At 37.9% G+C, this 72,089-nt stretch overlaps 2 protein-coding genes and 1 long non-coding RNA gene across 7 annotated transcripts; 2 read left to right on the top strand and 1 right to left on the bottom strand.

Moving 5' to 3' along the window:
- The first annotated feature begins 23,718 nt into the window (after positions 1–23,718).
- LOC110688751 (pentatricopeptide repeat-containing protein At4g19890-like) lies at positions 23,719–27,531 on the top strand. Its single transcript, XM_021865510.1, has one exon. It carries the CDS (start codon positions 24,756–24,758, stop codon positions 26,880–26,882), a length of 2,127 nt encoding a protein of 708 aa, XP_021721202.1. The 5' UTR covers positions 23,719–24,755; the 3' UTR covers positions 26,883–27,531.
- Positions 27,532–27,879: 348 nt separating this feature from the next.
- On the bottom strand, positions 27,880–37,980 carry LOC110688752 (KH domain-containing protein HEN4-like). 5 transcript variants are annotated; one of them, XM_021865515.1, is made up of 8 exons: positions 36,865–37,980; positions 34,832–35,568; positions 33,696–34,151; positions 33,323–33,577; positions 32,022–32,357; positions 31,604–31,677; positions 31,396–31,507; positions 27,880–28,171 (listed from the first exon to the last, which is right to left on the bottom strand). In XM_021865515.1, the coding sequence occupies exons 2-8, from the start codon at positions 35,534–35,536 to the stop codon at positions 28,028–28,030; spliced, it is 2,082 nt and encodes a 693-aa protein (XP_021721207.1). In that variant the 5' UTR covers positions 35,537–35,568; positions 36,865–37,980; the 3' UTR covers positions 27,880–28,027. The 5 variants fall into 5 exon arrangements, with proteins under 5 accessions (XP_021721207.1, XP_021721205.1, XP_021721206.1 ...); XM_021865513.1 differs by having other exon boundaries at positions 36,677–37,980; XM_021865514.1 differs by having other exon boundaries at positions 36,673–37,980.
- A 7,463-nt stretch (positions 37,981–45,443) lies between these two features.
- Positions 45,444–46,711, top strand: LOC110688753. Its single transcript, XR_002504668.1, has 3 exons — positions 45,444–45,883; positions 45,972–46,041; positions 46,538–46,711. It is a non-coding gene; the product is annotated as an uncharacterized LOC110688753 (long non-coding RNA).
- Positions 46,712–72,089: the final 25,378 nt, after the last annotated feature.

Here is a 72,089-nt window from a genome sequence, read left to right on the forward strand (position 1 = left end):
GCTGGTTTATGACTGGGGAATATTTTTGACACTTGTCGCACTTTTTCACATATGCCAATGCGTCCTGCGTTAGAGTTGGCCAGTACGCATCTCTTCTAAGGACTTCTACCCCCAATGCCTTTCCACCAATGTGGTTGGCACATATCCTTGAGTGTGCTTCTTTCATAATCCTCTCCTGCTCCCACTCTAGGATACACCTTAGCAGCGGTTTCGAGAAGCCCTTCTTGTTAAGATCCCCATTCATTACCACGTACCAGTTGTCGTCCTTATTAACTGTCTTAGCTTGCACTTCATCGTCTGGCAACGAGCCGTGGACTTTGTATGCCAAAATGTCTGTGAACCAAGCTCGTTGCTGTCCAATGCAGTTCACCTGCTCCTTTTCGGCGATGCTGCTATCCTCCAGGACTTCCACCATCATCGTCCTTGTGAGGCTCTGCAGGGTAGAACTGGCCAACTTTGACAAGGCGTCACCTTTGGAGTTTTCCGCTCTGGGGACCAAGTCTATCTAGAAGTGAATCAGTTGGGTTTCCACTTCTTTTACTTTAGTTACCTATTTCAACATGGTGGGCTCCCTGATCTCGTACGCCCCCGTCAGCTGACTGGCGACAAGCTGGGGGTCAGTTTTCAGATGGACTTTCCTGGCTCCGGTTGTGATACTCATACGCAGGTCTTCCAGCGTTGCCTCGTATTATCCCTCGTTATTTGATGCTTTGAATTTGAACTTTATGGCGTACTCAAATACATTTCCCTGTGGGGATTTCATTATGATTCCTGCCCCACTCCCTGTCTGGGTTGAGGATCCATCTACTTCTACCTTCCAAATCCCAACGTCATCTTCCTTCTCCTCATAAGAGGCTTCCACTATGAAATATGCCAAGGCTTGTGCCTTGATGGCTGCCCTGGGCTTGACCTCCAACTTATACTCAGAAAGCTTGATGGCCCATTTCAAGAGTCTACCTGATGCGTCCATCTTCTGCAATGCTTTTTCTAGTGGGTGATTTGTGAGGATTTGTATTATGTGCGCGTCAAAATACGGTTTCAACTTCCTTGCTGCTGTTACCACTACAAAGGCTAGCTTCTCGACCAATGGGTATCTTTGTTCTGCCTAAGTCAGTATGTGGCTCACAAAGTATATTGGCCTTTGTTGCTTTTGCCTTTCTACCAAGAGGACGGCTGTGATTGTCTGAATTGACGCAGAAATGTACAGCTGCAACTTTTCCCTCAGCTCCGGGCTGATCATTGTTGGGAGCTTAGTTAGATGCTCCTTGATACCCTCAAAAGCTTCTCTTTCTACGGCTTCCAACTTAAATTCTCTATTCCCTTTAAATAGCTGGTAGAATGGCAAGGTTTTGTCTGCTGACTTGCTGATGAACCTAGTCAGTGCGGCCATTCTGCCTGTCAATCGCATGATGTATTTAATACACTTAGGCTCAGGTAGGCTTAGGACTGCCTCAACCTTCTCCGGATTTGCGTCTATTTCTCTTTCGCTGATTAGGAATCCTAAGAACTTTCCTGAACTCACCCCGAAGACACATTTCTTCGGATTGAGTTTCATGTTGTACTTGCTCGGGGTGGCAAATGTTTCTTCTAAATCCATGATATGCCCTACCTGCGTGATGCTATTTACAATTGAGTCGTCAACATATACTTTGACATTTCTACCCTTCTGGTGTAAGAACACTCTATCCATTTCCATCTAAAAAGTTACCCAGCATTCTTCAGCCCGAAGGGCATAGCTATGTAATTGTACACTCCCCCTTCGGTGATGAATGTGGTTTTCTGTCAGTCTGGTTTATGTAGGCTGATCTGATGGTACCCTGAGAAGGCGTCCATGAAACTTAGCAGGGCGTGCCCGCTGGTTGAGTCTACTAGCTGATCAATCCGTGGCAGCGGATAACAGTCTTTTGGGCAGGCCTTGTTGAGATCTGTGAAATCAACACACATTCTCCACTGGTCGTTTGCCTTCTTCACCATGACCACGTTGGCTAACCATTCTAGATAATCACAGGGCTCGATGAATCCTACCTCCAAGAGTTTCTCCACTTCCTCCTAGATTGCCTGATATTTCTCTGTGGAGAAGCTTCACTTTTTCTGCCTGACTGGCTTGATGTCCTCCTTCACATTCATCCTGTGGACCATGACCGTAGGTTCAATTCCAAGCATCTCATCTGCGGAAAATGCAAAAATATCCTTATTCTTTCTCAGTAAATCTATGAGGTGTCCCCTACTGCAAGATCGATGTCTTTCCCTATTTTTACCGTTCTCGAAGGATCACCTTCTGTGAGCTCAATTGTGACATGCTCCCCACTGGGAAGTGGTCTAGCCATCTCCTCTTTTGCAGGCTCAAAGTTTTCCATTTCTAACTTCTGTTTATCCTTCTCCCTATGATATTCTTCGCGCTTACTTTTTCTTGACTTCCTCTCAGCCTGCTTGATGGACCTTTGCTCTGAGGTTGGTTGTTGTCTGGATTTTGCAGGCTGCTTTAGTGCAGTTATGTAACATTGTTGAGCTGTCTTCTGGCTTCCCCTGAGCTTAGCTGATCGTCCATCATTAGTCGTGTAGGCCATGGCGAGGTGGTAGGTGGAAACCACCTCGCCAATCTTGTGAATGAGCGGCCTTCCCATGATCATGTTGTAAGGTGAAGGAGAGTCTATCACCAGGAACTCTGCTCGTACATCACGTCTTTTTTACCTCTCACTTACTCGAACTGAGAGCTCAATTATGCCTTCTGGGGTCAATCCGGATCCGTTTAACCCGATGACTTCATAACTCACCCTTTTCAGATCTTTCTTGTTTAACTTCAGCTCTTTGAACGCGCTGATGTATATGATGTTGGCTGACCTGCCCCCATCTATCAGTATTCGATCCACCTCCCAATTTTCTATTCTCATCGTCACCACCAGCGAGTCATCATGAGGATAAAGTATGCCTTCTTGATCGTACTCATCAAATGTAGCCCGCGCCTGCGGGGGAAGTGGTGGCCATCTACTCTTCTCATTGTAATTTATATAATGTATCATTTCCCGCAGGTCTGCTCATGCTTTGTTCACCGTTCCCCCGTGCACTGGTCCCCCACTGATTACATACACTCTGCCTTCTGTCTTACTATCTATGTCCCTGTCCTCAGCGGGACCCTTGTGACCTCCTCTGCGGTCACGACCTGCTCTATCTTTATCCCTTCTTCTGGGAGGATCAGCGTGCTGCTTGAACTGATTCAGGTACCCTCTCTTGACCAGATCCTTTATGTTATCTTTTAAATGCGTGCACTCATCAGTGGTATGGCCATGGTCTTTATGAAAGTCACACCACTTGATGGGATCACGATTCCTGTTAACCATTCTCACGGGTCTCTGCCACTTATCATCAGCTTTCTGCACACTGAAGACGTGAGACCTCGAGTGGGTTAGTGGGGTATATTGATCGAACCTTCCTGGCCTTGGTCCTCTCCTCGGATCTGACCTTTTTACCTCCACCGCTCTATCCGCCTCTCTGCGACCTTGTTCAGCTCTGCTTGGCTGGTCAGCCCTGGCTACATTTTCTGCCCGGGTGACTTCTGCCTTCTTAACTAGGTCCCCTTGCGCCTTCCTGCTCAGCATTGCTCTATCAGTTTCGTCTGCCTTGATAAACTCGTGCGCTTTACCTAGCGCCTCAGCCAGCGTTTTGAGGCTCGTACGCCCCATATACGCTCTAAACGGTGAGCCCGGCAGCAAGCAGCTCTATATGACCAGTAATGCTACCTCCTGGCTCATATTCGGGATGGTTGTTGCCTCCTTGTTGAATCTGGTGATGAACTCCCTTGGGGGCTCATCCTTCCCCTGAACCAGTGACATAAGCTCAGTTGTCATCTTGGTTTGATCTACCAAGGTTATGAAATGCTCCATGAGCATCCTCTTCAGCTGATTATACGAGTATACGGAACCTATAGGGATGGCTCCATACCATTCCGCAGCTAGTCCCTCCAGGGTTGGTAGGAATGCTTTGCACCAAACCGAATCCATCATGGTATAGAGCACCATGTGATTCTTAAAGGCTGAGATATGGCTCTTAGGTATTGTGGTTACATTGTACCTACAGCTCGGCATCTTTATCTTTTCCATTGGTTCTTCCATAATCTCCCGACAAAATGGGGAATCAACTAGAATAACCTAGATCCGCGCTCGCTTATCTCTGTCCGGGCTGGGCCCCCGCTCTGAGGCTGGTGACCTGCTGCGGGGAACTCGCCTCTCCGGGCTCGTCCCAGCCTGGGCTATCTCCTCCACACTCCATTCTCGGTTCAGGTTGCGAGCTTCCAACTCCAGTACCTTCTTCCTCAGCTGAACGAGCTCCTTCTACTCGGGGGTGAGGATTGGGGGTGCTGGTTTCTTTATTGCTGGCTCCGCAGCTGCCGCTGTTGATGGCGAGCTCGTTCCCTTACCAATATTGACAATGACTACCGTCATTGCCACCAGATGCTCCTTACTGCACTTAGAGAGGTTCTGCAGAATAACTGGTTATTTTACAGGCTGCGATTTTTGGGCTGTGGGTGTTGAAACAATGGGTTCACTATTTGCGCCTGCCAACGGCATTCCATATTTGAAAATGGAATTGGATCCTGTCGGATAATGCTTTCGACGCTGCTTTAGCTGCAGCCGACGTCGGTCCGATGGGGTTGGATTTTTGTGAGATGGTCGATTTGGGTTATTCGGCGGATCCTTTTGGATCGGCAGTTGCTGCTGGTTTTTTGTAGTATTTGGTTAGTGTCGCTGGCTTTGGGTATGGGTGTTTGTACAACATCCTCCCTGGCCATGGTGGTTTGTCAACTAGTCCTTAGCTTAGTTGGTGAACCTCGGGTTAGATGATCCTACCCCTCCTTCTAGCGCCAATTGTTCCAGGTGCGGATATAAGGGTTATGCTGGGTGAGCTGGGTCCCGTCGACAACCTACACACGGCAACACACGTAAACTGCCATCGGGGGTGGCTCGAGGAACCCCCCACCAAAGCTTAAGTCAGAGAGTGTTTAGAGAGAGAAAGTGTACTTAGAGAGATATAGAAAGTACAATAACTTTGGTGTCTAACCTCTTTTCTGTTGTACCTTACCCTCTATTTATAGGCGTACTATCATCTTAGTGAAGGATCTAGCCTGGTCAGCCCTGCGGGCTGACTCCATCAGGCTGGAGAGCCCTTCGCAGCTACTTTCTCGGCAGTGAGTATGCACCCTTGGGGCTAGGCGATAGTTCAGCGGGAGTATTACTACAAGTTGTAATTGAATTTTGTTATTGCATAACAGAATTAGATTCTCTTTTGCAATAGTTTTTCTAGCATCTTCTTATTGCTTCTTCCTCAAGCTAAAATGTGTGTATAAATACTCTAGTCTAATAACTTTTGTAGTTGATTTAAGGAATCACTCTTATTCAATCAATACAAACAAAAGTTCTTCCCTCTTTATTTTGTTCTTCATTTTTCTTTCGATTGAGTTCATAAATTCTGTGAATATCAATAATCTATATATAGATTTCCATGATACGTTGATTACCTCAAACTGCGAGCAAGTCTTAGTGTTCATGGCGGCCGAATCTATAGTGGAATGGGGATGCCTTCATAGTTGATTGTCAAGAAGACGGAAATATGCTAACGGTGGCGGGTTTCACAGAGGATCACCAATTGTAGTTTGTCATTTAAGGACAATAATAAACGATGAGAATTTAAAGAAGATATGAATATAAAAACAATAAAATGCACAAACCAAGGCAAATAAAAAAAAATATCCCACTTGATAAACATAAATTGTTGTAGACTTATAAATGGGGGGCTTCATCCAATGAAAATCAGTATAATACGGAAACAAAATATATAAACAAAAGTTGGATCAAGTGGTAAGTTGCTTGATATCGCTTAAATGCAAAAAAGCTCTTGTTGGCAGACTCACCCACTATAACCCAAGTATGCAACCCGAGTCAGATCTAGATGTAGTTGGAGCTAAGCTTCAATTCGGTAAACTGGATGGAACAAACTAAAAAAAAAATCTTTCAAAAATGAAGCACTTAGCTCTAGACTACCACTTTGTATGAGAACATGTTCAAAGTGGCATTAAAAGACTAGATAAGCTATCCAATAAGCAGTAGACAGGCTGGGAACTCTACAAGGAAAGGAACATCTCGTAGAAAGCTTTCTCCTAGAATATATATAATGAAGAGAATATGTAGCTTCTCTCATCGTACAATCCTCTTCCCAACAAACCCTCCTTCTCCTCGGTCCATAGAGAGAAAATGTAGGGTTGGTGCCAAAAGTTCATTGGGAAAGCTGGTGGCCACGTGTGAATTCTTTCAAGGCAAGGGGTGGCCTTCTTTGAAATTCAATTTTGAAAAGGGCGTTAAATTGACTTTGTTGTAAGAGAAGAAAAGGGCGTGAAAAGGCCGTGGAGACTTTGACCGAATGAATAGTTTCCATCATTCTTTGCCTATAATTAACTATCGAAGTAAAAACTCACATATTCTATGAGTTTGATCGAGGTCGGATTTAGGATTAGCAACGGGAGATAGCTGATTTTGCCCAATCCTTTGCTTGTTGCGCAGTGACAGAACCAATATCCACTAATCGTTGTTTCCAAATACGGTTGTAGGCTACAGAAGTACCAAAAATTCAAAGATAAGATAACATATTCTATTAACAAAATTTCCTTTCTGTAGCCATCCCACATTCATCCTTATAAATTGATTGTTCAACCCATTTATCAATTCTCTAACTCGTGGCAACTTACTTTTTGTTGATTAAACTCCTAGCGTTTTCAAACGAGTATTTCATCCAAAAAATTCATAAATGGGGGCAGATCAAGGTTATCGTGCTTTAAGAAGTATTTCCGAACCTTTCGTGTAGCGAATTTCGCCGAAAATTCAATTCTGACGCGTAAATTGACTTGGCTAACGAACAACCTTCGATTCGCTACGCCCCTCAGTTAGCTCATTAAAAATCCCCTTTCTAGCTACCAGAGGATTTTCATTTCTTTCTTAAGGCCTCTATCTAGATATCTAAGACCTTTTCTGGTTGTTATATGTAAGATTACATATGAATCATTAAGCGTGAGTTTTGAAGTCATAATCTCGCTATTTGCAAATACTTTGGGTTTCCAGCAAGCCATAGTTATATCCATCGGATAGAAAGATGAAATCTTTTTATCAATCTAGGAGTCGCTCTGGGATCGAGTTACTAAAGATACCGGAAAATTAGTCTTCTTTTTTATATTACCAATCAAAATATGGTCAAAAGAAAAAAAATCTCTGTTTGAAAAGGCTTCATCCTATACCTATGAATTCTATTGGACCCAGAAATGAGACTCAGGGGGGGCAAATGTTCTTTGGAATGACCGGGCGAAAGGATCCATGGCCCAACTACCGACTCCTCCCGAAATTGCGTTATCACGATGCGAGATTTTTAGGTGTTGAATTTCCCAAAAAGGATCCTCACATGGAGCGGGAAAGGAAAGATTAATTAAGCGCTCATCGGCCTACTTTGCCAATTTGTGGCAGAACCCGTTCCATCAAACTTGTCCATGTCAAGCGTTTGAAACTTCGGAGGTATCCCATCATTGGGGAACACAACCAAGGAGGATGCGCCAGCTCCGTTTGATTTCCCAAACGCGGAAGCGGAATTAGTTGCAGGCTATAATGTAGAATATGCAAGGGATGCAATCCTTAATAGTTCACTATTGGTGGAAGCTAATGTCCCGGGGTCCTAGGGACTCATTCTAACTGAAATAAGAGGTGGGTCTTTATCAACTTAAAAATTCTCGAATTTAGGGACCACACCGAGGGACAGGCCTTGAAGCGAAGGACGGGAAGGAGCAGAATCAATGTGTTCCAATTTCTAGCATTGCACTGACCATGGACTAAACGACCACTACCTTAATGGACTATTGGTCCAGCGAATCGCCTCCCCCCCCAACAAGGTACATATCGCAAATTCTTTGGCGACATAGAGGCTGGGCTGATTACCCACACGCGCTATTCCTTACGTTCATTTCATCGGTATACTCCTAGATACTTGTAATTTGTGATCCGTTTGCCGACCTGAGGGGTCTTTCGGTGGAAACCTTCACAACGTGCTCTACCTTTGGAGGATTTATGAATCCCTTTTGCTTGCACAAAAACTTTTCCAAGGCCCACTTTTCAGAAGGCTTGTCGGTCGCTGCCCCACTCATAGAATGGATCGCTTAAGAAGAGCACTTTTTTGGGGGAACTACCTAGACCGTTGTAAAGGCGATTGAATTTCAGGATGGGTTAATCATTTGCTTTATTAGTTCCAACGGTGGAAACTGTGGAATATGTTAGCTATTTTCGTTAATACTTTCTGGAAAGAGCAGTTGTGAGAAGGGGAAAAACCATAAAAAAAAAATGACGATTGTTCATGAAGGTTTCCACAAAAAGACCCCCCGGTTTTGGAAAATGGATAACAAATTTCTTTATTTCTTAAAATGAAATAACAGCTCGCATGCCTAAGCTCCTTTCATTGCTTGAGAGTTGTAGTAGGTAGGTGTAAGTCAGTCTAAATAAGATGATACCTATTAAATAAAGGTAGAAGCTCCTACTATTCAGACAATTGACTTACTTACTTTAATAAGTAAGGAAGGGAAATCGAATCACACAGAAAGTCAAGCCGACTCTTCCTGATCTGACATTGCATATTGCATGGCAGGCACAATTCTGACTAGTTCTGTGCACTACTTTTCTGCACTTGAAAACAAATTAGGGACCTAGATTTTGCATTTTTCCAAGAATCCTGTTGTGAAAGCAGTTGATTTCGTAGTTTTAGAATAATGAGCAGGTAGTTTGCTAGTTGATGCATTAACAAAGCCTTTTGCTAGCACAAAATTTCAAATATTACTCCTTTTAAGATTAGCCTCACTTATATATTGTCCATCTTGCGGGTGCATGTTATAAATAATTAACATCTCAAATATGAAGCCTTTAACTAATTAACATATTTGAGAAGAAATTCCCTTCTTGCTTAATCTTTTGAGTGGGAGAACTACTTAAATGCAAAAATAAAAGCGAAATTTTATAACATTAAGAAATGATCCCGTGATGGCTAAATTAGATGCAATAAATGCCCTACTTGCTTAATCAACCCCAACTTCCTCCACCTTAACAACCTCTTCAACTTGAAGCCCCTCCAAATGATCCCGTGATGGATAAATTAGATGCTCTATTGAAAATGCGTGAGGAGGATCAAAAGAAACATGAAGAGGCCTAAAAGCGCACCAATTCTCACTTGAAAATGCTTGAGACCCAAATTGCTCAACTTGCATCTAATTCATCCCCTTCTTCTTCTTCTTCTTCTTCTTCTTCTTCTTCTTCTTCTCACATTCCAAGTCAAGGATTCAACCCAAAACCTTTGTATGCCATGACAACTAGGAGTGGGAAGGTAGTAGGAGTGACCCTTTAGTTGAGGAAGAACCCCAAGAAGAGGTGGAGTTAGAGAATGAGGGTGAAAAAACCAATGAGCCATTGAGTGTTGAAAAGGAAAAAGATGTTGAGGTGCCAAAGGAAAAAGAAGCCACCCCCTTGCCCCTAAATCGCTAACCTAGAGAGGAGAAGTTACCCTTTCCACAACAATTTGTGAGAGCTAAACTTGATGCCCAATTTGGGAAGTTTTTGGAAGTCATTAAGAATTTGCATATTTTCGTCCCTTTTGTTTATGCTATGAAGCAAATGCCCCACTATTCCAAATTCTTGAAAGATCTTTTGAGTGGGAGAAGGGAGTGTGAGACGGTGATTTTGACCGCCAATTGTTAGCTCAAATTGGTTAGCAAGTAGGTGGATGCAAAAATGGACATTATTTGAAATTTTGTGCATTTCTTCTCAAATTGGTTAGCAAGTAGGTGGATGCAAAAATAAAAACCAAATTTGTAACAAAACATAAAGAAAACAAAGAAAAATGAGAAGAAATGCCCTCTTCCTCCTCTAGAGTTGTCTGGTCACGATCTCGGGAGCTAGATACCAACACAAAGATTAAGACATGCATAGTTAAGGATCCAAAATGCCGCTCACAAGAATGATGAAGGCTAGAGCAAATGACGTTCACATGGGATAAGAAATAAGCAAATACTAACTAGAGGGAATCCTATCCACTATAGAGAGCAACTTCATCTTACCACTTTCCCATGAACTAGGGGTTCAAATGTCCTCAAAAGTTCTAAACCTGGCTACCTTAGCTTACAATGTGTCTAACTCAACCCTGAGCATTCTCAAACCTTGCAAACCCTCAACGATTAGGAAGATAAGCATTAAAAGATGCAACATCATAAAAGGCATACACAACCAAATAAATGAGCACATTCCACATCAAAAATCATTTTAACTTGTCATAGTCATGTTTGTAACATAAAAAGGGAAAAACAAAACAAAAGAAAGAGGAAGAAATAAAAAAGGTTCACACTCGGGGCATATAATCCAATTAAATCTCAATCGTCATACAAGTGATCGTTCGATAACAACATCAACGATCCCAGGTTCCATAGAACCAAAAGCAAAAATCCTCGAACCATTCAACTTCTTCCTAAGCTAAACCTAGACTAAACAATCAAAGAAAGAGAAAATAAAAGAGCGGAAAGGTCTCACCAAATGGCGCTTGAAATGGAAGACAAGATAATTCATACAATCTCACCAAGGGAGCTTGTGTTGCTCCTTAACTTCCTTCGTCTCCGCTTTCAAGCTTCAAGAAAGGTGAGCCAAAACAAAATAAACTATGACAAAACAAGAAAAATTGTTAGAAACCAAAGAAAAAAACTAAAGTTATAAATAAAAAGTTATCTAAAAAGTTTGGATTAAGGGAATTTGGATTGTCGGGAGTTTTGGATTTTTCCTTGGGAGCATCTTCGCCTACACAAAGCTCAAGAATCATCAAAAATCATCATCAAAACATCACCATCATCACCATCACATCATCATCATCATCACATCACCATCATCATCATCACATCACAACATCATCATCACAACATCATCAACTATAACAAGGCCATAATCCTCAATAGTCCTCCTCATGTACAAGCCACTACCCTACCACACTACCCTCCTATGTACACTTCAACCAACCCAAAAGGAACATCCTCCCCCACACTAGTCTTTTGCATGTCCCGAGCAAAAGTTAAAAGTTAGAAGTTCCGGGGGGAGGAAGGGAACCCTCATCATGGGTTCCTTTCTCCTTGCCCTCTAGGTCGAGGGGGGTTCTTAATATCAAACCCGGGAGTGTCCATAAATGGGTGGAAGGGTTGGTTGAAATGCTCATAGGGCCACCCCTGGTCACCCCAACCACCATCAAAAGGGTTTGGGGTGGATGTGCGAGTCGGATCACACTCACCCGGGCGATAAGGATCGTAAGGTGGGGTGCCAATATGTTGGGAAGGGTCGATGGGACCTTCCCAATAGGGGTAGACATTGGGGGTAGGGTTGTTGGGGTCATAGGGGTCCCAATGAGGAACCGGACCCTCTTGAGGAGAGTGGTAGGGGTAGTTAACATAGGGCGCTTGGATGCCCGCTTGTACAAGATTATCGTAATTCATCCTCCCGTAGTACCCCCATTGTTCAATGGAAGCTTGGTTATCCCGGCGGATATCCTCGAGGGTACTACGGAGGGCATTCATATCAAAAGGAGGAAAGGAGGAAGAGGAAGATGTCTCACCTCCCCCGCTAAGGGGGGGAACGGTTTTGCTCCTAGCGGCGGACCAGTGGAGGATGAGGAACTGCACCCTGGGCTCGTGTTCTTCTCAATTAATCGGGGATGTGCTGCCGGGGGATCTTCCATTTGAGAGCAGAGGAGTGGTCCACCGTAGTGAGAGATGGGTCCGGTAGGACACACCATTCAACCACTTTATCCACTAAGAGGATGAATTTGCGCTTGCTTGTGGAGTAATTGATGAAGCGGTTGTGACGGAGAGCACTAAGGGAGAGAGAATAGGGAGGAAACTCGTCGGTGGCATTTCTATTTGTTCCTTGTAAGCTCCATTCTTCAAGGAAAGGGCAATGATAGTGATCATTCCCCCCATAAAATGTCGTCACCAAGACGGTTGTCCCGAGTATCCAAAAGCCTTTGGATGAAAGTGGAGGAGCATTGGAACTTGAGGCGCTGAGGGTTGTCGGCCAAAAATAGACAAGCTACCTCATCCTTAACCATTGAGCCGAGGTTTGCTTTGAAGAACACGGCATATTGGAGAAGCCGAGCAAAGTATCTCATGGCTATGTGGATGATGTTGTTGACCTTACATGTGTTAGTTCGGAAACTATCCCTGGTGGATATGCTCCTCCACCATTCTTGCTCGTTGTAGGGGATGCGGTGAGTGGAAGTCATCTTGCAAGGATGATCTAGCCCGGTCGCATGCCAATGGAAGATCTCGTTTAGATCACTCTCGGTGAGGGAGTGATCCTCATTGAACATGCAAAAATGAATCATAAGCTGAGGTTCCTCATCGTCAAACTCCGGCTCTATGATTTCCTTGCGGAGAGAGGCAAGGAATTCCAAAGTTACTCGCTCATAGGTGTGAGCGTGGAGGTGGATGAAGTCACCCCATCCAAATTTTTGTGCCAACCGGACTACCTCATCTAAGATACCGAGCTTTTGCAATGTTGTAGGACAAAAGAACCTTGTTGAACGGATGGGACGATTGATGAGGGCTTTGTAGACGTCCCAAAAGTGCTCATTCGGAGCAATTATACTTTGATCATTTATGCCGGGAGGAGGCGGGAAACTCATTGATGAAGATTCACCGACTCTCTTCCTCTTTGACTTGCTCTTGCCGAAAACCATGATTCTACAAAATTACCAAGAGCTATTATTAGGACAATTTGATAAGAGATGACATAAGAAGCTAGCCACGGTAAAAGTATATGCATGAAAGTAGTTGCCTTGAGTTGTGAAATAGATGTAGAGGATGACAAAAGTACAATTCAAAGCATAAATGGACACATTTAAACCAAGGCATGGGCAAGAAACCCTATGACATTCATATATAAGTCCTAACAAAGTCTAGGTGAATTTTGGCATGATGTCTCCTAATTACGTGATAATCATTCACCAAACCATCAAAACCAAACCAAAAACAACAAGAATTAATCTCCAACAACATCCAACTCATAATTTCTCAATCATCAAATAGTAGTATGAACACCCTAGCATGAAATCAACATTTTTAAGCAAAGACATAAAGATCAAATAAAACCAAAGTATACATGCATAATCATGATAAAAACATGTTCTACTATCAATTACCAATCAATTGCAACAAGTAAATCCAAAGAACCACAAGAATCAAATAAGTTATTACTAACAATTTCAAGAATACCACAATTCATTTTAAACATGCAAAACATGGTAAAACTATGAGAAATTGAAGAAATGAACTTGCAAAAGGTAGGATAACCATACCACAATCGATTGTAAGTAAGTAGAAACCCAAAAACACCAAAACACTCAAACCCTAGAAGTTGGGGAAAATGAAAAGATGGGATTTTTGTGAGGAATTTTTGGTGGAGATTGTAGAAATGGAGTAGAGGATGGAAAATAAGTGAGAAAAAGAGAAAATTGGAGTGATTCTGATGGAGGTTTGAGGTTGTAGGAGGGGATAGCAATGGAGTTTAGAGTGAGAAGGAGGAGAATAGAGAGAGAGAGAGTGTGTCGAATGAAATGAGGGCCGAATGAAGAGCAGCTACCTTTTTTAAAAAAAAATCGACAAAGGTTCGGCCAAACCTTGGGTAAGTTCGGTCGAACTATTGAAATAGTTCGGCCGAACTTGCTCAAGGTTCGGTCGAACCTTCTCTCTAACTCAAAATTCACAAAAATGGGCAGAAACATTCCAGCTTTTAATTCCAGAATAGGTGCGACCGAACTCAGTGATGTGTGGGAGAACCAAGGTTCGGTCGAACCCCCTAAGGTTCGGTCGAACCTACTCTAAATTCTTAATTCTGCAATTCTGGTAGAAAGTTTTCAAATTTATGTTCCAGAGGAGGTGCGACTGAACTCAAGAAGGTTCGGGCAAACCTTTTAAATCGGTCGAACCACCTGGCCTTTTCAAAAAACGCTCATTTTGCAACACAATATGCACAAACACCCCTCTTCAAAAACACACTAAACACCATACCATCATGCTAAGGCAAAGTATACCAAAAATTCCAACACAATCAAAATTCAAAAATCCAACAATCCAACATTGTAGATAGGAAAATAACAAAGCATCAAGAAAGGAAGAAAGAGAAAAGGGTTAGAGACTCGGGTTGCCTCCCGGAAGCGCTTTTGGTTTACGTCGTTTGCTCGACGTTCCTTGAATCGATCAAGGAGGGTTAAATTGATGATGCATATCAAGAAGAGTCACAGAAATAGGTTCATCACTTGGAAATCCTTCGTAGTAGGGATTGAGCCGGTGACCGTTCACTTTGAATGGAGTATGCCCGTCTTGGGAAATCTCATAAGCGCCATATGGAAACACCTCCGTGATAATGTACGACCTACTCCACCTTGACCTAAGCTTTCCCGGGAAACTTCAAGCGGGAGTTGAATAGGAGGACTTTTTGGCCTTTGACAAATTCCTTCTTGACAATTTGAGCATCGTGCCAAGCCTTAGTCTGCGCCTTATACATGCTTGCGCTATCGTAGGCATTCATCCTCAACTCCTCTAACTCGTGTAGCTCTAGAAGCCTTTGCTCACCCGCACTATGGAGATCAAAGTTGATTTTCTTGATTTCCCAATGCGTTCGATGCTCCATCTCTACGGGCAAGTAACAATTTTTCCCATAGACAAGCTTATAGGGAGTGGTCCCTATTGGAGTTTTGAAGGCAGTCCTAGAGAGTCGATGAGTTTAGAAGATCAATCCTTTCTTGTTCTATCAACCTTCTTCTCCAAGATCACCTTGAGCTCTCTATTGATGATCTCCGCTTGACCACTCGTTTGAGGGTGGTAAGCAAGCCCCCGCTTATGAGACACTCCATATTTATCAAGAAGTCGAACGAAGGTGTGGTGCTTGAAATGTGACCCCCCCCATCACTAATTATGGCTCTTGGAACACCAAATCTCGGGAAAACACTTTCTTGAAAAGATTAACCACTACCTTAGAATCATTCGTAGGGGAAGCGACGGCCTCCGCCCACTTTGAGACATAGTCAACGGCAACCAAAATATACTTGTTCCCATATGAAGAAATAAAAGGGCCCATGAAATCTATAGCCCACACATCAAAAACTTCAAGCTCAAGGATGGGGTTTTGCAGCATTTCATCCCTCCTATAACCCATCCTTTGACATCTATCACAAGTCTTAACAAAAATCCAAGCATCCTTGAATACAGAAGACCAAAAGAGCATAGATTGTAGAACCTTTGAGGCGGTCTTTTGAGCACTCATATGCCCACCACAAGGAGAAGAGTGGCACATATGGAGAACACTTTGAACCTCATCATTGGGGATGCATATCCTCAACAAACCATATACCCCTCTCTTCAATAAAATGGGATCATCCAAAATGTATCTCTTGGCCTCATGCTTTAGTTGTCGACGTTGTTGTGAAGTGAAATCCAGTGGTACGACACTACAAGCCAAGTAATTCACAATATCCGCATATCATGGCTCCGACTTCACTTCAAGGACATATAGCACATCATCCCTAAGAGCATCCTCTATTGGAAAACCATCATCTTTAAACCTTGCACCCTCCAACCTTGAAAGGTGATCCGCCACCACATTCTCGGCTCCCTTCTTGTCTCTCATCTCATAATCGAAGTCTTAGAGGACTAAAACCCATCTCAACAACCTCGGTTTAGCTTCCTTCTTTCCTATCAAATATTTGAGAGGCAAGTGGTCGGTATACACAATTGTCCTATAACCAATGAGGTAGGTTCTAAACTTCTCAAATGAGTGAATAACCGCTAGGAACTCCTTCTCGGTAGTTGTGTAGTTTCGTTGGGAATCATTGAGAGTTTTAGACAAATGATGTATGACATGAAGTTTCCCATCCTTTCGTTGCCCAAGAACCGATCCAATGGCCTCGTCGCTTGCATCGCACATGAGCTCAAATGGAAGAGACCAATCCAGACCTTGGACAATAGGAACGGTGAAAAGGGCTTCTTTCAACCTACAAAAAGACTCTTGACAAGCATCATTAAACACAAACTCCTTATCTTGTTTCAATAGGGATGTGAGAGGCTTAGCAATCATTGAAAAATCTTTTATAAAGCACCGATAGAACCCGGCATGGCCAAGAAAGGATCTCACTTCCCTCACGTTGGTGGGGGGAGGAAGTTTTTCAATGACCTCTACCTTGGCTCTATCTACCTCAATGCGGGCATGGGAAATTTTGTGCCCAAGAAAAATCCCACTTTCCACCATAAAGTGGCACTTTTCCCAATTCAACACGAGGTTAGCCCTCTCACATCTTTCTAAGCAACGAGATAAATTATATAGACAATTTTCATAGGTGGCTCCTCCAACAGAGAAGTCATCCATGAATACCTTTATCTCATCCTCAATCATATCACTAAAAATGGACATCATGCAACGTTGAAATGTTGCGGGGGCATTACAAAGCCCGAAAGGCATCCTAAGATACGCATAAGTACCGTAGGGGCATGTGAAAGTCGTCTTCTCTTGATCCTTGGGGTTAATCGAGATTTGGAAAAATCCCGAGTAACCATCAAGGAAACAATAGAAAGAATGCTTTGTAAGCCTTTCCAACATTTGATCAATGAACGGTAGTGGAAAATGATCTTTGCATGTATTTGTGTTAAGTTGGCGATAGTCAATACACATGCGCCAACCGGTAACAAGTCTAGTGGGCACTAGTTGATCATGATCATTTTTCATTGTCGTCATGCCCTTTCTTAGGCACAACTTGTACGGGAGATACCCAATCACTATGAGCAATTGGGTAAATAATTCCCGCATCAAGAAGCTTAGCCATTTCCTTCCGCATAACCTCTTGCATGGAAGGGTTAAGCTTTCTTTTCCTTTGTCTAATGGGTTTGGCATCTCCCTCCAGATTAATTTTGTGCATACATAAAGATGGACTTATACCTTTGATATCATCAATGGTATAACCCAAATCTTTCTTGTGTTTTCTCAAAACATTGATCAAGAGGGAGGTTTTCTCCTCCGTTAGGTTAGAATTGACAATCACGGGGAAAGACTCATCCGGACCAAGAAATGCATACCTCAAGCCTAAAGGTAGAGGTTTCAAGTCTACCTTTGGTGCTCCCTTACCATTGGGCTCTCTTCTCTTTCTTCAACTTGAAGAGGTCATGAATGTAAGGAGCCTCCTCTTCCATGCTCGCATCCTTGCACTCCTTCTTGTTTTCCTCAAGCAAATCCTCATAGAATTGTATGTCTTCTTTGTGAGTACCTATCTTTGATTCATTCAACAATACACTTTTGAGAGGATCGTTAGTAGCATGCAAGTGGGAGCGAGAAAGTTCATTAAGAACGGTATCAAGAACATCTACTCTAAAGCATTCACCACTTGAGGAGGGTTGTTGCATGACATTATTCAAATCAAACTCAATGGAATCATTTCAATTTTCAAGGATATCTTACCCTCCTTCACATCGATGATAGCTCTAGAAGTAGCTAGAAATGGTCTACCCAAAATTATAGGAATCCTCTCATCCTCATCCATCTCTAGCACATATAAATCCATGAGGAATGTGAACTTTCCTGCCCTAAGGGGAATGTCCTCAACCTTGCCCATGGGGAACTTAATGGAACGGTCCCCTAGTTGGAGAGTAATGTTAGTGGGGGAGAGGGTTCCTACACTAAGCTTTTGGTAGATGGAATAGGGCATGAGGCTCACACTTGCTCCTAAATCACATAAGGATTTATCAAATTCAATGTCGTTAATAGAACAAGGGATGGAAAAATTACCCGGATCTTTCAATTCGGTAGGAAGTTTGTTGGAAAGAATTGCACTACAATTGGCGGTCAAACTTACCGTCTCACACTCCCTTCTCCGACTCAAAAGATCTTTCAAGAATTTGGAATAGTGGGGCATTTTCTTCATAGCATAAACAAAAGGGACGACAATATGCAAATTCTTAATGACTTCCAAAAACTTCCCAAATTGGGCATCAAGTTTAGCTCTCACAAATCGTTGTGGAAAGGGTAGCTTCTCCTCTCTAGGTTGGCGGTTTAGGGGCAAGGGGTGGCTTCTTTTTCCTTTGGAACCTCAACATCTTTTTCCTTTTCAACACTCAATGGCTCATTGGTTTTTTCACCCTCATTCTCTAACTCCACCTCTTCTTGGGGTTCTTCCTCAACTAAAGGATCACTCCCTACTACCTTCCCATTCCTAGTTGTCATGGCATACAAAGGGGTTTTGGGTTGACTCCTTGACTTAGAAGAAGAAGAAGAAGAAGAAGAAGAAGAAGAAGAAGAAGAAGAAGAAGAAGAAGAAGAAGAAGAAGAAGAAGAAGAAGAAGAAGAAGAAATAAATAATCTTTGACACATTCCATTGGCTAAAACATATGAAGAGTTCTAGATATACACGGCCAAAAATGAATTAATCTTTGACACATTCCACCAAAAATAAATAAATAAATAATCAAACACACACAGAATTTCAATTCACTTATTGTATACAACAAAATATCCAGCAAAATTAACACAAAACCTTAAATTATCCAAATCAAGTCACATAAATTAGATCAAACAACCCCATAAATAAAAAAAAAAATCAAAATGAACCTAGAAACAAAAAATAAAATAAAACCCCCAAAAAAAAGAAATTAGTTCACCTTATAGCATTTTGAATCTCAACACATTTTGCAATAACGCCTGGGTCATTAAGACCTTCTTCTTCTTCAATCAAACCAGCTTCAATCTACCGAATCTTCACGATTAAATTACCAGGATCCAGACCACCACTTCAGCATCTTCAGTCGTAGAAGTTAGGGCACTATCTTGTGCTTGATCCGTTGTTCTTATATCCACATAGAGGAGATAAAAATGGAGGAGATTGAGTAAGGAGAAGAGAGAGATTGAGTAAAATGATAGAGGAGAGACGAGAGAGCTGAAGAAAGAGGAGAGAGAGAGAGGGAAGACGGCTTGAGAAGAGTGAAAGTAAGGAATCCTAGTTATAACTATTAGTGGTCTTTTCTCATCAGTTGGGCCATATTCAAACATTTGTAACGGGCACTATCTTGTCCGTTACGAATAAATAAGTATTCGTAACGGACATTATCTTGTCCGTTACGAATACTTATTCGTAACGGACAAGATAATGTCCGTTACGAATACTTATTTATTCGTAACGGGCAGTATGGTGCCCGTTACGAATAATATGTATTTGTAACGGACTATTATTTTGACCGTTATGAAAATGTTTATTGTAACGGGCATAACTTTGCCCGTTACAAATAGCTTGTTACGAATGACAATTTTTCCACTAGTGAGACCTCTCTAGCCCTGGATCGATGGGAATCAAAGATCTTGAGCGGGTTTGTCCTCTGTTCATACAACAAAGCTAAGAAGAACGTAAGCACTGACAAGTAACAAAAGTAGCGAACACTAACAAATAAAAGGTGAGATAGTCTCAAACAAGAAATGAAATAGCAATGGAAGCCGTCTCCCCGGCAACGGCGCCAATTTGATAGAGGAATAATTGCGTCGTTAGACAACTACACCTAAATCAAATACAATTTATAACACTCGACTTATCCTAATACAAGTATATAGAAAGAAGAGGGGTCGAACCACAGGGAGAAGCACATAAACACCGCATTCATCACTAGACTTTAAGCTATCTCGGGATAAAGGATAGGAATGACTAAGAGATTAAACTAAAGATAAAACGAGTTAAAATCAATATAACTAAACACCAAGGGAGATGGGTAGATGTAGATGTCGCTTGATCATGCAATTACATAAAAGCAAATCAATAGCGAACTAAACATGCAAGAATATCGATATAAGGTTCAATCTAACCGCCTTCCGGGGTTAATCGGTTTCTCCTAACATAGCCTCTATGTTTCCACACTAGAACCATATATTGGGAGGTGCAATCAAAGAACAATCGATAGTAATGAACCTTAACTTAGTCAACTTCTGTTCCTTGTTAGCAAAGATTTACCTTTAATCAACAAACAATGTGCACTTGCAAGAAGATCAAAGAATATCAAGCATGCAAAGATTTTAATCACAATTAACTTAATCCCAATATTATAAGCATGAACAATTAGCAACTACACCATCCCCACACCCTTGGCTAAGTGACTACTCACAAATCATGTTGAAAACAATATCAATCACCAAATCAATAAGCATCAACATGATTAATAAGCAAAGAAGGAAAATCAAAGTAAACAAGAAAAATTAAATGCAAAAGTAAAGAGAAAGAGTAAGAGATTGCTCATTAATTGAAGTTGAAGATCTACAAAAAATTAAACAAGCTTCTTCTTCAAAATCCAAGTTCATCAATGAAGAAATCCACACTTTCTCTCTCTACCAAATGAAGACTAATAGTGTTTCTCTCTCTAGATTAAGCTAAAAGTGCAGAAAAATTAAAACTAAGTTAATCTAATTACATCAAAACGTTCTAAAATGGGACTTATATAGTCCGTACAGAACCAGCTGAAATAGAGGAGTGGTCCGATCGAACACTGGGAAGGTTCGACCGGACTACAGGGTAGGTTCTGCCGAACCATGGGTAGGTTCGGTCGAACCTCCCTGATCCTGGTCTGGTCAAAATTCTGAGGTTTGGCCACTCCTGCAAATTCGCCAAAATGCCACTTGAAACTGGTAAAACAGTTCGGTCGGACCACTGAGAAGTTCGGCCACACCCTGGTTCGGCCACACCTTTATGGGGTTCGGCTGAACCTCTCCTGAAACTTGCTTCCTTCAGCTTTCCTTGAGCTTAGCTTCCTCCTCTTGAAGTCCCCGGTGGTTCCTACAAAGCATGAGCATGGAAATCAAAGTAAAGAGTAGGAGAAGAGGCAAAATCTAGGAAAGAAGATGCATAAAGGGAAAGGGAACTAAGTGCAAAGAAAAGGATGCAAACAAGTCGCAAATGTGGGAAAATGACCATCAAAATGAACCTTAATCGTGGCATGAATGCCACTCATCACACGTATTCGTATTGGACCCTCGACACTCGGACATGGGTATGACACCCGGAAACTTCACTTTTAGTTCAAAATCATGAAGTTTTTTCACAAAATAGCCGAGTCAAACACTTGGACACGTACTCTTGTCAGACATTGGTGCCCGAGTCCAAATAACATAGTATATATGTAAATATTCTCTGTTTCCACTTAATTAGACTTTATTCTCTCCTAGCAAAGGCGAAGGGACCGGGGGGGCTGGTGGAGGCCTGGCCTCCCCGGCCCAAATTTGCAGCCCTTGGTTTTAATCTTATGGCCCCCCTTAAATTATTATATATATTATTAAAGATAAGGATGTAATAGCAAATATAGCTTGTCATATTGGTTGGATCTTGATACATTTTTAGAAGGGACCGGGGATCAAACCCTATCCCATACATATTTTTAAAATCTTACAAGTTTAATTATCTTTTACCTAATTTAACCAAGTGAAGTGTAGTCATTTTTAGCAACCCCTACGTAAAAAGCTTAACTTCTTAACTAATAATTTTAGTGATACGTGTCAAATTTTTTTTAAAGTCAAATTTTGTGCATAGTTTCTTTTAAATTATTGAAGCAATATTGGATATCATGTAATTTAATTTACTCATCCTATTTGACAAATTTTCTTAGAACTTTTTGTAAAAAAATTCAAAAAGAGGCAAGTAAACGAGTTGTGTTTATATGAAGCTACGCGTGTCATTTCACCAGGTATAGCAAGGGTAAAGTCGTCAACAGGAAATTAGGCTCTTCACTTCAGACTAGCGGCGTTAGTCTTAGCAATGTAAACGTCCGTTTTCAAAATGAGGCATCCCGTTCTTAATAATTATCACCTCGTTCCTCACCCCTTTGTACTTTAGAATTATTTCGCTTGTCTGAAGTAAGCTTCTATTAATGAGGGATTGAAACTGAAATTTCTTGTGCGTCACATTGCTGTCTGAAGATAAAGTGGTGAGGAGGTGGGGGCGATGGCGGCGACTATAATGTCAAATTACCCCTGCAACAACACCATCATTCACAAGACACTCAAATAAACTAGTATAGGCTTGGTTACCTACAACTAATATAATGCAATCCAACACAATTACATAGCATGTCGATAATTTACACCATGTTCCTGCAAGGATCCGACAACCCGATTCCAAGATCCAAAGCTCGAGTATGCAACCCGTTATGCTCCTATCGGCCATGCGAGAACCTACACAAAGAACAGAGATTAGCTAACCCCGGGGTGGATCCGGGGATAACTGAAAGGAATGGTGTCCTTCGAACAAGTGTATTATTCTGATAGCGGGTTCAGAATTATTAGAAAGCTAATATATTCAGTAAGGTCAAGTGATCGGAATGCCTGGGTGGAGGCCGCTTCCGATCAGTAATATTAATATAATTAATATTACAACTTAATCTTGACTGAACCCTTCGGGTCACACCCAAGCAAAATATACGAACCGACTCGACGAATTAATTCGGAATAAATTAATTCGTCGCCCGAGTGTTAAATATTTAGACGTCGGTAATTCGAGCTTGGAGCGTCGAAACCGATCTTCGAAAGTCGAGTCAAAAATAATGAAAAGACGAGACGCTATTCCCAAAATACCCCTAGCATCGGAATGCCCCGAGCATCCGAATGCTAGGGGCAAAAATGTCCAAGCATAGGTGGCTAGCAAGCGCACCAAGCCGAGCCTAGCATGGCTGGCTAGGTGCGTGCTAGCGCACCGTGCAAGCAGCCACGCACAGCAGCAGCTAGCAGCTGCGTGCACGTGGTGCGTGCAGCAGCTAGCTGCCACAAGCTAGGCGTGCTAGTAGCGCACGCACTAGCAGCAACGCACAGCAGCAAGCCCGCACCAAGTGCGTGGCTTGCGCGCACAGCAGCAGCCTGCATCTTGGTGCGGGGCTGGGCTCGGGATGGGCTTGTGGCTGGGCTCGTGGCTGGGCCATAGGGCCGATCACTATGGGGAAGCTTGAGGAATATGGGAGCAAGTGGGTAAGGACATGTGGCACAAGGAGAGTATTGAGTGGGGAGCAAGTATGGCCCCCTACTCTCCATGTGGTCCTCACCAACCCATTTCACATGGTAATGCCACTTGTAGATTTATTATTAGTTTGCAATTTTAATTTAATTTAGCTTTAAATTAATTTGTGGAATTTCATGATCCCACATTGATGGGATACAAATTCCCACTCATACTTTCCTCTATAAATACCAACCTTGGGATTTGGAGTAAAGTGCTTGAGTGGGAGTTAGAAAGAGCACTCCATATTTTGGGAAAAGCTCTTAAACTCCATTAACACTTGGGTTTTGGTCGAACCTTGCTAACTCCAAGGTAGCGGACCTAAAAAGTCGTGTTCGTCCTTTGTGGGTGGATACCGTTGGAGGCACGACATTTGCGGTGCTCAAGGCTTTTAAGTAAGAGCCCATTTTGAGAGGGCGAAGCTCGCTTCAAGGGTATGATTTGTTCTTCCTTTTCTTGTGCTTATTTATTTATGCTTTATGGTTTTATTAATTACGAGTGGTTCCTTGGGTCGGGGCTGTTTCTGCGGTGAGTCAGACTCACCAAACCCCAACAATAACCACTCCGATGACAAAGTCAGAAAGTGTTTGAAGAAGATAATAAGAAGAGAGAGTAATAAATGCTACCTTAATTATGAGGTAAAACCTGATTATTTATAGCTTGATTAAGTGACAGGTGGCTGCATGACATGCAAACTAACTTGCGCCAGATGTCAAGTTGCTGATGACACGTGCCGGTTGCTGACGAGCCGATATGTCTGTCTTTTGTGTAGATGCCGATATGTCTAAGAGTTGCTGAGAACCCGAACCCGCTTAAGATACCGTCCTTTTTTACATTATCGGCCCATCTTCAGTATCTCCCCATACACACCCTTCCCAATTACCTTTTCCTTCACTAAATTCCAATTACAACCAAGTTCAAGCAATAAAAACCCAATTTACCTCTTCAAGAAATTGCCTTTTTCGATTAATTAGAATAAGATTCAATAAAAAAAATAAATAATCAAAAAAAATAAAAAAAAACCATTACAAGCATATCTTTAACCATTGCAACAAACGAAGTCAGCAATTTCTCAAATGAAAAACAATTACAAGATTTGCAAAAACTAGGGTTTTCCAGAAATGAAAATTTACGATGTACCACTTTCAGATCTCTGCACGAAGTACGCTCACGACATCAATTTGGTATCTCGCTAGCTCAAAGTCTGGCAAAAATGGAGTACAAAAGTAGAGAAGAAGGACGAAAACTTGTTGATCGTGTTCTCCAGACAACGGGGGAGGTAGAGCTTCTGATTCCCAAAGTGAAGACAAAACGGGATTGAAATTGTCACCGTTAACCATGCTCTAACGGTTAAGTGATTCCCACAATTAAGTGTCATGTTAGCTGAAATGCACGAAATTAATAAAATAATCACAAAAGCTTCAATATTTTCGAAAATGTCGATCAAATAAACGAAAATTGTTTATATGACATATTAAGTGGGGGAAGCCCATAAAAATAATTCCAAATCGAGCTTCAGGGAAGTAACAAAAATAGTCGTTAGCAAATTGCCAATACACCGTAAAACAGCCAAGATTCTGTACAGATTCCTACGCTTAAAATTTTAGAGGAAAACCTTTGAGTTGGATGCTAATGCTCCAAAATCAACAACTAAATCCTTCATGCTTTCTCCCAGAATCAATGGAGTTTTCAAGAGATCTTCTTCCTCCATTTCTTCAATTCTCTCTTCTCACCTCTTCACTTTCAGACCAATCTCTCTCCAAACTCATCTCAACTATCCTCCATCATCTTCACCATCACGATCACCTCAATCTCTTGTCAAAAAAATCTGTTTACAAGTCATTCAATCATACCACCAACCAACCCACCTCAGATTTTCACCTCCAAAGCTGAATCTTGACATTGATGCTGAGTCTTTGTCAAATGATCAGGTCATTACCATTGTTGCTTCGCTCGCCGACGAGGCGAGTTCAATGGTTGCGTTAGGATTCTTGGATTGGGCAATTGGGTATTCTAGATTTCGTTATTTTATGCGTCTTTATATTGTTGCTGCATCTTGTTTGATTAGTAATGAGAATTTTGAGAAAGCCCATGAATTAATGGTTCATATGGTGAGGAATTTTGCTGAGATTGGGAGATTTAATGAGGCTGTTAGTATGGTTATTGAGATGCATAATCAGGGTTTGATTCCGAGTACTCGTACTTTGAATTGTATTCTAAAGATTGCTTGTGAAATTTATTCCGTTGAGTATGCAGAGTCTGTGTTCGATGAAATGTCTAAGAGAGGTGTGCGCCCGGATTGTTTTAGCTACGTCAACATGACTGTGGGTTATTGTAGGATGAGGAACATTACTAAGGTGGATAAGTGGTTGGGTAGAATGATCGAACGGAAGTTTGTTGTTGATAACGCGACGTGTACCTTGGTGATCAGAATGTTTTGCTCTATGGGTAATGTAAACAGGGCATTCTGGTTCTTTCATAGGATGATGGAGATGGGATTTACGCCGAATCTTATTAATTACACGTGTTTGGTTGATGGATTATGTAAGAAGGGTAATATCAAGCAAGCGTTTGAGTTGTTGGAGGAAATGGTTAGGAGAGGTTGGAAACCGAATGTCTATACACATACTACATTGATTGATGGACTTTGTAAGAAGGGATGGACAGAAAAGGCATTTAGGCTGTTCCTTAAGCTTGTTCGGAGTGATAACTATAAGCCGAATGAGTGCACTTATACGGCCATGATCAATGGGTACTGCAAGGAGGGTAAATTGAATCGAGCTGAGATGTTACTTGGCCGAATGAGAGAACAAGGATTGGTACCCAATGTCGACACCTATACGACCCTCATTGATGGATACTGTAAAGCAGGAAATTTTGAAAGAGCATATAGTTACATGGATATTATGAGGAAAGAAGAGTTGGCTCCTAATATCTATACCTATAATGCCATTATGAGTGGCCTCTGCAAGAAGGGAAGGTTTGAGGAAGCATGGGAACTGCTTGAGGAGGGTACTGAATTAGGACTGCAAGCTGATAGAGTCACTTACACAATTCTCATGTCTGCTTCAGCTAAGCGCAATGATGCTAAAGAAGCCTCAGCATGGCTTTGTAAGATGACTAAAGCGGGCTTTAAACCTGATATATACACATGTAATATCCTGATTGCCTTGTTCTGTAGGCAGAAATCAATGGCGGATAGTGAGTGGTGGTTTGCAGAGGCTATCAAGCTTGGCCTTGTTCCAACTAAGGAAACCTACACTTCCATGATTTGTGGATATTGCGGGGTGGGTAATATCAACTCAGCCATCAAGTTTTTCCATCAAATGAATGACCATCATTGTTTTCCTGACAGTTTCACTTATGGTGCTTTAATAAGTGGACTATGCAAAGACGGGAAACTTGAAGAAGCTCACAAGCTATATGGAACCATGATTGACAAGGGACTGTCACCTTGTGAAGTTACACGGCTTGCTCTATGTTATGAGTATTGCAAAAACAATGATATAAACCATGCTTTTAGTGTCTTGGAACGACTGGAGAAAAAGCTCTGGATTCGGACAGTGAATACATTGGTAAGGAAGCTGTGTAGTGATGGGAGAGTAGAGATAGCAGCATTGTTTTTTGAAAAGCTGTTGGATAAGCAGCAAAATGTTGATCGTGTCAGTGTAGCAGCATTTACGACTGCTTGTTATGAAAATGACGAGTACGAGCTTGTTTCAGCTTTCTCTGAGAGGCTTTTACTGAAAGATTCTCCGAAAGATCAAAAAGTAATTAATGAAATTTGAAATTTCCTTTGTCGGGACTCTGATGAAAATCTAATTCTCTGCATCAGATTAATGCTTTAGACTAAGGTCTGTTTGTTTGGCTGTTCAATTTCAAACTACCAGCATTTTATTGAACAGCCAAAACTGCGTACGATAATCAAATCTGAAGAGATTAGGTGCATTGGTGCAGAATTTAGCACATACTTAACAGTTTATGATTAAAATCCAAGGGAATGATCCACTTCATATCATTGGCTTATAGACTAGTGATGGAATGACTAAGCCCCCAACAGACATCATGTGCATAATTTCAGGGCCTGTTCACAATTACAGCATAATATCACCCCATGAAACTTTTGATGTTAAAAACAATAGTTACAGGTTGAGCTGCTGGGAGTAGTGATTCGCGGACAACTGAATGTTTAGAGTCGGACACATTTGGTAATGATTTATTATTTAGATGTTGATAGTAGGTTTCATTCTCTGATGGTCTGTTATTGTCATGGCTGCATAATGAGCTTATGCTTTGGCTCCTAATCCATGACAATGGAATAGTATTGGATGGTCTTGCAACACCATACTCTCAACTCAAAGACCATGATACATCTACACTTGTAAACTTATACTACATATTTTAAAGAGTAAAATGGAGACAAGATACATTAACATAGATATCGTATACAACTTTTCTGGTAAAACTTTGCACATTTATTTATTATTATTTATTTTTTTTAAACATTGATCTTGTTTGACAATTGGTTATTTAACTAGCTATTACCATTGGCTGTTTGTACTAGCTGTTTAAATTCAAAATTGAGCAACTATATAAAATGAATTATCATGATGTTAATCCGTTTTCATATTTAATGATCACAACTCAAATAACTTACGTTGAACAATTGCATTGTCGAGGCTGAATCAATGTATTATTGTGTGATATTCCCATGATAAAAACCACCAAAGAAAATTAAAAATGATTCAACGCCAACAAAGACAGAAAGGATAATTGTCAAAGAAGAGTTCATTAACTAAATTCTACTTTGTATATTCATTTCATGAATATGTTGGAAAAAACATACAAGGTTCAAAGTTACATTTTGCAACAACAAAAAATGACTACTCCCTAAATGTGGTCATGAGGGGGGACTAAAAGCTCTTTCAACTCGTCAAGAAGATTCATTCTCAAGCATTACAAACGCTTGGATAAGACTTTGTGCAGCATGAGTTTGTTCAGGAGTTCCAGAAATGATGATGACAGTTTCAGGAGCACCTGGTTTGGGATCTGTGATTGTAATCTTTGCATCAGAAATCTGCACAGGAAAATGTGGCAATAAGGGTCAGGATGAAGCAATAAAAACATATACACACATTTCTAGGAAAAATTATCACTTAACCAAAAGCAGCTTTCAAGAAGTACAAGCAAGCAACAAAAAGAAATATTAGCCTAGCAGCATCAATAAACTATTGAAATAGGAACACGATAGTAATCCCTAGTAAGAATCCTCTAGCACTGAAGATATAGTTTCCTTGCCCAAGTCCCCATGGTATATATACCCCTTCGTTTCACCTTTAACCACCACCACAACTGTCAATATTTCCCCCCTTTAATCACCTAATTACCAACAATGCTTGCTTGTTCCACTGCTTTCACTCCCACCATCTCCAGTGTTGTGATGCTTTCACTTTTCATTCTTTTTCTCTCATTCTGTGCCAGAGCTTCAGAGTTCTTATCCTTTGTATCTCCCTTCCCTCCAAAACTTGTATCCCTAATGCTACACTCAACAATGTCAAATTTTACATAACAGCAGCACCTTAGAAAATTCTGTTGTGTAAAATTTATAAATAAAAGTTAGATAAACAAGTCCGCTGAACCTCCCTTGAAGCCATCAGCAACCAAAAACGACAAATTTTTCCCATACTTCAAAGTTCATGTGATTAGCATACAAAGAATCCTCATTACTTGGGACTTATTTTGCTAACCCAGAAAGTCAAGATAGAATTTTAGTCATCTCAATCTTTATGAATTTTGTATAACCTAGAGAAAACGATAGTGAGGAGAGAAAAATAACCATAACACTCTACTGAATAGGTATTATGACAGCTGAAAATGCTAAATCATGACATGCTCAGAAAGATGGAAATGTCAGCAGAAATAGAATAATCAAGCAACTCTGATGTATACATAAGCTGCAGAATTCCTCTCAACCAGCAGATATTGAAAAATGGGAACGTTAATGTAATCAAAGGGCACAACAAATTATAAAAAGAAAGCTGTTGCTCTCAGTCTCAGCATGCCAACAGCTTACTTTTTTGATAAGAAAAAATTGTATATTAATAGGCTGAAATTAAGTGCTTGGAAAAAAATACGACAAGTTGTTCTTTTAACAGAATCAAAGTAAGACATTAAACCGGTTTCTTTGAACCATCCTAATCCCAGCCGCCTTAGCCCATAATGAAGCTATATTAGTGACTTTGTAACATCACAATTGAGACAATAGAGACTGCTGAAAAGACCCTTGAATTTTGCTCCAGCCAAACACACACAAAAACACCCCACATGCTTGCTGTAAAGCAATTAGTCACAACAGCTTACACAGCATGGGCAGATAAAACAAATAGAGTTCACACTCCCTCCGTCCCATAATATAGTTATCGTTTGTAAAATTTCACGTGAATTAAGAAATAAAGGATATAGTACATTTAGTACATGAAAAAATAATAAATACATAAAAAAATATATAAACATGTGAACCCTATTAGAACAATAATCCCACCTTTAGGTTGTCTTCTCAAAATAGTCCCAACTTACTTTTACGAGTGTCTTCTTAAAATATTCTTAAAATAATATAATAAATACATAAAAATATTAGAACAATAATCCCACCTTTAGGCTGTCTTCTCAAAATAGTCCCAACTTACTTTTACGAGTGTCTTCTTAAAATGGGCATTAACCGGTTGATAACTGGAGTAACAAGTGAGCATGACACATGATTTTTTTTTTTTTTTTGATTAGTTTAATCATTTTTTTTTTATTTTAATTTTGAAAAATTCTGAATATAATCCCTCTCTCTTCTCCACGGACTTTTCTCTCTCCTCCCCTCCCTCCAAAGCCCTGCTACCTTATTCTCTCTCCTCCTCCCTTTCAAAGCCCTGGTAGGCTGCTACCCTTATCTTAATCAAAATGCCAATAGAAAAGATCAAAGTGGAGAAAGAAGCATGGATAATTAATTTCTAAGTGAAAATAATTTTCCAAGGGAATTTCTCTACAATTTCTTATGCACTATACTAAAAACATACTTGTTTTTCCTTGACAATCAAGCAGCAAGAATCTGTAATCCAATTTTTTATTTATTTTCCTATTTGGGTTTTTGAGTTGAACAATGTTTTTTTTTCCCTTGTTATAGTAATTCCAAGGGACTAAAATTTAATTTGAAATTATGATAAATTGTTAAAGTTTCGACAATTGAAACCTAAATTCTCAACCAGTTGTTTTCTTCACTCTCTTCGTTTTGTTCTCCAATATCAAAATTGATGGCGTAACATCATGCAAAACCAAGAAACCTTTATTGGATCTCTTCGATTTGGCGAAGGAAGTGATAATGAGGTGGTTGAAAGAATGATCAATGACCAAGCTTTGAGGTTTGGCTTCAGTGCTTCACTAAGGAGTTAAATCACGGTTCAGCTAATTAGGCTTGCCGCTTCTGTCTTTGCATAAGATATTCGAGACAGGGGTGGGACTATGGGAGGCTGGATGTTATTTTTAAAAAATAACTGTTATTTAAGTTGTAGGTAAATTGACCGTTTTAAGAAGATACCTATAAAAATTGAGATTATTCCCAGATTTTTTAAAGTTGGGACCATTTTAAGAAGATAGCTTAAAGGTTGGATTATTGTTGTAAATTTTTCACATAAAAGTAGGTGAGGGCACAAATAATAAGAAATGTGAGGGTTTTTTCGGTAGTGCAATGAATATAGACAAAAATAATACAGGTATTCTAGATATTTCATAGTGTCTAAAAAGGAAAGGAAAACAAACAGTAACAACATTTTGGGACACCCAAAAAGATAACAAGAGTATACTATGGGATGGAGAGAGTACCACTTTACCTAGTTCATTCTCTTGTATACCACTTTTTCTAATTTATCAGCACATTAAAATCAACTTATGTATTATACTTCCTCCGGTTTTATTTACTTGGAACACACCATTTTGGCACACATTTTAAGCAACAAATTGGAATAGGTAAACGGAAAAATTACAACCAATTAATTTTTTATGGTTTGAATCTTAAGCTTTATTTGTTTGTTTACCTTTTTTAAATAACTTCCCCAAGTAGCGCGCCAAGAAGGTACGTTGCAAGGGGAAAAAAAAAAACAGAAAAAATACTAATTATTATGCATACAGCTACAACTATTTGGGTAAGATACCAAAGTACAACTCAAATCTCTAACACAACTGATGACTGATAACAAGTTACATTGCTCTCAGCCAACAACAACGAATATGCAGCATGATGATATGTCAAAAATATACCTGTCGAATTTGTCTCAAGCATCCACCATCCTCTCCATATATTATAGGTACAAGAGAACTGGGAACAACTACATCCACAGTCGTATTTGTGATTACAGGCTGTGGGCTTCCCCTATACATAGCAAAAGATAGACAATGCAAATACATAAGCAAATTATTTCAAGACTTGATGCAAAAACAGCAACTGACAACTTGTATAAGAACATACCCTCCAAATCCAGACATCCGTCTTTGAGGGGGACCACCATGCTCCAACAAGCCCATAGGACCATCAATTAAATTCTACAAGCCAATGGGAGAGACCAGTCAATAATCAAATTCCAGAGTGGCAATAAAATAAGCCACAATGACAAATATAATTCATAGTGGAAAATTTAAGTCCATAGGAAGTTGACTTGGGGGGGGGGGGTAATTTAATTCCCATGTTATGCGGGAAGAACAAACTCCCACAAATTTTCCCTTCATTTTTATTTTCGTGTCAATCAAACAACTGCAACGATACTCACATACTTTCACTTCCTTCATTTTATGTTGCCAGCCAAACAAGCACATAGTTTACTCTAACATACTGGGTATCTATCAAATAATAAATTTAACAAATACGAGAAGGGAAGGGGGAAGAGTACCTGTGGATGCCACGATCTTTCAGAGATATTAGGACCTCCATGTCGATGAATATCATGCATAAATGGTGGATGTTCATCATGAGGATGAAATCCACCATGCATAGGAGGCAAACCAATATAATCAGCGTTTCTAAATGAAGGGCCGTGTTTCGGAAACATTCCTGGAGGAGAGACTTCTCGTCGTCCCATAAATGAAGGAAAAGGGGGTGCTCGATCTGAAAATGCAAGATTTGAAGGATGGTTGATTGAAGGAAATGCATCACGGAAGAAATGATGTTGAAGTCTTGTGGTTATCTGCAAAAGTGCTTCTTGAACTACTTCCAATTCTCCATTAATCTGGCCAAACAAAATCCACAGAGGGGAATGTATAAACACTAAAATTATGCATGCTATATAGGGTTTTTTAAGAAAATTAAGTATATAAAATCTACTGCAAAGAGTGCATACCCTTGTAACATAAACTTATTATCATTTTACAGAACATGTACATGACAAATTAATATAGAGTATAGACAGTTAAGGCCACTGAAAAAGATAAAATTTAACAGAAAAGTTTCAGAACAGTCCAAAAAAGTGTCAATTTTGCATATCTAAAGCAATTTTTTTTTTTTTTTTGGTTAAAGGTTGTAAGGAGAAGGACCTTGACTAAACCTCAACCCACACCGTTTTTTTGGTCCGGTATTTGCGGGTCAGACACTTTGAGAGTGAGGGGAGAAGGGTAAGGTATCCCCACCCTCAAAGTGCCTCTTAGTGGGGATTGTACCTCAACCTCAAGGTTGGAAGGTACAATCTTTCCCACTAGACCAAGCTTAGCTTGGTATCTAAAGCAAACAGTTATGCTTATATAAACACAAATCTATACTTAGTATTTAAAAACTATAACCAAGAAACTACGAAAGACACATGTGTCCATCCATTCTATTACACTTCTCTAACCATAGTGCCACATGTCATCTTACACTATTAATTTTTTATTACACCATTTTTTTTTAATTCTTTCATTAAACTTATAATTCAACCTATTAATCTTTCATACACACTTCATCTCTTCATCTTCATCTCTCCCCTTTAATTCAACCTTTTCCTATTCTCTCTTTAATTTTAGCCCTTCCACCTTCTATTTAAGCCTCTTTTTTTATTAAAGTTCCAAAATTTTAATTTCTTTAATCATGTTTCAGATTACATATTATACCCTACAATGACTTACTGATATTTCCCCACTTATCTATCAATACAATTTTATATGAATAACCCGTGCATTGCACGGGTCAGAAGGCTAGCTATTGAATTAAAATTAATACCTGTACAACTTCTTCATTCTCAGATGCACTCTTAGGGATCTGATCTTTCCCCAAAATACGAATATAAGCCCCTGTAACCTTACGCATCTCACCAATGATTGAGCCACCTTTACCAAGAAGGCAGCCAATTTGATTGGATGGAACAAGAAGCTTTGCCATTACACTCTTCTCCTTGCTATCAGGTATAGCTTTGGCAACACGATTTAGCACACGAAGAACTGCATCCTGAACAGCAGATATCCTATCGTCTGGATGCTGCAGAAGTTAGGCAACAGGTATCAGTCGCCTCATATAGGAAGTATATGATTCAAAGAAATAACAGTGATGTTGTCATAATAAGCACGAATTAGGAGATGATATGCAAAAGCAATACCGCTGGGCCAGATACAAGTATCATGCGTTCCTCTGCATCTGAAGCACCTTCAAGAACTTTAATCTCACACCCTATTTCATGCTGGAGAGTCTTAATTACAGCTCCACCCTTTCCAATCACACCACCTACCCTCTCACCAGGGCAAAGTAATCGAAAGGTTACAATCTCAGGAGCATCCATTCTACCAGGCATAAAGTTTTCATGGAATTTGGGAAACAATTGGGGGCCACCTGAATGAAAATCAGCACCATCACGAAATCCACCACCCAATGCCCCATGAGAAGGAAGCGACCGATGGGAATGGGATTCAGGCCTTGGAACATGATTACTGTGTGGTTGAGACGTGGGTTTAAAGGAATCAGAAGGAGAAGAACCATTATCATGAGATGCATTTTCCAGAATCTGATCCGAAGCAGTTCTGAGTGCTTTCTTGACAGCATCAGCCAGTCCTGTGATCTGCGAATAGAATGTGACCACATAAGGCAATTTAATTATCCCCAGCTTGCATAAAAAAAAAAGGCAATTTGATTCAATGCGCAATTATAATGAGAGAAAAAGAGGCAAATATAGTTCTACTACACAAGAACACCCAAGTCAAACATTAACATCACAGCTGTAACATATCATTTATTTGTCACATTTATATTTCCGTTGCAAGAGATTCAAGCAAGATAAATGGAAGGATACTAATAGATTCAAGGTGACACAATATGTATTAAAATAAAACTCTTAAAAATGTGCTTTATCAGAACTATTGTTTTCAGATAAAAATAAATGGAAGAGCTTAGAAAGGAAATCTTATACAAAAATTCTCACAATTGAATAAATCAACAAGGGTGAGCTTTAACAAAAAGTGCATCTTCATATAGCAACATTATAAGCATGCCTATTATTAAAGCACATCATACTTACAACGGAACACTGTAACCAATTTGCATATGAAATAAAAATCAAGTACAGTGCCAGCCCTGCCAGGGATGAAGAGTAATTTAACTATTAAAAAATGGCAAGGATGTGGACAAAAGAGATAACTAATAACTCAGATGCTGGAACAATATGGTCTGGTAACCAAAATCCACTGACAACGCCCAAAATTAAACAATCTTATAATTCAAAAGAGTAAAATCACAAATCACCTGAACTACTTCATCGGCAGAAGAGGCACATTGAGGGAGTTTGTCCCTGGGAAGAACTCGAATCTGAGCACCACTTTCAGCAGACATTTGCTTAATGATAGAGCCACCCATTCCTAAAAGGCATCCCACCTGACTGGAAAGCACAAGTAACCTCAGAGTGACTGTACCAGATCCATTGCTTTCTTCATTAGTGTCTTCTGTCTCCCCCTCCCCTTCAAAAAAAATTTCAAACACAAGTAACAAAGCATTCTGCACAGATGAAGTTCCCTTCTTGGACAACAGGTCATCAACATTTGTAGGAGTTTCCTTGTCAACATCATTTACATTGTGATCGTCAGAAGTGCCTTGCTCTTTGGATGACTTAGAGTCCTCATTGTCGATCTTTTTATGTTGGTTGCTACTCTCATCTTCCTTATCAAGACCCATTATAAAGATTACCCTCTCATCACATCCAGGAACAGGGTCATCAATTCTGACCTTAGCACCAGTTTCTTGGCGTATTTGTGATAAGATATTGCTCTTCTTTTCAATTACACTTTCAATTCTAGAAGATGGGCAAAGAACACGGAGAATGGCACCTCCAGATAAGGTCTTCCTGGGCTGTTTTGGTGAATTAAGACTTGCCGACTTTTGGAACTTTTTCCCATTTGAGTTCTCATGTTTTCGACTATGTTGTCTCTTTGCAGGTGTTAAAGAAAGAGACATGTTGAGATTATTGGCCCAAAGTCAGCACTAATCTGCATGGAATGCAGCAAATATAAAAATTCCTACAGAGGTGAATCAACTTACAAGAATGAGCTTTGGTAGCCACATAAACTATTAGGTAGCAATTTAAGCCTTGTTACGCACCTGTAGTTAGATAGAGAAAAAGGAAACTGAATAGCTTTAGCCTATAGCAGGCTAGAAGCTAGCAAATAGCTTGTCTGTTAACAAGGTAAATTTAACTAACTAACAGCTTAAAAGGTGTTTGGTAAGTCAAATATAGGCATGGTTTGTGTGGATAATTCATTGCATTCTATACTAGCATATTTGACCATGAGGTGTATGCCAATAGAAATACAAATGGATTGAACTATTTCATCATAATTCTTGAAAGGAGCAATTTGTTGAATATTAGAATTAGAATTTTAACGAGTGCATGTTTTAAATTGTGAGTGCAAAATTGAAAAAGAAGTCCACAACAAAGAGAATGAGAAATTACAAAAGGGGGACAACAAATCAAGAAGTCTAATACTCCACGACTGATAAAGAAAAAAAAAATCCAATCTCGAATTTCAATAGAGAAAAAGGCGTGCGCCTAAATAGAAGCTAAAAATACCGCTCGATCCCATGAAGAAACCAAAGAAGCCTTTGAACCAGAGTACCCCTAATCACACAAAAAGCAAACCTTTTTTCCCCACAAATTTCACATGTACATTACCAATAACCAATAGTGGGACAAACCACTAATTTCTTACACAACTAAGTAGTTTATGCAACAGAATTGTTGCAGTAGGACAATACAATAACAAATTATTCTTTAAATCTTCATTATTAAAAGCACAAGATATGAGAAAAGGCCTTGATTGGTCTTTAAATAAATGCAAATCAATAAAATACCTACTATAGAACAAGTCCTTCCAAATTTCAAGTAGAATGAGGAAAGTTTGAGAACAATGATTTTTTCTTTTTTTTTCATAGGTGATGATTAAAGAAAGGCCAACTAAAGGACACCAATCCCGCCACACTCTCCTGCCATGATTCCTCAAAATCCCTTTGATTTTATGCATGAAAATGTTATATTTAAATTAAGAATAATTGGATCGCCTAAATGAGGAATAAGAATAGAAAAGCGTACTAACCCACCATCTTTTCCTAGGACTTGTGACACAATTAAAATTCTTCATAGCATTAACTTCCAATGCCTCCTTCTCCACCCCCCCTACCCTACCGTCTTCCCCGCCTTAAATTACACGCATACATATACACCTTGACAACTAATTATTTACAACTCATTCAATATTCTTAGGAAAAATGGAAACTAATAATCCCACCTTTGTCACTTCTGTTCAAAACAATCCCACCTATAAATAATCTAGAAACAATCCCACCTTATTCCCTCATCTACTCAAAACAAACCTTTTTACCTATAACCTGTTTAACAGGTTAATTTTTCATTTTTTTAATGTCAGTCTTCTTTCATCTCAAATCCTTCCACTCCTTTAATGGAACCCACCATAATCGCCACCACTGAACCTCCATAACCACCACAAGATATTACCCCAAACTCTCAACCTACCCCACCTGGACCCCACGAAATCCCCTGAAACAGACCACCTTGAAACCTCCTAAATTCGAAACCCACTAACCCACCTTATCCCGGACCTCCAACCCCACATGTAAATCGACCCTTACTCTCTCTCACCTAACCGACCCACCACACTGACCTCTCACCTCCACCATCCCGCCACCTCACCGAAAAACCTTAACCACCTCTCAATTCCACCAAGCCACCTCCATAAATCCTTCAATTCACGCAATATTCAATCAAAACCCAAAAAAAATTGGAAATGTGGAAAGAAATAATCCTACTGTTGCCATTTATGCTCAAAACAATCCCATCTGTGAATAATCTAGAAACAATCCCACCTTATACCCCCATTTGCTCAAAACAAGCCTTTTACCGGTTTGTGTAATTGATAACCTGTTTCAAAAGGTAACTTGTCACACGTCACCTTTTGAGTGGTCTACTTTTAAATAATTTTAAAAACAATAAAACAATAATCAGAAAATTAATATTGAAAAAAAAAAAAAAAAAAAAAGCATTCCCTTCTCCTCCCCTTTCACGATCCCCACCAGAATCTGCCCCACCGTCACCTTCAGCCCCTTGATGTAATCTGCTACACCTCTATCCCCACCCCCACCGCCACCTTCACCCCCTTGCCGGAATTTCCCCCTTTCCTCTTATCCCCTACATAAACTTGCACCCTTCCCCAGCCGCGGTTGTCGATGCAACATTGCTCCCTACCTCGTGCCCGAAATCTGCTCTAATCCCACCTTCACAGGCTCACTGCCACTGTCGTCTTCACCTTCAAGCTAGATATCTTCCATTTCCTCTTATTTCCCAACTAAATTTGCTTCTCTCACCTAGCTTGATTGCAGCCCCCTAAAATGATAATTGTGGGAATCGGGAATTTTTTTGGGGTTTTGATTGAATATTGCGCGAATTGAATGATTTATGGAGGTGGCTTGGTGGAATTGAGAGGTGGTTAAGGTTTTTCGGTGAGGTGGCGGGATGGTGGAGGTGAGAGGACAGTGTGGTGGGTCAGTTAGGTGAGAGAGAGTAAGGGTCGATTTACATGTAGGGTTGGAGGTCCGGGATAGGGTGGGTTAGTGGGTTTCGGATTTAGGAGGTTTCAAGGTGGTCTGTTTCAAGGGATTTCGTGGGGTCCAGTTGGGGTAGGTTGAGGTTCGGTGGTGGCGATTATGGTGGGTTCCATTAGAGGATTTGAAGGATTTGAGATGGAAGAAGACTGACATTAAAAAAATGAAAAAAAAAATTAAAAATTAACCTGTTAAATAGGTTATAGGTAAAAAGGTTTGTTTTGAGCAGATGAGGGAATAAGGTGGGATTGTTTCCAGATTATTCATAGGTGGGATTGTTTTGAGCAGAAGTGACAAAGGTGGGATTATTAGTTTCTATTTTCCAAAAAAAAATTCACAATTATCATTTTAGGGGGCTGCAATTATACACCAAGCTAGGTGAGGGAAGCAAATTTGGTTAAGAAATAAGAGGAAATGGAAGATATCTAGCTTGAAGGTGAGCCTACAGCAGATTTCGAGCACGGGGTAGGGAGCAATGTTGCATCGACAGCCGTGGCTGGCTGGGGAAGGGTGCAAGTTCATGTAGGGGATAAGAGGAAAGGAGGAAATTCTGGCAAGGGGGTGAAGGTGACGGTGGGGGTGGGGGTGGGATAGAGGTGTGGCAGATTACATCAAGGGGGGCTGAAGGTGACGGTGGGGGTGGGGGTGGGATAGAGGTGTGGCAGATTACATCAAGGGGGGCTGAAGGTGACGGTGGGGGTGGGGCAAATTCTGGTGGGGATCGTGAAAGGGGAGGTGAAGGGAAAGGCTTTTTTTTAATACTCCCTCCGCTTGGATTACTTACAACAGTTTCCTTAAATGGTTGTTTCACATTACTCGCACAAATTATTTTCTTTCCTTTTTTGGTAAGTTTTTGGTTAAGAAATGACAATTTTACCCTTAATTTTTTTTTAAAACATCCTAATCATATAACTAATATATAAAGCTAAACTTTTAGCCGGGCGACGAGATAGCGACACTTGGCGTTCCAAATTTTCGCCAAGTAACGCGCCACATAGGATAGAGTTATATAGAATTCAATTTGTAGGATAAATAAGTTAATTTAGAATTCTATTTTCAATCAAATTTGGATAGAACTTTAAGATAAAATTGTTGATTTAGAGTTTTATTTTCGATAAAGTACCAATATTTCATATGTACAAATTAAATTATAATTTATTAAAAAAAATTATAACACTCATAAATTATCATATAAATTTATTTTTTGTATCATAGTATTTTTTTGGAGCGAAGGAATTAGCTCAAAATGCACCACATCCATTATTTATAATATATTCTAATCAATTAAAACAATATACTTTACAATTTAATATAATTTTATTACTGTGTGTATACCTGTCAATCGGGTCGGGTCACGAGTCATTTCGGACAGGGTCATTATTTCAGGTTATAGGTCAAGAAATGTTTTTCACCAATGTTATTATTATTAGTCATTACATGTCTACTATATAGTTTAAATCATCACAAAAACACATCAATTCCTAACTAATTTTGTATCAATGATATGTTTTAAAATTTGACATATAGAATAAAAATTTATCTTAAAATTCAATACACAACCCGGGCATCGCACGGGCACAAAACTAGTTAAATTATAAATTTATTCTTATTACATTAATCCCTAAGGTTAATTAATTTTACCTTACCACCACATCCATCCTAATTCATTCCCCTCCTCCATCTACATTTAACATCTTCCTCCATAAGTTTTCTCTCTCTTCCTTCATAATCCACCACCTTCAATGGCAACCACACCTTTAATGGCAACCACCACCATCACCACCGCCACCGCCACTACCACCGACCACCACCATCACCATCTTTAATGGAAACCACCACCTACATCGCCGCCTTGTTTTCTCTCTCTTCCTTTGCTTTTTGTTTCCTCATTACCCAAATCGAAGGTTTTTTTGTCAAATTTAAACCAATTCAAGCTTTAATTGGTGATAGAGAAGGGTTTATGGGTTCGTCGAAGGTTTGTTCGTGGTTGCTAGGTTCGTGGGTGCGTCGTCGACGTCGTGGGTTTCGGTTTGTGGGTTTCAGGGGTTGGTTTGTGGGCATCGTAGGTTGGATTGGGGTTTTGATTTCGGTTGCTACGGGGTATAGTGGTTTTGGGGTTTTGATTAGAGGGTTTGTGGGTGGTGTTGGATGCGTCGGTGTTGGGTGGGGGGTGGTTGTGTTGGGTGGTCGGTGCTATGGAGGGTTCGTGGGTGTTGTTGGGTGCGTCAATGGTGCTAGATGCGTCAGTGATGATGGGTGGTGGTGGTGGGTGGTTTTGGTGATGATGGGTGGTGGTGGTGGGTGGTTTCAGAGATGTTGGGTGGTGGTGGTGGTTGGTTTCAGTTGCTAGTGGGTGGTGTGGATGGTGGTGGGGTATTTAATTTAATTAAGGTTGAATTTGTTTTTCCTTTTTTTTGGTTGGAGTAATAGTTAAACATATACCCTTATTTTTCCATAATCATGCTTTCAATCTTTTGGCTCGGCCTCCGCAAACTTGTACTTTGTTGCGAGTAATCCGAAGCGGAGGGAATATTAATTTTCTGATTATTGTTTTATTGTTTTTAAAATTATTTAAAAGTAGACCACTCAAAAGGTGACATGTGTCAAGTTACCTCTTGAAACAGGTTATCAATTACACAAACCGGTAAAAAGCTTGTTTTGAGCAAATGGGGGTATAAGGTGGGATTGTTTCTAGATTATTCATAGGTGGGATTGTTTTGAGCATAAATGACAAAGGTGGGATTATTAGTATCCATATTCTTATGGTTTAAACAAAAGACACAAGCTTGCTTTACCATTATAATCCAAAAAGCCGCTTAAGAGTTCAACTGTTCATAACTTCATGTATCTCAATATTTTATCTAACACTCATCCTACTTTTGCCTCCCTTTTCCTTTCTTCCCCCATTTACTCCAATTTTACCTATTATAGCATTCCTACTTGGCTACTTCAACACATCAACATTACTCCAATGCCTCGAAAAAGCACCTGCCCGGGGCAGCAGTTGGTTGAGAGGGGTCCAATGTATCAAGATTCAACCTTGAAATATCAAATGTGTTTTTTTCAATTGACCCTTGATTCGAAACACAAAGTCTGCACTTGTTCTCCCAATTTCTATATTGAACTACAACAATACACTAATTTCAATTGAATTCTAAAACCCATGAAAGATAACACCCATACTAAAATGCTATAAAGTTCTACATAAACATATTGAAGCATATGAAAATGCATAAACCCAGAAAGATCGTATGGTGAAATAATAATAAAATTTTGGAGAAGAACCCTAAAAAAACCAAATTCATAAAGATTTAATTAAATTGACAAAACCCTAATTAGAGAGAAGCAAAGAGATCAGGTTACCTCGTAGAAGAGCAGCAAATTTTATTGTGAATTACCTTGTTTTTTTTTACGGGGTGAATTACCTTGCTGTTCTTCTGTATTGGTGTTTATTTTGTGTGTTCTAATTTCTTAAAGCTCAGTAGTTTAAGAAAACTAAAGAAAATGATGTTCCGGGTTCACAATTGGATCGCACAGCGCGCTATGTTATACTTGTCCATCTAGATGAAACCGGTATGATGCACGATTTGTTAATATTTTATAAAAAAAAATAATTTCATATTTATGTGATTAAAATTATTATTATATTAGTTTTAAAATAATAAATAAAATTCATAGTCTCAAAAGATAATATTTGGAATTTGATTAATTTAAAATTTAAAATCTCATTCGTCAATTTTGCTTACGTGACATTTGAATTAGTTAATTGTATAAGAAATTAATAATCTCTTATTTAATTGTCTACAACTTAAATTTATAATCATACATGGCACAATAAGAAAATTAAATCTTACGTGGCTCTCTAAAAACTCGGAAAAAAAAAACTCCCAATTATATATATACTAGATGAAGCCCGATGCACAGTTTGTTTGAATTTTTTATATTATTTTTTTTTTGTATTTATTTGCTAAAATTTGTTACATATTTAGATAAAATACTTGATATCAAAAGATAATATTTTATATTTAATTATTAAACTTAAAAATAACATTTGCCAATTTTTCTTGCGTGACATTTGAATTAATTAATTCTAAAAGAAATCATTAATCTCTTATTTAATTGACTACAACTAAAATTTATATTACTACATGGCGCGCTAAAAAAATTAAATTTTACGTGGCTCTCTAAAACCTCGAGAAAAAAATCTCCTTTATATATATACTAGTTTTGTGCCCCATACGATGCCCTGGTTATTTATTGAATTATAAAATAAATTTTTAATCTTTATACGATTTGCTAGATTGTGAAGTATATAATTTTAACCGAAGTATATATTATAAATGTATGTTTTACGCTTTGAATTATTTCCTTTGCCCAAAAAATATTATGATACAAAAAATAATTTATTAATTTTTAAGAATTATAATCTAATAATTTTTTAATAAAATTATAATTGAATTTGTACATTTGAAATATTGGTATTTTATCGAAAATAAAACTAATTTTATCCTAAAATTCTATCCAAATAGAATTTTAAATTAACTATTTTTATCTTATGAGGTCTATTTAAATCTATCCAACGTGGCGCGACACTTGGAGAAAAGTTAGAACGCCAAGTGTCGCAGCCTCGTGACCTAGCTAAAAGTTTAGCTTTATATATTAGTTATATGATATATATATATATATATATTAGATTTTTCCCATTTTATAATTACTTTTGGGGAAATTTTTATTGGTATGCCTCAGGTTTCGACTTGTATCAATGGTACCAATGTACCATTATTATGTTTTTTATTATCAGCTGTACACTCATGGTTTGGGCTTCTTAACTACCGTGATTAGTCTGTTAAACAAAGGTTAATAGTGTTCTAATGTTATAAATTAAGGTTAATAAAAAAAATGGAAAAGACTACAATGCCCTTCTTTAAAAACCCTTTTTTCTCCTTCTGCCATAATAAAAGCCCCTTTCCATTAATGATAATTGGACTTTCTTCTTCTGCATTCATTTATAACTTAGTTTCATTCATTTATGTCTTGCGTTTGAATTGAAGAAGAAGAAAGCTAGGGTTTTCATCCAGAGAAAAATCTAGAATTGCGAGTGCAAATTAGGGAAATCGACTTTAATCTGAAGGTATTTATCACTACCATTGTTGATATTTAACTCAAAAAATCTATATTATGATCTATTTTTAGCATATTTATTGAATTATTGTTGTATATTGTTGCGAAATTTTGTAAATTTCTTGAATATGTGAATTTTATTAAAGTGATTAAGTTTCTGTTTGCATATTTTTCAATGTCTAGTGTATTTATGAGCGTGAATTATGCACTTTGGTTTAATAACATGGTATAATTATGCGATTTCTATAATTTGACATGTGTTGAGTTTTTGTTGGATTGAATAAAATGCTTGACTGATTGAGGTATTGGATGTGTTACGTGTTTTAGGTAACTTGTTTTTTTTTTTTTTTTTTTTTTTTTTGTTGTTGTTTGAATATTGGTGCATGTTGTAAGATTTTAAGTGTTTTTTTTTCTTATTTTGCAGCTGAGTGATGAAAAAAGTTTTACGATTTCAGTACAAGGGTCATAATGTTGACATTGAAGTAGATGTTGATATGTGTAACACAATGGATTTGTGTATTGAATTTGAAGATTGATTACGTAGTATGAATCCTCCAATCCAGTAGATATCCAGAAGCCAACTTTTTATTATGCCTATAGAAAGAAACATTGTCCAATTAGAGATGATGGTGGCTTAATTAGGTTGTTTAGAACTTTCCCTAATGTTAGGGCCGTCTACGGCAATTCGGTGGCCCTGTTCTAAATATAAAAATTGGGCCCAGATTGAGTCAATTCTTCTTCTTCTTCTTCTTTTTTTTTTTAAATGTTTTTCATAACCAGAATCATATTTCCTAATTTTAGATAGGAGCCATAATTAAAAAATAACAAAATTGTTGCACATAACCTGTAACAGGAGGTAGTATTTTATTATATAAGTGGGGACTATGGTGGAGAGAGAAATGATAAAGTGATTTAAGTGAGGTTTAAAGTAGGAGAGAAAAATGATAAAATATAGTATAAAGTTACTAAATAAGGAAGTGATGTATTTATAAAAAAAACACCCATAAAAAGGAAGTGATGCATTTAAAAAAACGGAGGGAGTAATATTTTGTGGGTATTGCTTGATCTTGAAATTGGTATAAATAAATAAAGATCTGGCGATTAATATCAAATGAACCGTCATTGATTCTAAATAGTAGAAATTGCTCTTCAATTTTGCCTAAAAAATAGAGAAAAAATTAAGTGAATCGGAGATAATTAGGCATATTAGCCATTTAGGAGTGATAATTATTGAGTGAATTTAATTTTGTTTTGGAAATTAAAAGGCAAAAGTCAAAGATTGAATTTTGGATAGGAAGATTTTTGGGGTTTTGGTCTCGAAATGGAGGTTTTTACGGGAAAGAAGATGAATAGGTAAAGTAGATTTTTTTTTAATAAGTCAGCGTTTTTTTTTTAATTATAGGCCCCTGTAGGGAATATTTCAAGCACTACCCCAAACTTGAACCCCACTATGATCATACATTTAAGTATGGTGGCGTCCAAAGGGAAAGAAGCTAGAGCAAAAGAGTCGCCAACAAGTTGTAGGAACTTGTAAACCATTTACAGAGTAAAGGTTACACCCCTTAACGATCCAGAAGATTGTTAACTCTAATAGGTCTGGAACCAAGACTGGAAGTTCGGGGATGAAGGTACAAATCCAATCTAAAAGAGATTGAACCTGCCCTAATAATATACCTCTACTTTATTCTTCTCGTATTCATGTGCGCTTTCTGACTAATATGCAATCAATAGGTTTACCCTAAACCTGTTTATCTATGTTGGTTGAATATTAATGCACAAATAAAACTATTATTAGTGATCACTTGAATTATAATCATCACTACTACAAAATTGGTCAAAGAGACCCGAAATAAGAGACCGGTTAAGTACATAACGGGTCTCTTTCAAAGGAGAGACCCATTATCTTAAACGACGGGTCTCTCGAAATATCAAAGAGACCCGTCATTAAAGAAAATAGGTCTCTAGGAATTATTTTAAAATTTCTAGGAATATAGAGAGACTGGTCATTTTAAATGACAGGTCTCAAGTAATAAACCCGTCATTTAAATAACCGGTCTCATGAATGTATTTATTTTTAGTTGAGAAATTAGGGAGACCAGTCATCTTAGTTAACAGGTCTCTCGAATTGAACCTCTTGACAGGCTGGCAGCCATAAACCCATAACCTTAAGTCCCAAACTAACCCTTGTCCGCCGCCTCGCTCTTTTTTTTCTCATTTCATATAGTATCTCTTTCTTCTTTCTCTCTCTTCTCCCTCCTTTAATCCTCCGTATTCTAAGAATTTCATCCATTAGTTCTTTCTCATCTTATACTTCTTTAATTATTTCCTTCCTTTCTCTTTAAATTTCAAGAAGTTATTTCCAAGGTGAGTTTTGTATTCTTTTTTGTTATTTAGTATTGATCTCAAATTTTTTTCGTAAAATTTTCTGGGTGTTCTTTGTTTGAGCCTTAATTCAAGCTAACGCTGAAATCAAAGGAAGAAAGAACGTGAAAGAGCTCAAGCTCGCAATTCTAGCAAAACGAAGACGTCTAAAACCAATGGTTTAACACCTGAGCAGTGTCGAGAAAGGTACCCTTTTTCAGATTTTTCTGATTAAATCAATTATTTTGAGAATTCTGAGAATCAATATAATTTGGGTTTGATTTGATTTGATTAGGGATGCAAAAGCGTTGCAAGAGAAATTAGCGAAAAAGAAGGCACAATCTGAAAGCGAAAGCAAGAAGGAAGTAAGTAAAATTAGGAAATAATTGATAATTATCACCACCAAAATTGTTTGGGTTCTAAATTTTAATTGATTTACTTCTGGGTAAGAAAATTTTTGGGGGTTTGTATTGTTGTAACATTAGTGTGATTGATCTTATCTAGGGTTTATGGGTTTGGGGAGTTCAATGGAGTGTCTTATTATCAAGTTAATTGTATTGAAGAATAATGGTTTCTTTGGAAAATTCGGCAGTTTGATCTAGCTTCTGAACCTAAATTTATATCTAATTGTTGATTGATAGTGATTATCCTTTACTTTTGTTTTATAAATTTGATGTTTTATTTGGATTCAATGAAATTTTTTGTTTGATTGGAAGTTTATGTTTTATGTTATGCGGATTTTTTATTTTATATCTCGTTCTTTAAATTTTTGTTTTGTTCTTTTTCAATTATGTTAAAATTGTTCTGAATTATTTTTTGGATAATAATATCTGCTTTTTATTTTTTTATTTGTGGGTGTAGGTAATGATTTCTCAAGTTTGGACTGAAGAAATTTGTAACTGAAGAACTTTGAAGTTTAATGTCTTATCAATTATAGGATTTTTATTTTTATTTTAATGTATTGAATTTTTTATTGTATCTGTATTGTGTACGTAAATTTTCAGCTGATGAAATACAAGAATTATTTTTATATTCTGTTTTTAATAATGTAAAAAATTCAAATTAAATAAGTTATATTGATAAATTGCAATTATAAAAACTATATCACTTTTTTTTTTTTTTTTCAATGATACCAAAGAGACCTGTTAAGTTTAAAGCAGTCTCAATTTTCTCAAAAAAGAGACTGCCTAATTAAGATAGGTGGTCCCAAATTTCTAAAAACAGAGACCGCTTTTCTTATACAGGCGGTCTCAATTTTCTTAAAATTGAGACCGCTTATCTTTAAGAGGCGGTTTTAGATTTCTCATTCTAGAGACCGCCTCTAATCAAGCAGTCTCTTTGCCAAAGAGACCGCTGCGCTAGAGACCGCCTCTAAGGCAGTCTCTTTGGCTAATTTGGACGGGTCTCTTTGGCCAATTTTGTAGTAGTGCATATTAACCTAAACAAGATTATTAATTATCTTATTAAGCGTGATTACAAGTACAAATTCCCTTTAAACATGCATAAAAGGCGTGATCAAGCAACAACAATAAAAATATATCAAGCAACATGATAATCATCATCATGACAATAATTATAAAAATAACAATCATAAATAAAATAATCATGTTAAAACATAATAATAGCAAGATCCTAGGTATGATACTAACAAGATTAATAACAAAACCCTAGCATGTCACTAAAAAATAAAGACGAAAGCTTTAGCCCTAACATGATATTAGGAAAGAAAATAGGAAGCATCATAGAATTCATAATTGATATTAGAAACTTAATTATTACCCTAAACATGATACTAAGAAGCAATAAAACATCTTAACATGATACTAGGAATCAAAATAATAATCTAAACATGATTTCTATATCAAAAGATCAATAAAATAATTAAAATACTTACTTCGATGCCTCGTATCTCGTTCTAATAACAAAATACATACGTTAGTAACTTCAAGGAAATTATTAAAACAAACAATTAAATTAAATAATTGAAATAGAGATTTGGGGCCAAACCCTCAGAAATTATCAAACCTTTCACGTCTAGGGCGAAGGCAACTTCGAATTTGGCTAGGTGTGTCTAGTTCTAATGTATGAGGAATTGTGTTTGTAAAAGGGCTAGGCTAGAAAGAGGGAGAGAGAGAATAAGCTTTAGTTTAGAGAGAGAGAGAAGAATTAGAGAATTCTGGTTATTAATTAAAAAACGGAGGTCCAGGGACCCTATTTATAAGAAAATAGTCCAAAAACCAATAGAAAAGAGTTAGAATTCAAATCGGAATAAAACTTATCATGTTTCCAACGACAGATCTCGTCGCCAGTGCAACGCCAGGCGACAAACTTGTCGTCAGGCGGTGCTAAGACAGTTTTTTGCGGATTTTTTTTATCATATCTTTTAATCAAGAAGTCTAAATAAGTCATATAATATGTCGTTGGAAAGCTCTTGAAGTCTAATTTCCAACACAGTTATAATCAGATTAAAATCTTTTGTAGACAAAAAGATATGGCAAAAATAGTGAAAGGATGTCAGTTTTGGATAGAGTTTTGTATTCCTTTCATATCTTTTTCGTTATAACTCAGAATTAATATTATGATATATCATTGAAAAGATAATTTCAAGATCTATCAATCCATATAAAATTTGGATAAATATTATGAGGCACGAAAATAATATGTGAGTATCTTTGAACATCTTTAAATTCGAATAGAATTAGGATTTAAAAAAAGGAAAGTTTTATTCAATTTCAAACTCTTTGATTTTATCTTTTCAAAAAGGATAATTAAGATCTTTTAGAAACTCATAGAAGCTTCTAATTAATCTTAATTAGTTTAGGAATAGGATTAAACATTTGGACCTTCCACATGATCATTGGGTCGTAGGTTAAATCCAGTTTGGCTCAGTTTAGTATTTTGGCCATAACTTCCTCATTATTCATTGGAATTGGGCTTATAATATATCGTTGGAAATTTCTTTTCAAGCCCCATCCAATTACACTATTATTGGACCCATATCATGGACCAAACTAAACTTGAATGCACGTTTTCATAAATAGGGTAAGACAAGAAATATTTTCAAAAATAGAAAGAAGAGATATTTTAATAAAAACATCCTCATCACCAGACTTTTCACACTTTTTGCTTTGTCTGATAATCAAATGACATGAAAGGTATTCATCATTGGGTTTGGGTTTTGGGAGACACATTTGGGTGTCTATAGAAGCCCCCAGTTTGACTGAGTTTGGAGAAACGCAAGTTTCGAAAATAAAAGTCAAAGTAACGATAGGGACGGAGAATGATTCAGAACATTCTGCAATTCTAAATCATTCCTGTAATGCTGATACCTGCAAACTAGCGTTAGTTAAAATAGATAAGAGAGTTAAGAAATGCGTATCTTGCACCCTCGAGCATACGTCTTTGAGGGTAATCGATTTGTTGCTGCATTTGTTGTTGTCACAACCTTCCACAAGCTAGGGAACGCCATCTTGCTGTTTTGATGTTGTGGTCGTGCTTTGCCGCTGTTGATGTCACTCGTCTCTGAACAAAAGAGCTTCTTTTTTAGGATTGTTCACTTGTCTATGAACAATGGAGGTTTTGGAATAAATGTCCATGCGTCTCTGAACAAAAGAGCTTGAGGATATGTCCACGCGTCTCTGAACAAAAGAGCTTGATTATATGTCCACACATCCCTGAACAAAAGAGCTTGATGATATGTCCACGCGCCTCTGAACAAAAGTTCTTAATAGTATGCCCATGCGTCTCTGAGCAAAAGAGCTTGATGATATGTCCATGCATCTCTGAACAAAAGAGCTTGATAATATGTCCACGCGTCTTTGAACAAAAGAGCTTGAAAGGATTGTCCACGCGTCTTTGAACAATAGAGCTTTGATACTTGAATGTTTGTTGCGATCGTTCGGTTGGCTGCGAACATGAGCTTTGCTGAATGGTTGTATCCTGTAAAAATCAAAAGATTGCAAAAGACTTTGCTGGTGTTTTTCTTAGGATTGACCTATGGCTTGATGTTTTTCTTAGGGTTGACCTAAGGCTTGATGTTTTTCTTAGGGATGACCTAAGGTGATTGACTGACTTGAGGTTGACTCAATGTGACTGACTAACTTGAAATTAACCCAAGGTGAATTGACTTGTGTGACTCATGACTCGTGTGTGCATTGTATTGTGATGTGCTTGACTAAAAATGCGAAAAATAAAAAATTCAAAAATTTTATGTCATTTTTGTGGAGGGTACCTGTAGGGAATATTTCAAGCATTATCCCTAGCTTGAACCCCACTGTGATCATACACTAAAGTACGGTGGCGTCCAAAGGGAAGGAAGCTAGAGCTAAAGAGTCGTAAACAAGTTTTAGGAACTTGTAAACCGTTCACGGGGTGAAGGTTACACCCCTTAACGATTCAGGAGATCGTAAACTCCAATAGGTCTTGAACCATGACTGGTAGTTCGGGGATGAAGGTACAAATCCAACCTAAAAGAGATTGAACCTGCCCTAATAATAGGCCTCTACTTTATTCTGATCGTATTCATGTGCGCTTTCTGACTAACATGCAATCAATAGGTTAGCCCTAAACCTGTTTATCTATGTTGGTTGAATATTAATGCACAAATAAACTATTATTGGAGATCACTTGAATTATAATCAAATTAACCCTAAATAAGATTATTAATTATCTTATTAAGCGTGATTACAAGTACAAATTCCCTTTAAACATGCATAAAAGGCGTGATCAAGCAATAACAATAAAATATATATCAAGCAACATAATAATAATCATAATAACAATAATCATCATAATAATCATAACCATCATGTTAATAATAAAGCATAATAATAGCAAGATCCTAGGCATGATACTAACAAGATTAATAACAAACCCTAGCATGTCACTAAATATATAAAAATCATATATTTAGCCCTAACATGATACTAACATGATATTAGGAAAGAAAATAGGAAGCATTGTAGGAATTATAATAAGCATATTTGATATTATAACCTTTTCCCTAAACATAATACTAGGAATCATAATAAAAACCTAGACATGATACTAGGAATCAAAATAATAACCTAGACATGATGTCTAAAAATCATAATATCAATAAAACCATTAAAGCACTCACTTGGATGCCTTGTATCTCTTTCTAATAACAAAATACACACGTTAGTAACTTCAAGGAAAATAATAAACAAAACAATTAAATTAAATAATTGAAAGAGAGATTTGGGACCAAACCCTCAGAAATTAAAACCTTTCACGTCTAGGGTGAAGGCAACTTCGAACTTGGCTAGGTGTGTCTAGATCTTGTGAATGCGGAATTTTGTTTGTAAAAGGGTTGGTTTAGAATAAGAGAGAGAAAGAGAGAATAATCAAGAGAATCTTGATGAGAATTGGTGAGAATTGGTAAATGAAAACAGAGTTTTTAGGAAGCTATTTATAAAGAAAATCAGCCGAAAAGATAAAAAATCAAAACAGAGTTCTGACGCGTAAAACCAGATTAGTGCCAGACGCTGACATTAGCGCCAGGCGCTAACACTAGCGCCAGGCGCCAAGCTTAGCATCAGGCGCTAATGCTAGCATTTGGCGCTGACTAAGATATTGACGCGCTTTCTAGAATCAGATAGAAATTGACCGTACGGGAGGATAAAATCGTAATTTCTTCAAAAAATCCTTTTATTCTGATTAAAACTCTAAAAGTCAACAAAAGTCAATTTATCAATGCTAATTAAATTAGGAATGAAAAGAACCTTCTAGAAGAATCTAGAAGATTAAAACCATTCCTAATTGCATTAGGAATGATAAATCTATATTAGGCCCTCCTCTAGATCATTAGGCCGCATATGAGGCTCAAACCGGGCCCAGTTTAGTAAATTGGCCATAACTTCCTCAATATTCATCGGAATTGGGCTTATAATATATCGTCGGAAAGCTCTTTTCAAGCCCTATTCAACTACACTACTATTGGATCCATATTATGGACCAACCAAACTGAATTGACTATTTTCTTAAAATAGGTTTTCAAAAACAGAGAGAAGAGAAACGAAATTAAAACTATCCGCAACACTAAACTTTCCACACTTTCACTTCATTCGATTATGATTCGACGTGAAAGGTAATCATCATCGGGTTTGGTTTTGGGGAGACACAAATGGGTGTCTATAGTACCGACATTCTCCCAAAAAAGAAAGACGTGAAAAAGAATCGAAGTGTTTGATGTTGAATGAGCTTAATGCACTAACATTGTCTCTCATAGTACAAGGATTGTAACATCAAAGAAAAGGTTAGAAATCTCCAGGTTGCCTCCCGGGAAGCACTTGCTTATGGTACTAAGCTCGACCCTTCCTCCAAATCATGGAAGGTCAAAGAACACCACCTTATTCAAAGTGGAGGAAGGTACAAATTCCTCTTTAATTTTTAGCAACATCTCATTGTTGCTTGATCAGACTTCATTTGCTTGAACTTCAAAAACAACCTTCTGATGCTTCAACTTTAATCTCATTCTCTTCCTCCTAGAAGCTCTTGCCTTCTTCTTGGCCTTGTTCCTTCTTGTAGACGGTTTCACACCATCCACATCCTTGGAATCAACATCCTCCTCTTAAGCGCGAAGCTCAAAGCAATGCAAAATGTCAATTACCTCTTCATCCATGGCCTTTGAAAGCTCATTTTTCTCTTCACTAACTTTCATGCAATCAAAACTCACAAAGACATCATCACAATTCTCGAGAACATCATTAGTTGAAGAATCAATCATACACACATTAGCAAATGAACGAAGGGAATTAGCACTCATGATTCCATTTACAAGGGACAAGGACTCAGCATCAGTTTTAGCTCAAAACTTTCCTCATTGTTACCAACTCTCAAAGTAATACAACCTCCCTTAACATCTATCAAAGCTTTCGAGGTAGCTAAGAAAGGTCTCCCTAAAATGATAGGAATATGGTCATCTTCCGCAATCTCTAGCACAATGAAATCAACGGGGATAGTGAATTCTCCTATCTTGAGGGGGACATCCTAAACTCTACCTTTAGGAAACTTAATAGAATGGCCGGCCAATTGAAGGGTCATGTTGGTTGGAAGGAGCTCACCTATCTTAAGTCTCTTGAAGACGGAATAAGGAATGATGCTAACACTAGCACCAAGATCACAAAGGGCACTTTGGAACAATTTTCCTTTAATATTGCAAGGGATGGAGAAATTTCCCTGGTCTATCAACTTTTGGGGTAAGTAATTATGGATAAGGTCACTACAACACTCCCCCAAACTCACCGGTTCAACCACATTGCAATCTCTCTTACCGCTTAAGATTTCCTTAAGAAACTTAGAATAGTTTGGCATTTGTTCCAAGACTTTGGTGAAAGGAATAGAAAGATGAATTTCCTTAAGCATCTCGATGAATTTTCTAAATTGTTCATCCAATTTGTGCCTATTGAACTTTTGGGGTAAGGAAGTTTGGGTTTGTAAACCTCATCTTGCTTCCTCTCTTTCTCCTTAGTCTTCTCATTAGAGCTTTCACTCATTTTGTTAGACTCTTCATGCTTATTCCTCTCACTCGAATCACTCTCCTTTTCACCCTCCTTACTATTCCTATAAACACTTTCTTCAAGGACCTTACCACTCCTAGTGATGATAGAACAAACCGATTCCTTAGGATCAATTTCTTGTGAGGGTAAAGAAGAAGGGGTAACATATTCCATCAAAACATTGGTCAATCAATAAATTTGGGTATCCAACATCTTACCATGAGTCAACATGTCATTGACCGATTTGTCATTAGATGATATGTGATCATTCAACTCTTGGCTTGATCTTCCATGAAATTCTCTAACCTACTCATAGATTGAAATTGTTGATCATAGGAATTATCAACTTGCCATTGGATCTTTGGAGTAAATTCGGGTGGGGAACCTCTTTGAGCATTGTTTTGAAACTTTCCCTTACTTTGATTACTCCAATTAGCCCTACCATGATTTTGGCCGAAATTTCAATATAGGTTACCATAACCTTGGTTATGATCCCCATATCCTTGGCCGTGACTTTGATCATTATAACCAAAGTTGTTATGGTTACCACGAAACCCGTGGGTTACTTGGTTCCTATAACCACTATTTTGGTTATAATTATCATAGCTCCCATGGTTGTGATAATTCCTATTCCCAAAATTCTTTTGAACATTAAATCTAGGTCCAAATAATTAATCAACATAATTCACATGTTCATTCTCATTTCCATCATATTCATCACATCCATAACAAGGAACATTGGGGCAATTAGAAGCATCATGATCATTCTTTCCACATAAATCACAAACCAAACATTCTCTAATTATGCAACAAGAAGCGAAAAGAGGGTTAGAGTAAGAACATGTACCTCTCCCCTTAAATTGGGATGGAAGAGTTTGTGCTTGTGAAGAAGCATTCTCAAGCTTAGCCTTGATAGAAACCACCTCCTTCCCTAAGTTCAAAAGTAGTGTGGACAAATTGTTGATGGCATTGAGTTGATCAATCGAGCCACTTTGCTTGTTGACTCTTTCTCACCCTCTTGCCAATTCATGTAGTGTCTTACTACATCATCTATCACGTCCAAAACTTCTTCCACCGTCTTGTTCATGATTGGGCCTCCTGCCCCAACATCAAGACTTGACCTCCTTTGAGGACTCAAACCACCATAAAAAATTTGAATGATTTGTTAAGTTGGGATTCCATGGTGAGGACATTCTCTTTGATATTCTTTATATCTCTCCCATGCTTCATAGAGGCTTTCACTAGACCTTTGCTTGAAACCTTGAATCAAAGCTCTCATCTTTGCCATTTTCTTTTGAGGGAAGAAATGCGAAAGAAATTCTTTTGTAACTTCATCCCAAGTTCTTAAGGAACTAGGCTTCACTTCCTTGTCTAGCCACTCTTGAGCTCTTCCAATTAGAGAAAAGGGAAATAGTTTAAGCCTTATGAATTCTTGAGCAACCCCGTTCACCTTAATTATGTTGCAATATTTCTCGAACTCCTTAAGATGGTTGAGGGGACTTTAATTTGTTCCTCTACTATATTGTTTCCTTTCAATCAAAGTTATCATTGCCGACTTGATTTCAAAGTCATTTTCCGGGATTAATAATGGAGCAATTCCGCTCTCATACTTGTATGCACCCGGAGTGCCAAACTCCTTCAATGTAATCCTTGGGACTTCTCCCATGTTCACTTGCATACACAATCTCAAATAAAATTATTAGTAGCACGGCTACAAATGTAGCTTAAAAGAGAAAAATCTTTATGTATTTTTGAATTAAAATGAAATAGACTGAACAGCAATAGCAAACAACTACTCCACTCCCCGACAACGGCGCCATTTTGACGAGGGGTTGAGATTAGGTCGTTGTACTAATCTTCCCTAGGCCAAACAAAATTTATATCACTCACCACACCCTTATAACTAATATAGGGGTAAGTCAAGGGTCGAACCACTAGGAATAGGAGGTGGTTACTATTAATAGAGTTAAGCTATTTCGAAAAGGGTGAAATAAAGGTGTGTGTACTCTAAGACAACTAAACAAACTTGATAAATTCAAATATATCAAACACTAGGGTTTAGGATCCACATATACTTACAATGGAAACAACTAATCGGGATTGGAATTGACTAAATCGAGTATTGCAAGGGAAAATCAATAATGCAATCAAAAGAGTATGATAATCTATTCTCCTAGAGGTAAAACTAGCGTCAACTACGAGAGACTCTAGTTAGGAACTTCATAAACCAACTCAATCGACAAATGCAAGCCACAAATCAATTTTTCATATCAATGTGAACTTACAATCCAATCTAGTGCACCAATAAAAGTTAGCTACTCTTCAATTAATCACACACATGCACAAAATCAATTAACCAATTTGTTAGTTGAGACAATTAATACAAGAGGGGGGGTGAATTGTATTGAGTTCCTAATAGCTACTTTTGCGGAATAATAAAACAATGCATATAGGAATTTGCAAGGACACACATATTTTACGAGGAAACCTTCCAGGGCCCAACTGGAAGTAAAACCTCGACCCTACCGTAGGGATTTCAAACACAAACCACTTCACTATAATAGGGCAAACACCAAGTTACAACCTATTAAACACATAACTTTGTTCCACACTTGCTACTCGATAGGACCCTATCCTACCCAATCTAAGTACCACACTTAGATTCACTCGTACTGTCAAAGTACAAAACTCTCAGCTTCACACTAGAAGCTTACACAACCTGTATGCGATGTAAAAAGATAACAAACCACCCAAATAACCCAACCAATACAAATGTATGACACCTAGTATATGATAGGCAAGCTATGCACGAAATCCGAAACTAATATGACAAGTTAGAAGCTTGGTAAACTTACTCTGTTAATGCTCAGTGATTTCTCCACACATAAACTCACAAAAACCTTAAACCATTTCAATCTCTACTATTTATACAATTAGGAATTGTATAGCAAGTAGGTTTTCTAAAAGATAAATAAGTTAACTTAACTTATCTTTAAAACACGTTTTTATGAAAATCATATTTGAAGAAAATATTTTCCGGAAAATAAGATAGAAAGATATTGTTAAAAAGAATCATATCTTTTAACAAACCGATTTTAAGAAATAAAACCTTTTAGAAAATCTTTTCTAAAATCTATCTTTTATATTTTCCTTAATAATTTATTTACCAAGTAAACTTGCCACGCTTCTAATAAATCTTGTGCATCAACCTACTTAACATATTAACAATAATCTAGAAGATAAAAACCTTAGCTAAATTAAATTGCTACGCCGCGCTTCTGTACAGGTAGGTTACTTGGGCTCCATGCAGACTAAGTTCCTTCATGGACCTTATCTTGATGACTTCAAGTTCCTGTTAGGGAACTCAATTCTTGTTAGAGAACTTAGTTCTTGTTAGAGAACTCTTCTTCTTTTCTGTTTAACTTTTTGTATAAAGATCTCCTCATGTCTTCTTAGTTCCAGTTACTTCTTCCATCACCACGATCAACTTCACCTAAACTAATCAAACACTTGAAAACCTTTATTAGATGAGTTTGCTTTAGTTTGATTTCCTCATCATCAAAACCTTTAAGCTTTAACAATTTCCCCCTTTTTGATGATGACAAATTTAAGCAAACTCTTGAGAAAAGTTAAACAAAATAGAAGGGCGTATTTTTTTATTTATTGACAAAAAGATAAACACACAACTAAAAATACAAAAACAAGAAAACATAACATAAATAAAACTAAGAAATAAAACAAGAAATAAACTAAGCTACTTGGCATCATATCAGAAGAAATTTCTGATACTTTATCAACTAGAACCTAGAACAACTTTCGCTTTCAAGTTTGCTTCTTCTTTTCCCCCTTTTTGCATTATCAAAAAGTCCTGCTTTTTCAAGTTTATTAAGCATCTAGCCACAGCCCCACAAGCAATTCATCGAGTGTGGGAAACTGAAGGCAGCGCTTTTAACTTACCTTAAGCAAGTTCCACTTTCCTGCAACAATTTTCATAATGCACAAATACACACATGTATAGGCAGTTCCAAAAGCATTCATTAAAACCAAAATAAACATCATGTTGAACAACTTTTTACAAAACCAAAATAAAATTGTTCAGAATCCTAAAAACATAAATAAAAAATGTTCATGACTGAAATAAGAAAGGCTTTGATAGGCTAAATAGGCTAGGTTGGGAATAAAGTAGATCAGGTCTGAAGGAGTTCAAGAATCTTCTTGTTGTCCTCCTTGGTTTGCTGTGCAGAGGCCTCCAGCTTGTCTTCCAGACGCTTAATAGCCATCTGGAACTCCTCCTTCTAAGACCTGAGATTGCTCTAAAGTTTCTGCATAATTTTCTCCAACTGCAACACCTTCCCAGTGACAACCTTGATTTCCCCCGTGGCTACCTTAAGCTGCTGCTCAGCAGTTTCAACTTGATCAGTAAGCTCTGCCACCTGCCCAACCAGAACCTTATCTTCAAGCTCCAGAGGTTCATCCATGCTTGTCTTAGAAACTAAACTGGCAGACAGTCTCCTGCTCCTCCTCACGGGCTGCTCTGGAACCTCTTTCCCTTTTCTTTTTCCTCCTGCACTCTTTTTCTCTTCTACTCTCCTCACCTTCCCATTCACTACCTCCAAACTGATTCCTTGTAGTGTCTCACCATTTATCATATTCTTAGGTTTTTCTTCCAAACCTTCATAGAGCCCTTTCAATTTTACACCAAGTGAATAAAAAACAGTTGACAAAATAGCTCCATAGCCCACTTTGTTCTTTCCCGGAACACAATTTGCTAGATGTTGATACATTAGTGAAGGAAAGTTCACTTTGATTTTTCTAGAGAGACAGAAGATGACAGCCATATCCATCAAACATGCTTCACTCTTCTTTTGAGTTCTAGGTAGAATTGTTTTTCGAACCAAGTTGAACACCGACTTGTTCAATGGGCTAAGATCGTTGTGGCTCATGATATTCTTCACCCTTTTTCCTCCTAGGGCTTCAGCAATATCACCCCCTAAATACTCACCTACTTTCACAGTACCCTTTCCCTTAAGGTACATCTTATAACCCTCAGCTGGTACTTTCAAAAATTTTCCCAATTTTGCGACATCAAACTCAATTTTATTTTTGTTAACTAAACTAGATATTTTTCCTTGTTTCACTTGTAATTTTTCACAGAATTCAGTCATCGCAACAGGATACATAACATTATTTGAAGCATTAGTTAACAAGTACTCCCACCCTTGAAATTTGATTAAATCAAGAAATTCCAAAAACCTAGACTTCTTGCACCAAGATGAATCAAGTCTATAGCCAACAACATACCTCTTAGCATCGACATTGAGTTCCGATTGCTCATCATCATCTTCTTCCTCAGCCTCCTCTCTGTCCTCTAATTCATTCTGTTCCTCTCCTCCTTCCTCTTCTCCATCGTCTTCATCATTATTCGGCTTAGCCTCTCTAGCAAAATCATCAACCTCTGCCATTTTTTCTTCGAGTGTTTTTCCTCTCAACTTCTTTTCTTTCCATTCTTTGATCCTATAAAAAACAGAGGATTCCTCTTGTTCACTCTTGCTTTCCACTTCTTCGTTGAGTTTAGGGTTTGACATTGAGGGTTTAGGTTTTCCGAGTCTTTGATTGATGTTGGAGAAGCTTTGTAGTTTACCATGGCTAAGGGAGAGGTTTCTTCTTGGATTGTTCTTTCGGAGTTGTGTGAATTTTCCGATGAAACAATCTCGGCAATAATAACCATGGTTTTTGAATGGTGGTTTTGAGCTTTGATGGTTTTTACTGAAGGAAGGTTAAAGTGATTTGACAGTGAGGTGAAAGTGGTGGGTGAAAGATGCTTTTATAATTAATGAAGCGGTGTGATGGAAATTAGTGGGTTCACTGTTAAGTCATTTAATTGAACATGTTCAATAAATTTTGTAAAATCATTTAGGCTGGATGAATTTACCAAAAATCTTTACTTTCCAAATTCAAAAAATTTAAAAAAACTTTCTGAAAATAAAACACGCAATTAGAACACGCTTTCTACACATATGCAATGTACATTACTACTAATTATTACAGTTACGCATTTAATGAGCTTACCTCTAGTAATTAACAACGATGACACTTCAGCTATGTTTATTACACCAAGATTGTGCTAAATGCTCTTTTTGCTCTATTTACATTATTTTTTACTTTGCCATATCTTGGAACTCCAGAAGCAATCAATTCAGCTTGATCATCCCAAGTTCCAATCTCAATTTCTCAAATCTTTCTCTGCTCATGGACTTGGTTAGAATATCTGCAATTTGATTTTCAGTATGACAAAATTCTAAATTAATATTTCCTTGCCCCACATTATCTTTTAAAAAGTGATGCCTAATGTGGATATGTTTTACCTTTGAGTGTTGAACTGGATCCTTAGAAATACATATAGCACTGGTATTATCACAGTAAATGGGCACACATTAATAAATAATACCAAAATCTCTAACCTGTTGCTTTATCCAAAGTACTTGTAAACAACATGCTGCTGCTGCCACGTACTCAGCCTCAGCTGTAGACATTGCAACTGTGTTTTGATTCTTGGAACCCCAAGAAACTAACCAAGGTCCTAAAAAATGTACCATACCTGAAGTGCTTTTTCTATTGACCAAATCACCTGCATAGTCAGCATCAGTAAAGCCATTTAAATAAAAGAGGTCACTTCTAGGATAGAAGAGACTCAAATCATCAGTTCCTTTCAGGTATCTAAGGAATCTCTTTACTGCTTTCAAGTGAGACTCCTTTGGGTTTGCTTGGAACCTGACACACAAACCTACACTAAAAGATATGTCAGGTATACTAGTTGTTAGATAAAGTAAAGAACCTATCATACCTCTATACATAGATTGATCAACACAAGTTCCAGTTGGATCTTCATCTAATCTGGTTGCTATACCCATTGGATTGTTATTAGTCTTAGCATTATTTTGCTTGTACTTCTTGATCAGTTCCTTAATATATTTTTGTTGATGGATCATGATTCCTTCTTCAGTTTGCTTGATTTGCAATCCGAGGAAGAAGTTTAATTCTCCCATCATGCTCATTTTAAATTCTCCACTCATAAGGTCAGTAAAATACTTGCACAAAGATTCATTAGTTGCACTTGATAAAATATCATCAACATAATTTTGTACACCTAATATGTCAGTTCCATTTGATTTTAAAAACAAAGTTTTTATCTATTTTACCACGTTTAAAACCATTTTGCAGTAGGAACTTAGACAATCTTTCATACCATACTCTAGGAGCTTGCTTCAGCCCATAAAGAGCTTTGTCAAGCTTATAGACATGGTTTGGGAACTCTGGATTTTCAGATCCAGGAGGTTGTTCCACATAAACTTCTTCATTTAAAAATCCATTTAGAAATGCACATTTGACATCCATTTGGAACAACGTGAATCCCATATAAGCAGCAAAAGCAATAAGTAAACGAATAGCCTCTAACCTGGCCACTGGTGCAAATGTTTCTTCATAATCTATTCCTTCTTGTTGGTTGAAACCTTGAACAACAAGTCTTACTTTGTTCCTGACAATAATACCATGCTCATCTAGCTTGTTCCTAAACACCCACTTTAGACCTATAGTCTTCTTATCCTTGGGTCTAGGTTCCAGATGCCTGAATTTATTTCTTTCAAACTCATTTAATTCAGCTTGCATAGCATTAATCCAGTCTGCATCAGTTAAAGCTTCAACGTAGTTCTTAGGTTCCATAGAAGAGAGGAATGCATAAAATGCACAGAAGTTTCTAAGCTGAGATCTAGTCTGAGTTCCTTTTATAATATCACTCATGATTGTATCCACTGGATACAATTTCTAATATTTCCATCGCTTTGGTGTAAAGTCCTTGACTGGATACAACCTTTCCTGATAATTTTTGACTGGTTCTTCTGTAGGAACTTGGTCTTGAGTCTTGGTTGGAATTTCAACAGGATATTCCTCAATCTGATCTTGATTTCGTTCTTGATGTGGAGTTCTTGGTGCATTCTCCATTTCAAGTTCTACATTTGCTTCTGGATTCGTTTCTTCTACATTTTCACCTTGCTGCTTCTGCAATGATGTTGATTCCTCATCTGGATCTGGCTTGTGCACAAGTACAATTTTTCAAAATCATCATCACAATCTTGTACATCATTTAACTGTTCAGTTTCATCAAATATAATAAGTACAGATTCCTCAACACACATTGTTCTCTTATTATAAACTCTATAGGCTTTACTATTTGAGGCATATCCTAAGAATACTGCCTCATCACTACGTTCATCAAACTTTCCCAAGTTCCTTTTACCATTGTTATGAACAAAGCATTTACAAGCAAAAGATCTAAAATAAGAAATATTAGGCTTTCTCCCTTTGATTAGCTCATAAGGAGTTTTGTTGGTGATGGCTCTAACAGATACTCTGTTAAGAATATAGCATGTTGTATTCACTGCCTCTGCCCAGAAGTTCCTAGGCAGTCCACTTGAGATCAGCATTGTTCTGGCCATGTCTTCAAGGCTTCTATTCTTGCGTTCCACAACTCCATTCTGTTGTGGAGTCCTTGGTGCAGAGAAGTTGTGATCCATTCCATGCTTAGTGCAAAATTCATCAAACTTTGAGTTTTCAACTTTTGTTCCATGATCTGATCTGAGGTGAATCAATGGATTACATGTTCTTCTTTGTTCTTTCTTTACAAAGGCTACAAATTCATCAAATGTCTCATCTTTTATAACAAGAAAGAAAACCCAAGTAAACCTTGAAAAATCATTAACAATAACCATTACATATATCTTACCACTTCTACTTTGGATTCTCATAGGACCACACAGATCCATATGAATAAGTTCCAAAGGTCTTTTGGTACTTACCATTTTCTTGGACTTGAAAGAAATTCGAGTCTGCTTTCCTCTAACACAAGCATCACACACTTTGTCATACAAGAACTTAATGCAAGGAAGTCCTTCCACTAGTTCCTTAGATCTAAGCTTATCGAGTAAAGTAAAGCTTGCATGGCCAAATCTCTCGTGCCATAATAGAGGATCATCCTCAATAACACTAAGACATGTTAAACTGCTGTAAGGATCCTCGTTAAGATTAACAACATATGTGTTCCCTTTACGAGTTCCTTCTAAAATAATGTTCCCAGTGTCATTGTGAATGATTATGCATTTATTGAAAGTAAAGCTTACAGAGTTACCTTTGTCACAAAATTGTGAAATACTTAACAAGTTGTGTTTGAGACCCTCGACCAAAAATACATTATCAATAGCATGAGAACTTGACCTTCCTACCTTGCCAATAGCAACTATATCTCCTTTCATGTTATCACCAAAGGTCACAGTTCCCCTATAGTAGACATCTAGTGAGAAAATCTAGATTTGTCTCTAGTCATGTGCTTAAAACAACCACTGTCGAGGTACCAAGTATTGTTCCCCCTCACTAGAACCTGCAAGAGAAATCATAAGTTAGTGTCAGGAACCCAGGTTTCCTTGGGTTCCTGTGTAACAGCAGCAGGTTCATTCTTCTTGATCCAGATCTGTTCTACATGTTTTTCATTTTTCTGTGTACTATTTTCTTTCTTAGGACACTTAACCTGTTTATGTCCTGTATTGCCACAGAAATAACAAACAATACTACTAGGCAGGTCAACATACTTCTTTTCCTTCTGGAACTTCTTTTTGAAACCCAAAACTTCAGTTCTTTTGGTTTGAGCTTTAGTGATCCAATCTGGAACTCTGTACTCTATAGGTTGTTTACCTTTCCTAGATTTCTCAAGTTCCCCCTCAAGTCGTGCCTTATCCGTTCTTAGATCTTCCAAATCAGATTTTAGTTTTTCAAAATTCGGATATTGAGCAAGTGGAGGAATTTCAGAATTAGGAGCATCACGACAGAGTTTCTTCAAGGACAGTTCCACATTTAACATTATATTATCATGTTTCAACATGTTTACAGTTTCTTTCAAATAATTATTTTCATCAAACAGACTAAAGAACCTGTATTGATTATCAAAATTCATATTTTCAACCCACTCACTGTTTTCTTTAAAATTTACCAAAGCTTCATCACTTTGCTGTTTGGATCTATGTAATTCTTTCAAGTCTTCTTGTATTTCCAAAACAGCATATATCAAGTTTTCTTTAGAGAAATGTCTTAGGTCTTTTTTAGAAAACCATACCTCAGATTCTAGTTCCTTCAGTTTTGTTTTTTCATCTGTTTTTTCCATCAAACACAGATGGGCAGTTTCCTCTAATGGTTGGTCCTCTTCTTCCTCTAAATCTGAATCACCCCATGCAGCTAGCATAGCTTTCTTCACATTGTCTTTAGTGAAGTAAGGTTTATAAACTCTTGACTCCTTGGATTGCTCCTTGCCTTTTGTCTTTCCTTTATCACCATCCGGTACTGGACAATCCTTAATGAAATGATCTTTAGACCCACACTTGAAACAAGTTGTGTTCCTGGAACTTGTGTACTTCTTGTTCCTATCAAACTTCTTATTGTTCATCATCCTTTTAAATCTTCTTACTAGCATTGCCATCTCTTCCTCATCAACTTCTGATTTCTCTAAGTCTTGAGCCTTAAGAGCAAGACTCTTGTTCTTGGAACTCTTAGTGTTGGAACGCAGGTGAAGTTCATGAGTCATCAATGATCCAGCTAGCGGTTCCATGTTGAACTTGGTGAAGTCTTTAGCTTCCTGCATGGCAGTAACCTTGGATCTCTAGCGTTCATCTTGTGGTAGGCTCCTTAAGATCTTCCTTGACTGTTCATCAATAGGAATGTATCTACCAAGGGAAACAATTCATTAATAATATCATTGAACCTAGTAAACATTTCCTCTATATATTCCTTAGATTACATTTCAAACCTTTCATATCTAGACATCAATAAGTCAATATTAGAACATTTTACCTCATTAATTAGTACCTTCATGAGTTACCTCCAGTAGATCCCAAATTTGTTTAGCAGACTTGCATCCCATGATACGATTATGTTCATGAGGTCCAAGTCCACAATGTAAATACTTTATAGCTAAATAATTTAATTCAAGTTTCTAGTAACCTTCTTTATCATAATCAGAAATAAGTTTAGGAGCTACCTTGTTCTTTTCATTAGTTGAGGTTATTTCAAAATCACCAGATTCAATTTACACGCCAAACCTGGTAATTTTCAGCCTTGATGAAGATCTCCATTCTGTTCTTCCAGTAGGTGTAAAACTTATCGTTGAACATGGGTGGACGTTGGGTGGAATACCTTTCTTCAAGTTTCTCCTTGTAATTCATCTCTCCAAGAATTTACTCGGCAAAGTTATCTACTTACATGTGAGAACTTGGCTCTGATACCAATTGTTAGTTGAGACGATTAATACAAGAAGGGGGGTGAATTGTTTTGAGTTACTAATAGCTACTTTTGCGGAATAATAAAACAATGCATATAGGAACTTGCAAGGACACACAGATTTTACGAGGAAACCTTCCAGGGCCCAACTGGAAGTAAAACCTCGACCCTACCGTAGGGATTTCAAACACAAACCACTTCACTATAATAGGGCAAACACCAAGTTACAACCTATTAAACATAGACCTTTGTTCACAAGTTCCACACTTGCTACTCTATAGGACCCTATCCTACCCAATCTAAGTACCACACTTAGATTCACTCGTACTGTCAAAGTACAAAACTCTCGCTTCACACTAGAAGCTTACACAACCTGTATGCGATGTAAAAAGATAACAAACTCACCCAAATAACCCAACCAATACAAATGTATGATACCTAGTATATGATAGGTAAGCTATGCACGAAATCCGAAACTAATATGACAAGTTAGAATCTCGGTAAACTTACTCTGTTAATGCTCAGTGATTTCTCCACGCATAAACTCACAAAAACCTTAAACCATTTCGATCTCTACTATTTATACAAGTAGGACTTGTATAGCAAGTAGGTTTTCTAAAAGATAAATAAGTTAACTTAACTTATCTTTAAAACACGTTTTTATGAAAATCATATTTGAAGAAAATCTTTTCCGGAAAATAAGATAGAAAGATATTGTTAAAAAGAATCACATCTTTTAACAAACCGATTTTAAGAAATAAAACCTTTTAGAAAATCTTTTCTAAAATCTATCTTTTATATTTTCCTTAATAATTTATTTACCAAGAAAACTTGCCACGCTTCTAATAAATCTCGTGCATTAACCTACTTAACATATTAACAATAATCTAGAAGATAAAAACCTTAGCTAAATTTAATTGCTGCGCCGCGCTTTTGTACAGGTAAGTTACTTGAGCTCCGCGCAGACTAAGTTCCTTTAGGGAGCTTAGCTTGCCGACTTCAAGTTCCTGTTAGGGAACTCAATTCTTGTTAGAGAATTTAGTTCTTGTTAGAGAACTCTTATTCTTTTCTGTTTAACTTTAAAGATCTCCTCATGTCTTCTTAGTTCCAATTACTTCTTCCATCACCACGATCAACTTCAACTAAACTAATCAAACACTTGAAAACCTTTATTAGATGAGTTTGCTTTAGTTTAAGTTCCTCATCATCAAAACCTTTAAGCTTCAACACAATTTAATCACTACATCAACTTCTCCCAATTAGCATCAATCCATTACTCATATATGCTTCACCATCCCCTTAGCAAGAAAACTACTCACAATCCATGGAAATCAAGATCAAAACTAAGATAAACAACAAATTCATCATCATCATATTAATCAAACTAAATCAATCAATCTTGAACAACAACAAAACAATTGAAATCAAAAGCTAAATATTGCATTAAAGTAAAAGAAATCATTACAAACTTTGGTGAAATCAATAGAAATTGTACTTAGAATCATCAATCATCAACCATGAACTTCTCTCTCTACAACCTAGAGTTTCTCTCTCTAAAACTATCTTTAATTTTCTCTAATTGAATTTCCCATAATCCTTTCCCCCTAAAAATAGAAGGAAAATCTATATATATTAAAACTAACAAAGAGAAATTAGTTAGATCGTCTAAAAAGACCCGTACAGGCACGACCATCTTCAAGAGGGAGCGCGACCGCACAAAAATGGGTACGGAACAGAGACCCAAAGAGGCGCGCCCGCGCCACCAGGCTGCGCGGCCGCGCTAGTGTCGTGCGTGCCTACGCCTGAGATCAGGGTAGCCTCCTTCACCCTCGGCTGAGCTCTTCCTCGTGCTCTCCACTTGGGGATGTTGATGAACACGGAAGGTGGCAGTCTCCAAAGAGCCTCCATGGTGGGTTCAACACCAAGAATGGTGTACCCACCACTTGCATGCACGAGCTAGTAGACTTGGAACTTGCACTCCTTCGATCTTGAGCTTCAAATTGTAGGAAGAAGGCATCTCAAACGATGTCAAACTTGGGAAGGAGACTCGGGAATCCTCGGATTATGATCATAACTTGAAAAACGAACGAAAACAAGCAAATAAAAGAGAAAATAACAAAATAAACCAAGGAATGCATAAAAATAGAAAATCAACTAAGAAAATGCAAACTAAGGAAATAAAGAGTAAAACAAAGGAAAAACTAATAAAAAGAGCTATAAAATAGCATGAATTTCACCCTAAATAGGATCAAATGTGTATCATAAAGGACACTCATCATTTATCCAAAATAAAAAATTATATTTCATAATATTTTATTTCATCCCAAAATAAATCATATTTATCTTGATATATTTTAAAATAAAATAAATAATTGTTTTTAAATCGAGCCACCACCGGCGATCACTGTGGTTAGTAGCCGAAGCTAGCCACAGTGGCTGGCTGCCTGTTTCAGCAGCCACTGCCGCAAGGGCAACAACAGCTACTGCTGGGCTACAGGCCACCGTGGTTGGCTAGCTAAAGCTAGCCACAGTGGCTGGCTGCTTTGCGGCATCCATTGTCGCGCTAGGCAGCAGCAGCAGCCCTGCCGTAGCTGTTGCAGCAGCTGTGCAACTCTTGCACGCTGCTGTCACGGCCACCCGGACCTCCGCCCTCCCTTTCCCATCCCTATTGGACTGCCACCTGGTCGGCAGCTGTCGTGGCTGCCTACCAATAATAATAAAAATTTAACTTAATTAAAATAACATTTATAAAAAAAATGAATTAAATCAGTCCACAAATTAAAATTAAATCATCATTCAACTTTAAAAATAGGGTTTATCATAAAATTAATCCCAATTTAATTCTAACTCTTAAAGTTAAATCGATGATCATACATAAAACATTTTTATGCATAAATCAATTCGATTAAAATTATGAAACATAAAAAAATTTGAATTAAATCAAAATTAAGCACAAAATTATATTTTAGAGCTATTAGTTTTGAAAATTCGAAAATTAGGGTTAGGGTTTTTCGAAAAATTCAAAACTAGGGTTCTAGGGTTTGAAATTTTCGAATGCTCTAGGGTTCAAAATTGTCAAATGCTCTAGGGTTTAATTCGATCCTCTTCATGGCTATTTTGAGCATAATTAAATCATATTCAATCAATTCCAAAAGTTAATCACATTAAAATAATAATTGAACCATAATTAAATTAATATCTACCTCTTAATTGATTATAAAATTAAGAACATGGACTTTAAATAATCGTATTATTATCATCAAGTGTGTTCATGCAAGATGCTAACTGATACCACTGTAAGAGTTTATAGGTACTATAAAGCGGAAAATCATGAATCATATTCATAAAGCACCTAATCCCACGATCACATGCATAACACACAAGGCATATATTCATACCTTTGAAGCGTGAATTCCACGAAGCTATTTGATAGGCAAATCAGGGAAAGAATAGAGCCCCAAGCGTTTCTCCTCTACTTGGTCCACGGGATTCGAATGAGCCGTCCACCAATACTAGATTGGTTGAGTGAAGGGAAGGTTTCTCCTCTACTTGGTCCACGGGATTCGAATGAGCCGTCCACCAATACTAGATTGGTTGAGTGAAGGGAAGAACCACGATCACCACCTTCAATGGACAACCGACCACCACCACGAACCACCACCATGAACCACTACCTGCGCCGAGGAGGAGGGGAGAGCCATAAGAGAGAGGGGAGTTTGAGAGGGTTGGCTTTGTGTTTGCTAATTAGGGTTTGATCAAACTGATCACTAAATTCAATATGTCAAAACCCTAGGCACTTAGTCTATTTATAATCATAATATAATTAGACTAAGTCACGAAGCCCAAAACCCCTTCTAAACCTCCCTATGGCCGGCCACCTTGAGTGATGAGGCCCGTGATGGGCCTTATCCTCTAATACTCAATCTAGGCCCTTTGTGTGACCTTATAGGATCCGTCAAATTGGGATTTGGCCTATTTTACTAGCCCAAAGATTGTTAGTACCTCTAGCTATGGATAACGACGACCCAAATGTACGAACTTAATTATTATCTCCATAATTTGATCCATTTAAATATCTAGTAATTGCACACAAAGAATACATAATTCCTTCAGCCTTGACTATTTGTTGTTTATTAGCCACATTACAAGCCGATTTTTCCCCATTGGTTACTAGTCCCAAGCTTGGCTTGGGGGAGCTATTAGTGAGTGAGGTGAGGGAGTTTGTAGTGTGCTTATTATTTTCACAATGTGAGTGGATGTTGAGAAGTTGTTTTGTTCTTGATTGTGTTTTGTTTTTATGGTTTTGAAAGTTGAAATTCTTGAGGAAAAAAATAAAGCATGATAGTTAAAATAAAAAGAAGTTCAAGGGAAAAAAAGGGGTGAAAAACAAGTGAACTTCAAAAGAAAAAAAAAGAGCGAAAAGATTAAAAAATTGTTGAATGTTCAAATGTTCTAAGAGAAGGTTGATCAAAAGAAAAAAATGAGTTTCAATGAAAAAAATCAAGTTTGAAAGTTAAAGTTTGTTTATTCACTTAAGTTCTATATTGTTATATTTTTATGAGTGAAATTGTAAGTGTTTGGAATTATTGTTATGATTGGAGTTGTTTTTGGTGAATTTTTAGTGGAGCTGAGTATGTTGGAGTTGTGTGGTCATTATTTATTTTTAACCTTGGGTTTTATTAGGATTTGGCTCCCTTAAGCATGGCTTTACTCTCACAGTTTCCCAAATATTTCCTACCCTTTACCTTAACCTTACATTACAAGCTTTAAAGACCTTCTGACCTTTGTGCATAGAGTTGCGTGATTGTGAAAGTAGTTGTTTATCAGTGCAAAGAATTATTTGACATATTTTTAGTTGACTATTAGGTTGAGTGTATGTCTTTTTAGACACACGAGAGTGTGAGTTGGGAGGGCATTGTTCACATATAAAGGGGTTGGGATGGAGAGCGATCGAGTACATCTTTTACTCGCCACATAAATGAGAGTTGAGTGTGTGAGCACTAGTCTTGAATTCTATATTCTCTTGTGGTTTGCTCTACTTGACAATTTTCATGGAGGATGAGTGATTGGATGGATGAGATTGGTTGTGTTGAATCATGTTTGTTAGATTTGCCTTGAATTGGTTGTTCTTGATTCTGATTATTTGGGGTGAGGCATGTTTTATTTATTCATTGATGAGCTCTTTGCTTAGGGACAAGCAAAGGTTTGGCTTAGGGGAGTTTGATAAGTCTATTTTATATAGTGATTTACCCTCATCCTTGGTCATAATTAGTAGTGTTTTTGGCTCTTTAGAGCCACTTTAATTACTAATTTGTGTTTTCTAGTGTTTTTGTAGTTTTGGTTGAGTTTTGTAGGAAATTGCACACTTAGAGCATTTTCCTGGGATTATTTGGAGAAACTACGAGCATTGGAAGAGCACAACCATCTTTCATAGCCTAAGGCCTGTTAGAGTTATCAAACCGATGATTAAGGGATCGATATAGGAGAAGCCGAGGAATTGGACCGAGTTTTAAATCCCCAATGAGGAAATCCGGGTTGGGCTAATCAATTGCAGCCCAATCATTAGTCAAAGAGGCCCAAGGAATTCTCACATTCTGATAGGGCGTCGCCAAAAGGCGCGCCCGATTAGGTGGGTCGGGAAAAGGAATCAGCGGCTCTTCGCCCGAGCTCACGCCCGACCGGGCGCGAGAGAAGCTTCAATGATAAAAAGGCGGGCCCGGCCAGGCGGTTGTAGACACCTAAAATGTCTCCCCAAAACTAAACTCGATGATGAACAACCTTTCACTGCCATTAATGGTCGGGTTGAGTATTTAATCTTTGGAGTTCTTAAATCCATGTTTCCATTCAATACATTTCATAAACCAATCCATTTCCTAGCTCTTTCCCTAAACCATAACTTGTTTTCCTCTTTTCGTGTCCACATCACAAAATCGAGAGAAACTGATTTTGCGGCCTAATAATTTTGATCCAATTATTATTTTGGAATTGAAAAATATTTCCAACCATATATCATAAGCCCAATTCCGATTTAAAACGAAGAAGATATAAGCAAAACACTAAACTCGGCCCAAAATCGACACCCTTCTACTAAAACGGTCATATCTTAAAATATACAAATTATTTTTACCTTAATCTAATAAGGTTGTAAAGTAGACTTGATAAGCTTTCCAATGATATATTATATGCCTTATTCCAAGTTATGGATCAAAAGTTATGATAATTTTAAAAACGTGTTAAAAATTGAAATTACCGCGCATTAAGCAGGATTACTGTGTCACGGCGCCTGATGATGTGGCGCGGCACCTGGTACCATGACACAATATTCTTCACGTGTCACGGTGCTTTCCCGTGTTTCCATATTTTGCTGCGTCACTCCATATTTTGCCGTGTCACGGTGCAGCCGCGTCACTCCATATTTTGCTGCGTCACTCCACCTTTTGCTGTCACGGTGCATATGGAGTGACACGGAAATTTCTCGAGTTTTCTCCGCGTAAAACCTAAAACGCGTTTTTTTTTATCATTTTAGGGTTGCTAATTTCCAACATCACACTATTTTTCCTCGTGTCACGGCATAGTTTGTTGTGTCGCGACATGCTTTGCCGGGTCGCAGCATGATTTGCCGGGTCGCGGCATTATTTTTTAGGGTTTTTATATTTTTTGAGTTTTGTGTTTTCCCTCTGCTCATTTTCCCTATAAATACCCCTCTCCTTTCTGCAGTTTGGGGCATCAAATCATTCTCTCTTCCTCTTTTTTAACTCCAAAAATCATTCGATTCTCTCTCTCTCTCTCTCTCTCTCATATTCTAAGCCTTAAACCTATATTCTTAATTACACCATTCTTCCTCTAATCACTCCAAGGATTCCATACTTAACTCGAGGTTCTGTCCTTAAACCAAGGCGTGAAAGGTATAATTAACTGAGGGTTTGGACCAAATCAACTCTACATTTATTTAATTTAATTTTTATTTGATTTATATTTTTTTATTGAAGTTACTAACAATTTATTCATGATGTAGCAATTTTAGGGAACGCGCGGAATGTGAGTAATTAACTAATTTAATTACTTATTTCATTTTAATATTGCTAATATCATGATTAGGTTAATTTATATTTGATTTGACTAACGCTATTACTGTTAAATTGCTTCCAATTAATGTAAATGTTGATTCTATTGTATTTTTTATGATCACCATATTGCATGTTTAAAGGGAATACGTAATTGAAAATCACGCCTAATAAGATAATTTGGACGACCGGTTTAGGTTTCTTTTTAATCTTGTTGTTTAATCAAGTGATCACAATATATTAGAATTATGTGTTGCATTAATATTCAACCAATTTAGCCTAGTAATAGTATGGAGCAAATTGAATCTTTGTTTGCATGCCTTTGAGATTGCAAGAATCACTTTTCACAATAAAAATCGAGTAGAGGCAAATACGGGCAACTGTGACTCCATGACTCACTTTGTACGATCATCCCCGATCCTCCTTTCGTGGTTCCGAACCATATGGAGTTAGTAATCTCATGGATTATGAATGGGGTGTAACCTTCAAGGGTCAATCGTTGTTGCCTAT

The sequence above is a fragment of the Chenopodium quinoa genome, unplaced genomic scaffold (assembly GCF_001683475.1).
Source record: "Chenopodium quinoa cultivar QQ74 unplaced genomic scaffold, ASM168347v1, whole genome shotgun sequence".
Taxonomy (NCBI): Eukaryota; Viridiplantae; Streptophyta; class Magnoliopsida; order Caryophyllales; family Amaranthaceae; genus Chenopodium; species Chenopodium quinoa.

Excerpts from the sequence above, each read along its gene's own strand:
- LOC110688751 (XM_021865510.1), top strand. The coding sequence starts at position 24,756 with ATGCTTTCTCCCAGAATCAATGGAGTTTTCAAGAGATCTTCTTCCTCC.
- LOC110688752 (XM_021865515.1), bottom strand. The coding sequence starts at position 35,536 with ATGTCTCTTTCTTTAACACCTGCAAAGAGACAACATAGTCGAAAACAT. Across the intron at positions 33,578-33,695 it reads TACTTGTATCTGGCCCAGCG|CATCCAGACGATAGGATATC; the intron begins GTATTGCTTTTG and ends TAACTTCTGCAG. Across the intron at positions 28,172-31,395 it reads GCTTGAGACAAATTCGACAG|ATTTCTGATGCAAAGATTAC; the intron begins GTATATTTTTGA and ends TTTCCTGTGCAG.